The sequence below is a fragment of the Impatiens glandulifera genome, chromosome 6 (assembly GCF_907164915.1).
Source record: "Impatiens glandulifera chromosome 6, dImpGla2.1, whole genome shotgun sequence".
Classification (NCBI taxonomy): domain Eukaryota; kingdom Viridiplantae; phylum Streptophyta; class Magnoliopsida; order Ericales; family Balsaminaceae; genus Impatiens; species Impatiens glandulifera.
In genome coordinates this window covers 48,160,077-48,216,253 of record NC_061867.1, presented here as the reverse complement: position 1 = coordinate 48,216,253, position 56,177 = coordinate 48,160,077, and the positions used below count along the sequence as shown (strand labels likewise).

Here is a 56,177-nt window from a genome sequence, read left to right as displayed (position 1 = left end):
GGTAAAAACCGAGAGTTTTTAATATAACTTTCGGTTTTCTTGAAAAGGAGAAAACCGAGAGTTAGTGGAAAACTCTCGGTTTTACCCGAAGAGGAAAACTGAGAGTTATTTACAAAACTTTCGGTTTTAACAGAAGAGGAAAACCGAAAGTTTTGTAAATAACTCTCGGTTTTCCTCTTCGGGTAAAACCGAAAGTTCTTGCAAAACCCTCGGTTTTTCCACACAGAGAAAAACCGAAAGTTATTTGTAAAAAGAGGAAAACCGAAAGGTCTTTATAAAACCCTCGGTTTTTCCATAAACGAGGAAAACCGAAAGGTCTTTGTAAAACCCTCGATTTTTCCAAAATGAGAAAAACCGAAAGGTCTTGTAAAACCCTCGGTTTTTCCACAAAGAGAAAAACCCGAAAGTTTTCATATAACTCTCGGTTTTTCTCTGTAATGGAAGTCCCGAGAGTGTCACTACCGAGGGATGGCGAGGGTAACTAAAACCTTCGGTAAGGTGTCTTCACCGAAAGTTATAGGGTCAAAACCGAGAGTTTTAACTCTCGGTTTTGACCCCTTTTTCACCAGTGTGGACTAGTTGTCGGATGTACATTATGAAGGTTGAAATTACGTCTCACCTTTTTCAGTATTGTCGTGGAGTGATGGGTATTATAATTTTTTTAGCATGACTGGAATTTAGTAGGTGATGCTAAATTTCTCGATAGTTGTTGGTAGATTTGAATCGAACTAGTAGATATGACGGATCTGAATCATTGAGTTACTATCTCTATTATCTTTTGGTAAACTATTTGGCTAGAAAAAAATTGTCGTACGTTTAATGATTGTATTCAACCGATGCGTATAATCTATAACGCAATTATTATGACACTATCTAAAATTCGTTTTGAAAAGTCTATTGAGTCGGTTGGGAAAATCATCCCCTTCTAACTATTTGGCTAGAAAAAAATTGTTGTACGTTTAATGATTGTATTCAACCGATAAGGTATAATCTATAACGCAATTATTATGACACTATCTAAAATTCGTTTTGAAAGTCTATTAAGTTGGTTTGGAAAATCATCCCCTTCCTGAAGACCTTCGGGTACCTTACTTATTTTGTTATACGTGAACCAATTGTCTTTATTTTTTCTTCCCTTTTTTTTAGAATTTTTTTTTTAACGTTATATTTTGTTTTATTGTGTTTAAACAAATTTTATTTTATATTTTTTTAAAGAAAATTTTAAAATAAATAAATATTTTTTCTTATATATCTTCTATCATCTTGTTTTCTGTAACAATTATATATATACAGACCTATATCAATCAAATAGAACCCTTTGATAAAAAAAAAAAAAAAACGTAATATTGTTTACAGTTGTATTAATTAAGATTGAAAATTTAACAAATCAAATGTAAATTTTGGATCATGCTAAAACCAATTAAAAAGGTAATAAGAAGTTGATTTATTATTTTTCAATAGACTACAAAACAAACTAAAATATTAAATATAATATTGCATTATACAATGAAAGAAGCAACATTTTGGAAATCCAAAAATTAAGATACTTATAATATAATATATTATCTACTTACACCAAGCTATCTCTTAATTAATAACAAGTTAATTATATCTATTATCTATAACACGTCTTTAAATATTTTATCATTTTATTCTATCTATATTAAAAAAAATTAAACGTAAATAGATATTTGGTCATTCAATAATTGGATTTTTATTTATTTATACATTTGAGAAGCTAATTTTTAATAACTAAACTTTTGAAAAAATACATTTTTCAAATTAACTAAATTTCAATTTTATTGTATCATTTTGTTTCCTATATAGGAATGTGAATAGATTTTTATACATTTTTGTCTCAATCTTGAATCAATAAATTTAAAATATTTATTTACTTGGATTATGTAATGCATCATTTGACGTGAATTACTTAACTTCATGATTTTTTTAATGTATTTACCATCTTTATTTAGATATACATACAGATTTACATTTACTGGTGAATAAAGCTAGTAAGTTCTGGTCTAATAGTTTATTAAAGTTGAACAAGCAAAATAAGAGCAAATAATTGATAAATATAAATTGATACATCATACGTTGATATTTGAAGTATGGAATTTAAGTATTTTGATTAGAGACTCACTTTGAATTATTTTATAAAAATTTTGAGATATCCTAATTTTAATCTTTTAAAAGTTTATCCCAAACAAACTAACGACTTTGTTATTACAATAACCTATTTTTTTTTTTAAATTAATTTACCACACTTATAAAAGATTTATTAATTTCTTCTCTTTCCAAATTTTCAATTATTTTCAAACATAACACAAATTTTTTAAAACATTTAAATTTAATTTGGTAGTCCAAATTAATTGACCGAGCACAAAATTATGTCATTCATAATTTATGTGGATACATACCGTACACAAAATTATATTAATTCAAATTTTATATGATAAATAAATCTCTTTTTTCAAATTTCTCAAGATTGTTTTCTTAAATCACACATTGTTTAGTCAATCAAACTACATTAGACAAATTATGGTGGGATAAATCTCGAAAAATACCTACTTAAAAAAAAATACTTTTAAACGTATTTAAAGATTATTTAATTTACAAACGTGATAAATAATTTAAAAAAACGAAAATGATATGTTAAAAATAAGATAGAAGCCGGTTAATATTTATTTTAAAAAAATTAAATGACAAAAAATTGTGATCTCATATGTCCTAATTAAAATTAGACCGATTTTGTTCAAGCTTTAGAGATTGAACCTTACAAAATCCATACAAATTGGAGTCTGAGTTGAATTAAAGACATTTATAAAGTTATTTACAATATTGGTTTTCCTTAAAACTAGTTTGAGTTGAATTTAGATAATATAATATTTTAAAATATTATTTTAACACATATTTATAAATTTCAATTTGTTGCCGTTGAAATTCAAAAATGTGAAGTATATTTGAAGGTTGTATAATAATAACTAGACTATTCGTTAGATTCTTCTCTGTGTGTGTTTTGAGGGTTTGCTTCGATTGTGTTTGAACGCGGTAACGCGGAGAGAGCTTCATCTTCAAAATTCCGTCATGATCGTAAGCGTGAAAATGGGTCCAATCGACTGTATATATACTCATCCACTTATCCCTCCAAATTCATCATCTTTTCTTCTAAGATTAAGAGGTATGCATCATTAATTTGTTTGCTAGCTTGAATCAGTAAATGGGTTTGTAATCTTACAATCTTGTTCTATATGTTTGATGATTCCTTCTTATTTTAGATTGTGCAGTTATTAAGTGTTTGATTCAAAATGGCAAAAGGGAAGCATATGATTGCAAATGATGTTACTGAAGTGGGTTTGGATTGTCTTCTTTTGAATCCTTTACCTGTAGATTCTTAACACTCATTTTTGTTTGTTGTTTGTTTTCATGAAATGTAGTTGATAGGTAATACCCCTTTGGTATACCTCAACAATGTCGTGGATGGTTGTGTTGCTCGAATAGCTGCCAAGCTAGAGATGATGGAGCCTTGCTCCAGTGTAAAAGACAGGTACCAAATGAAATGAATCTAGACTATGCTCTTAAATTCTTGGAAAATTTATTGGCTTTTTTATAACAAATATTATTGATATGCAGGATTGGTACAGTATGATAAAAGATGCAGAGGAGAAGGGATTGATTAAACCTGGGGAGGTTAGTTTCATCTCTTCTTGCCATTTGTCCATATTTCTAGATGAACCCTTTTGTTGATACTGAAAAAATGATGTTTTTTGCCCGTGAAGAGTGTACTGATTGAACCAACGAGTGGTAATACTGGTATTGGGTTGGCATTTATGGCGGCCTCAAAAGGATACAAGCTGATTATTACCATGCCGTCTTCCATGAGTCTTGAGAGGAAAATCATCCTCAAAGCTTTTGGAGCTGAATTGGTCCTTACTAGATTCCTGCCAGGGGCATGAAAGGGGCTATGCAGAAGGACAGAAGAGATCATGGCAAAGACTCCCAATTCCTATATTCTTCAGCAGTTTGAGAATCCAGCAATCAAAGGTTTTTTTTTATCTTTTGTCCTTAAACTTGCTTAAATGTAGCTCTGAGTTAAATCTCATAATTCCACTCAAATTATTTTAGGTGCATTACGAGACCACGGGGCTGAGATCTGGAAGGGAACAGGTGGCAAAGTTGCTGCTTTTTGTTCCGGGATAGGTTACTGGAGGTACAATTACTGGTACAGGGAAATTCCTTAAAGAGCAAAACTCCAATATTAAGGTTAGATCCTATTTTATTCCTGTATATGATGGAAAATTAGCAATCTGCAACTTCTAATTCATTGCTGTTTTTTTTTTTTATCTTTTTTATTTATGAATTCTGACAGTTGTATGGGTAGAACCTGTGAATGTGCAGTTTATCTGGAGGACCACCAGGTGAGTTCATGTAGGCTGTGCATCGTATGTTAGCTTGACTATAACTGGACAGCTACGATTCTCCCTTTCACTTTGTTAGATATTTCTGCCCCCTGCTTAGGAAATTGATTATATAATTTCATCTTGTATTTAGGTCCTCATAAATCCAAGGAATGGTGCTGGTTTTATCCCAAGAGTACTGGATGTTGATTTGATCGACGAAGTAGTTCAAGTATGTATGCCTTGACGTTTCCATTTTTCATTGATATGGAGTTTATCTGGAAACTTAGTTTGTCACAATCACGCCCATTGAAAGATTGCAATAGTTTTATATGGACTAGTGTGACTTTTACTAAACATAATAAATTTCGATATTTTTTGGATCATGGTTCGAGATCACAAAATGTGATAACAAATAAATAGGTTCCTGAACTCCTCCTTATGGTGGTCATCGAGATATAATTGTCGTTACTATTCTGAAGTTAGGATTTGTTCTATGCAGATATCAAGTGATGAAGCTATTGAAACTGCAAAACTTCTTGCACTGAAAGAAGGCTTGCTGGTAAAACAAATATTTCCTCTTTCAACCATACTTAGAGAGATTCACTTTTATAGGATCTGTCTTTTACTTATGGACTTTGGAATGTGAATTCAGGTTGGTATATCATCTGGTGCGGCTGCTGCAGCTGCAATTAAGTTAGCAAAGAGGCCAGGAAAATGCTGGAAAACTCATTGTTTGTAAGTTTCTTCATCTTGAACTGCATGCAGCATCCTTTCCTATTTTTTTCAGTCCTTCACCTCTTTTTCTTTTATGTAATCCAACAGGCGATATTTCCTAGCTTTTGGCGAGAGGTATTTGTCGACTGTGTTGTTTGATTCATGAAGAAAGAAAGAAGCCGAGAACATGCTTTTTGAGCCATGACTCCTCCTCAGCAGCCCAAGACAGTGCCTCATATTTGTGATCTGGAATCACATTTACTGTGTGTTTTTATTTATTTTATGGTTATATGAACACCTTTAGTTGTATTTCTCAAGAAGTTGCCCTAATGTGTGTCAGATTTGGGTTGGCTGAATTAAATAAAGCTAAAATGTAAATATTTATGTTTAGAAAACAGTGTTGTCTAACTTGGAAGAATTTGTTTGTTGTAAGGTTATATTAAGATTGATTCAATTTTATGACTAAAAGTTTCTTGATTTTTACCCATTAGAGTAACTGTCTATCAAAGTTGGATCAGTGATTGACGTGTGCCAATTTCGATTCTTAATGAAGATAGGTTCATACAAATTATGTTCTTGGTTGAAGATGGATTCATACTTCATAGCTTTTTTTCTTCTCTATATATTAGAATAGACAGAAGTTTCAACCAAGATTTTCATAAGTTATATATCAATATTATAGAATAATCGGAAAATAATGGTTCAACATTTCCGTTAGAATGCCTAAAAAAAGTTATAATAGTGGGTTGTATGCTAATTTTCTATATTAAAAAAATAAAAATAAATAATACAACATTTTGAGAAAAAAAAAGAAAAGAGTTTAACATTGTTCTTAAGTTCATTCTTTAATTAATCAATAAGATAATAAAGTAATCTAAAAGTTAATAACTAATTTTAATGACAGTTTATTACTTTTAATAAAACATTTATTTTAATAACTAAGTTAGTTAGTTTTAATTTACCTCTATAAAATAATTTTTATATTGAGATTTAATTGATAGAATAATACAATTTTTAATTTTCATATTCTTCTTCAAAATATTAACAACAATAACAGTCAAAATTATTATTTACCAAGTATGAATGTGTATGTGTTTCAATTTTTTTAAACTAATAATATTAATATATAATTATCTTATTTGTTAAATTTCTTATACACTAGTTTGGGTTTGATTCTCATTATTTACATATTAAAAAATATATATATATATATATACGTTAAACTCAAGTTCTTTATAATTTTTATATTAAGTTTTTAAGTTCTTACATTCTAATTTCTGAATGCGTTCATAATTTTATTATACCAGAGTAATCTAAATAAATATATATTTAATGATTAATATAGAAAACCAAAATAATTTTTTAAGTTTAAAAACACCTAAAGAAATATTATGCCTATAGTTTTAAATTAACATTTAAAACTATTTAAAAAGCTTACAAACATATAAATTAAAATTCCCACAAAGTTATTTACTTTAATTGGTTAAGTTATATAATAAATATAGATAGCTAAAAATGGTTTTGACCATATATCTTTAAATGAATATTATATAGTCATTTCGGTTATAGTTATAGGTGGTTTGATTGTTTTGACGGAAACGAATATTATTATTCTATTAAGAATCAAAATTATCCATTATATTTAATAAAAAGACAGTAAGATTGAGTAATGAAAAATATTCTGAATTTTATACATTTTCTTTATAATTGCATCATACAAGTAATCAAAATTACAGAAAAATTGAGTGAAACATATTATGAATTTTATACATTTTTTTTATAGTTGCATTGAATCATACCAGAATAATCTAAATATATATATAAAGAAGAAATAAAAAAATAGTGTTCGATTTCTATACAAAAATCATTTTGAATGAATTAATTGCGGTCATATTTTACCTCAAAATAAATTCCGATAAAAAAATAAAAATAAAATAATAAAATAATATATAGTTGGTTGATATGTTTACTTTGGGAGGTCTATTCGGGAAAACAGTGAAAAAGTCGATAACTCATTTATTTATTTTTAGTATTTTTAATTCGTTAACACCCTAATTCTATATATGTATTTTGGTGGATGAATATGTTTTACTTTTTAATTGTTGTTTTTTCCTTATGTTTAGAATATATTTGATGACATTTTTTTTATTTTTTCGGTTATATATCTTATTGCAATGAAATTATTAATATATATATATAAATAAATAAATAAATGCAACCAATTATTTTTATTAAAAAAAGTTCATTGATATTTATATGGTTGGGAAATAAGTTGATTGATGTCTTGATTCGTTTACTATTTGGATTTATGTTTTTTTTTTCATTTATATACATTTTTAGACAAAATTATATTAATAATTTATTAAAAATAATAATTGATGACTATCAATATAGAATTTAAGACAAACTTGTATAATAATATGATAAATAATTTTATTGAGCTTTAAATAATCCTTAACATTATGTTTTGAACTTGAGTCTGAGTAAATCGATCAAATCGAACCAAATTCAAATCAAATTGAACCGACCAAATTAAACTTATTACGGTTTATTTTTCGCTAAATAAAACCGTTAAAATTGATCAAATATTTAAAAAATAAAGATTAAATAATTAGATAGAAAGAATAATCGAATATTAAACTAATGATAGTAGATTATCAAGGATAAAAGTAATTAGTAAGCATGGTTAGTGTAAAGATTTGTGAGTAGATTATCATGGATATTAATTATTATATCTCCAATAGATAAATTTAATCTTAATGTTTAGTCAAACAAAGTTATATTGTGTAGTTTTTTTTTAATATAGTAGATCTTTTAGCTCATGATATTGTGTTTATATAAAGACAATATAAATTTATTCAATATTTTCAATGAATTATGCTAGAACATATTTTTAATGACATTATTCATATTTATATATACATTATTTATGAATTTTGATACAGACCTTGGTATTTATTTGTATACATGGTTTATTTTATTTTTTTTGAAAAATGTTAACTTTTATTAAAAAAACTTAAAATACGTTAAAACGTTACAAAAGAGAAAGAAAAAAATAAAACAATAAATAAGAAAACAACATAAGAATTTTAAATGCCTATAACATCAAAAAAAAATTAATCCCGTACAAGTCCTTTTTTTCAGATTAAGGTCAACGCATATAACATAAATCTTTTGAGACGCTCGTATCCATAATTTTTCCCATCGAAAACTCTTTTATTTCTTTCTTTCCAGATTATCCACCACATGATGAGGGAAATTAGTTTCCAGTCGTCCGCGATTTTATTGCACACAATTTAATCCATTTGACCCAGAAGTCAGCGACTTTTGATGGTGTATCCCATTGAAATTAAAGGATGTTATGTAGAAGAGCCCACATGCTCTTGACAAGGTCACAATGAAGAAGATTGTGATCAATGGATTTTTCATTCTTGATTCTCCAAACGAATGTTGAATTTGCTAGAGAAATAAAATCCTTTCTTTTTCACTTTGTTATATGTCAAAACTCATTCATCGATAACTTCTCAACCAAAAAATGATACTTTTGATGGAATTTTTTATTTCCACACCTCTTTCCAAGGAAATCGGGATGGAGTTTTTTAAGAGACGCATGATAAATGTAACTAGTTTTAAAATTGGGAGAGTCGGACAGAGAAAACTTGTCGTTAGTCTCTAGGTCAATCGAAACGTTGGTATGAACATTTATGAGGAGATCTCCTCTCCTCTCCACTTCGGTGGAAAGTCGTCTATTTAAATGAATTCTCCGAACAATTTAGTTAGATATGAGACCAAAACAGTTTTCACTTTATCCTCCTTTTTACTACGATCTCAAAAAGATCCTGATAAAAGTTTGACAATTTTCGTTGTGTGTCATGAATCATTCTAAAAATCGATTTTTTACCATTACCTACCGTAAAAATGAGAAGGGGTGGAGTTTCTCCATTTTTGCAGATACGGCCCCATAGGCTTCTACCCATAAAATTTCTCCCAAAAAGAGACTTTCATTCGTTATCTCGAAGTTCGTACTTGACGATGATGTTTCTCCAAAGACTAGTGTTTTCGTTGAGAAATCATCACCGCCATTTACAAATGAGTGAAGTGTGAAAAAGGAGAAGTCATTGATTCTGAGTCGTCGTCAATAACGTGAAAGCTTCGTTGTGTTCATCTTACCAATGAGTAATTTTTAAATGAGAGTTAGAGTTGCCCTAGAGGAAATTCTAATGATTTTTTCCATTCCACTGGCCACCGATGTAGGGATAGGGAAGAGTGACATAGTGAATGTTGGGATTGTGAAGAGGGAGTTTAATGAGGACCCAACCTACGCCTTTAGAGAGAAGTTTGTTCTTCCAAATTGCCAACTTATTTCCATTTTCTCGATGATAGGATTCCAATATCATTGCAACTGTATTTGGCACCAAGATACTTTGATGGGAGGAGAACCAATTCTGAACCCCAAAATTTTGGCCAAGGACTGAGTGTTATGAACGTTAACGATGAAAAAAAATTTAGACTTTTCTCTATTAATCTTCAGCCCCGAGCATGCCTCAAAAAATTAATAAAAATCTTTTGAATAGAATGAAAGTTTTCTGTCGTAGGTTTAGTAAGACAAAGAGAAAGTAAGTGATGTATGTAATTGGGTTTTGTCGTTGTTCCTATATTAATTCACGTGAAAAGACTAGCGTTGATGACTCTCTTGAATAGTTTTGACAAACCTTATATAACCACCGTGAAAAGACGGGTGATAAAAGATACCCTTGTCTAAGTCCTCTTGAGCTCTTGAAAACCCCAAACACCGTGTTGTTTATAAGAATTAAGAACTTAGGTTCAGTAACACAAGTTTTGATCCACCTCCTCAATTTCACTCCAAAACCCATCTTCTCGAGAAGAGAAAAAAGAAAATCTCAAATCACGTGATCAAAAACTTTTTCGATATCAAGTTTACAAAGGCAACTCGTCCCATTTCTTTAGTAATAGAGTCAATGAACTCATTTGCAATGAGAGAAGCCTTGGTGATCTGTCTCTCTTGTACGAACGTCATTGGTTAGGAGAACTGAGTTATGGTTAAAATGGACTTTTGAGCCTATTAGCTAAAGTTTTCACCAATATTTTATAAAAATCGTCACAATGCTAATAGGTCTAAGTGTTTGAGTTCCTTGGCCTCTGAATCTTCCTAACAAGGAAATTAAAGCTAGAATTTCAGCATTTTTCAAAGGAAGTCGTAGCATGAAAGTGCTTGACGAGCTCAAATAGTCAATTTTTAATAAATTCTCAAGACTCTTAATGAAAACGATTGTGTATCCATCCGGGCGGGTTGTTTTGTCTCCATCACAACTTGTAATAGCGTTCGAATTTCTTCAATTGTAAAATCCTGATCGATAGAGAACTTTTGTTGCTCGCTAATTTTATTAAAGTCGTTTCCTCCCAAAATCGGTCTCTACAAATAGGCCATTTACAATTTTAATAAATTCCCTCTGTGACAAGACTCTCATAAAAGAGAGGAGAATGAAATCCTGAATGGAATTTCTTCGGACAATCTCCATCCATTCACCTTAAAGAATTAGATATTTGATTATATTTTCTTCGATAGTTTGCAAAGTTGTGGAAAAACTGTTATTAGAATCCCCCTCATTGAGCCATTTACATCGTGATTTTTTGTCTTGCGTTATCTTTTTCCAATTTATAAAAAAACGAGTTTTTCATGAGGCTGCATCTGCTAGAAGTTTTAGCTTCAGTCAGATCTCGTTCTTCTCCAACTATCAATGTTATCAATATCTTGGAAATGTTAGTAATGTTAGAATGTAAGGGAGCCAAAGCTGACTTGCATCCATTCTTATGAAATTTTTGAGGATTTTAAAGTTTAAAAGATAGGATAAAACGATGGTCCCCACTTCCGACAGAAAGTTGTATACATTGTTTATATTAAATAGACAATATATATAATATATATATATATATTTACCATATTCTGAATTCAATGGTTTCAATAAAACTCCTAGACATTAGCTTGTCTGGAACCAGATTAGAACCTTTTGGGAGACCTACTCCCATAGAAACTGTCTACATGAAACTGTCCCTTGGCCCATAGGTCCTGCCACAATGTTAAAATTCTAGCTCTTCTAGAGTGATATCTCATTGATGGCTCAGCCCGAGAAGGGGGCCTTCTTCGCCTTCCACCTAGCTAGCGAAACTGATTGCAAAAGAGGGGAAAATTGGAGGAATTTTCGATATTCCTTTTTATTTTCTCATTCAACAAATAAAATCTCCGTCCCTTGGGACCAACAAGGGTAGTACATGAATATTCACCTGTTGTCCATCGACTACGTCTTTCGGCCTGATCTTCTCCCTACTTCAAATCAAATCAATTGAATGTCCGACCACAGATCTCTTTATAGTTGTTCTAGAACAATTAGAAAACTCTTCGTTTTGAACTTTGAAGACGATCAGTAAGATGATGTTCGACTCTGATTTTAGTAAAAGGAGAGCTTTCACTTTCTGGAAAAAGTATTAGTACCATTTTTTAATTCTTAGAAATTTCATAATACGGCTAAGAACCAGATTTGAACTTGTGACACGAGGATTTTCAGTGTCCTTATCATTCGTGTTCGAATATAAACAATGGACATTTATAGAGGTTTCTAATCTAACGAAACTGAGGAAATGAATAAGTAGCAAAATGAATTAGAATTAAAAAAAGACAAAGATGTGTATTATATAGGATTGGTCGACCAAAGATGAACGATACACTTCTTGATAATGGAATTCGGGGACAACTACCGTAATAACAACCTTTTTTAATTCATCTCATGTGAACTCATGTGAACCTGTGGATTTTGATTCAGTGGTTGTATTTTTTTAATCTTTTCGACCTTAGTTTCCTCACTTGCAATATCAAGATTGTTTGTACCTTTTCTTTATCTATTAGCATCACCGGAAGTGATGTTGATTATTCAAGAATCGAAGTTAATTTGCTTTGTAAATGAATATATCAATGAACTCATCCTACAAAAACGAATGGTCCCCTCCGTAACGCTACGGCACATGGTGCATTTCCCCAAAGGTTCCTAAGGTTTTGCCAAGTTTTTTATTTTTTTTATTTTGTGTCGTTCAAGAAACTTTGTTTAACAAATTCGGTAATAGATCAAACCGCCAAATCAATTTTCTTAGTGGTTCAAAAGTAGGGTCCCCAGATAATAATCCGAGGAAAAGTGATTCAAGTTCAACATAGTACGTGACGTCGCTCAAAACCGACAAATTAACAATTTTGACCGTCAACGATTTTGATGTACATTTTGATAAATAAATCGATATGAACCACAAGTTTGAACTTGTAAAAATTTTTGATCAACAGTTTCCAAATATTTTATAACCCTAAACAACAAGAAATCTCATTTAATTATAAGATATATAGAAGGGTTTTATGATTATCATATTGCAAGTGGATCATAAAACTATTCGTTTCAATATTCTATTGCGGGTTTGTAGATTTCTGCTCGAGGGTTTGTAGATTTGTGCTCGAGAGTTTGTGGGTTTCGTGGATTTGTGTTTGTTGTACGCGGTAACGCGGAGAGATTCAGAGGTCATTCTCAAGATTTCCATCGTTATAATAATGGCTCGAGCGGACTCTATATATACTCATAATCTTTTCTCTCAACCTATTCCTCTTTATCTTAGTCTCTAGTTCTGCAGTTGTTGTTAATCGTTTCAACCCCAAAATGGCAGAGATCATGAAGAGTGTGATGCAAATGATGTTACGAAGTGAGCTTGGATTATTAATATTCTGTTTCTTTTGATTCTCTTATGATAGATAGATGTAATTTTGATTTCATAATACTATCTATATTGATAGGTAATACCCCTTGGTATATCTCAACAACATCGTGGATGGCTGTGTTGCTCGTGTAGCCGCCAAGCTAGAGATGATGGAGCCTTGCTCCAGCGTAAAAAGACAGGTACTACTAACTAGGCCTATCCCTTATAATGATTGTTTTGTAGTTATGTAATGAACCAATTCTTATCGATATGCAGGATTGGGTACAGTATGAATCAAGATGCAGAGGAGAAGGGCCTGATTAAACCTGGGGAGGTTAGTTTTCATCTCTTCTGACTATTTATCATATTTAATTTGTCCATTTCCAGATGAAAACTTTAGTTTTTTTGTTGAAAACCGGTTGTAATCTTGTATTTGTTTTGGTGAATGATTATGAAGAGTGTCATGATTGAACCAACGAGTGGTAATACTGGTATTGGATTGGCATTTATGTCGGCTGCAAAGGGATACAAACTAATCATTACCATGCCATCTTCAATGAGTCTTGAGAGGAGAATCATCCTCAAAGCTTTTGGAGCTGAGTTAGTCCTTACAGATCCTGCCCGGGGCATGGTTGGGGCTATGCAGAAGGCAAAAGAGATAATGGAAAAGACTCCCAATTCCTATATTCTTCAGCAGTTTGACAATCCAGCAATCCAAAGGTTTGTTTTTCATACTTAAAAGCTTGCTATAATTTTTCATGTAATATAACTCAATGGAGTTGTTTTAGATACATTACGAGACCACTGGGCCTGAGATTTGGAAGGGAACGGGTGGAAAGGTTGATGCTTTTGTTTCCGGGATAGGTACAGGAGGTACAATTACTGGTACAGGGAAATTCCTTAAAGAGCAAAACTCCGATATTAAGGTTACATCTTTTTTCCTACCGAGTAAGTGGTATATGGCGAAAATTGCAATCCAGCTTCTAATTCGTTGTTGGTTTTACTTGTGACAGTTGTATGGCGTAAGAACCTGTTGAAAGTGCAGGTTTATCTGGAGGAACTCCTGGTGAGTTATGTAGAATGTAGGTCCTTTCTTCTTTTTCAGATATTTCTGCTTCTTTCTTTTGAAATAGATATACAATTCCACGCAGGTCTTCATAAAATCCAAGGAATTGGAGCTGGTTTTATCCCAAAAGTACTTGATTTTGATTTGATTGACGAAGTTGTTCAAGTAAGTAGATCCTTGAAGTCTCTCCATTATCATTTTATGTTAGATATTGATAAACTGGTTTTTGTCACAACCATGATCTCATTAGAAAATCGAAAGAAACAAAACTGAAAGTTTTTTTTTTTTTTCGTCGGTTATAAGATTGTTTTCTTGATCAATATCCAAATTATTGTATGGACAAGTAACATAATTGTCATGTATTTTTTGAAGCTACCTTTATCTATACACTTGGGATTTCTGATCTAATTCCGCACATATGTTTTGCAGATATCAAGTGAGGAAGCTATTGAAACTGCTAAGCTTCTAGCACTGAAAGAAGGCTTGCTGGTAAGAAAAACAAATATTTCTTATTTCATGTACACTTATATTGACCTTTATAAGATCATCGTTTACATCTTGCTGGTCGAACACATCGTTACATGTGAACTTGTGAATTCAGGTCGGTATATCATCGGGTGCAGCTGCTGCAGCTGCAATTAAGTTAGCGAAGAGACCAGAAAATGCTGGAAAACTCATTGTTGTAAGTTTCTTCATCTTAAACTGCATGCATAATCCTTTCTTATTTTTTTTTTCAATCCTTCACCTCTTTTTCTTTTATGTAATCCAACAGGCGATATTTCCTAGCTTTGGCGAGAGGTATTTGTCGACTGTGTTGTTTGATTCATTGAAGAAAGAAGCCGAGAACATGCTTTTTGAGCCATGATTCTTCCTCTGCAGCCCAAGACAGTTGCCTCATATTTGTGAATTCTGAATCACATTTAGTGTGTGTTTTTATTTAATTTTATTCTATAAACACCTTTTAGTTGTATATTCTTAAGAAGTTTCCCTAATGTGTGTCAGATTTGTGGTTGGCTGAATTAATAAAAGTTAAAATGGTACATATTTATGTTTAGAAACAGTGTTGTCTCAAGTGGAAGAATTTGTTTGTTGTAAGGTTATATTAAGATTGATTCAATTTTATGACTAAAAGTTTCTTGATTTTACCCATTAGAGTAATTGTCTATCAAAGTTTGGATTCAGTGAGTGATGTGTTAATTTTCATTCTTGATTGAAGATGGGTTCATACCAAATTCGATTCTTGGTTGAAGATGAGTTCATACTTTATAGGTTTGGTTAGTCTTTTCTATCTATATCAATATTATATACTAAATCGGAAAATGATTGTTCAATTCTCCGTTAGAATGCCTTAAAAAAAGTTACAACTGTGGGTGTAATGCTAATTTTCCATATTGAAAAAAATAAAAATAAATAAATACAACATTTAGGGAAAAAGAAAAAGAAAGTTAACATTGTTCTAAGTTTTATCCTTATTATTTATTTAATCAATAAGATAATAATCTTAAAAGGTAATAACTAATTTTAATGACAGTTTATTATTTTTAATAAAACATTTATTTTAATAACTAAGTTAGTTAGTTTTAATTTACCTCTATAAAATAATTTTTATATTGAGATTTAATTGATAGAATAATACAATTTCTAATTTACATATTCTTCTTCAAAATATTAACAACAATAACAGTCAAAATTATTATTTACCAAGTATATATGAATGTGTTTCAATTTTTTTAAACTAATAATATTAATATATAATTATCTTATTTGTTAAATTGCATATACACTAGTTTGGGTTTGATTCTCATTATTTGAATATTAAAAAAATATAAATTTATATTAAACTCAAGTTCTTTAAAAAATTTATATTAAGTTTAAGTTCTTACATTCTAATTTATGCATGCGTTCATAATTTTATTATACAAGACTAATCAAAATAAATATATATTTAATGCTTAATATAGAAAACCAAAATAATTTTTTAAGTTTAAAAACACCTAAAAAATATTATGCCTATAATTTTAAATTAACATTTAAAACTATTTAAAAAGCTTACAAATATATAAACTAAAGTTCCCACAAAGTTATTTTATTTAATTTGTTAAGTTATATAATAAATATAGATAGCTAAAAATGGTTTGACCATATATCTGTAAATGAATATTATATAGTCATTTCGGTTATAGTTATAGTTGGATTGTTTTGACGGAAAAGAATATTATTATTCTAGTTAAGAATCAAAATTATCCATTATATTTAATAAAAAGACTGTAAGATTGAGTAAAGAAAAATATTCTGAATTTTATACTTTTTTTTATAATTGAATCATACAAGTAATCAAAATTACAGTAAGATTGAGTGAAACATATTATGATTTTTATACATTTTTTTTTATAGTTGCATCGAGTCACACAAGAATAATCAAAATATATATAAAGAAGGAATAAAAAATAGTGTTTGATTTCCATACAAAAATCATTTTGAATGAATTAATTGCGATTATATTTTTGCATCAAAAACAAATTCCGATAAAAAAAATGATAAATTAATATATATGCGATTAACTGATGTGTTTACTTTGGGAGGTCTATTTACCTCCGGTGGAAAAGTTCGATGAACTCATTAATTTTTTGAGTATTTTTAACTCATTAACCCTAATTTTTTATGTAATTTTTTGTTAATGAATATTTTTTAATTGTTATTTAATTGTTGTTTTTTCCTTATGTTTAGAATATATTTGGTAACATTTTATACATTTTTGTGTTGGTTTTAGGTTATATATCTCATTGCAATGAAGTTATTAATATATATATATATATATATATATATATATATATATATATATATATAAAATGCAACCAATGAAAAATAGTAGATCTTTTAGCTCATGATATTGTGTTTATTTAAATACAATATAAGTTTATTCAACATTTTCAATGAATTAGGTTAAAACATCTTTTGAATGACATTATTCATATTTATATATACACAGGGGCGGAGCCAGGATGAAAAATTACATGGGGCTGACTCCAACTTGAATATCAGATTTAACTTTATATGCTCCGCTTTTTTTTTCAATAAAATTTTCACGATTATTCGAAGATGGAGACTCGTCATGCCCTCTCAATGCACACGGTTGCAAAGTGAGTCACCGAGTGCTTTCAATAGTTTGCTGTAAGCCGTAATCTGTTATTTTGTTTTTAATCTGAAGACTATGCATTCAGTACTTTGTCAATATGACAAGGATATTCATTAGATTATCAAGATATTCAACTACCCTATTATGTGGTGAAATATTACATCCTATATGCATAACAAAAGAGCATCTATCCCAATCATTAACTCGCTTTCAGTATTTGAATCCATCTATTGTAATGTAGGGTTTTGGGGTTGCTTATGTTCAAACAAGAAACATGAGAAACAAAAAGCAGCATCTTTTAAAGAAGAGTATTCTAACCAAGTAATTTTCTTAAACCAATTACATTGGAACCGTCGATTTCGATTTCCAAATTTGGTCGGCGGGGTACTCATCCTTAATAGGTTGATATGACCACATCTTATATAGCTCGTCTAATTTCATCCATTTGATTAAAAGAATATTTCCATATCGGAATACGTAATGCTGGATCAGTTTAAGAGAACTTACATCAAAATTAATTCTAGAAGATTTGTTAGGTTTTTGAGCAGGGATATCAAAATCTTTATTTAAATACCGAATCAAACTAATGTAACTATTTTAACTTGTTTATAATATTAATTTATATTTTCTTATAAATTTTTGAAATAGTTTAAAATTAAGAAATATAAAACACTATTATTATTTTAATTTTTATATTTTACCCTTATAAATAATTTGTATTATTAATTATATTAAAATAAATAAAAAAGAATGTATAATTATTATATAAATATAATTTTAAAATAAATAATATTATTATATGATTTACATTATTTTATATATAATTTTTTATACTTTATTTATATAAATAAATCTTATTTATATATTAATTAAAATTTATGTATTATTATAAATATTTGTATATTAGAAAATATTGTTAGTATAAAATAAAATAATTATGAATTAATTTATAGATAAAAATTATATTTTAAAATATTATAAATAAAGTTATTTTGATCACCTGACCTTTTCATCACAGTTTAGTTATATAACCAACTAGGCTAAGAGTCACATGTTAAATACATATATAAAATGTTTTATTTTAAGATTTTAATTTAGTCCATACGTGGCTCCACCCTTGTATATACATTATTTATGTATTATGATACAAACTTTTTTGTTATTTATTTGTATACGTGGTTTATTTTATTTTGTTTGAAAAAGGTTAATTTTTATTAAAAAGAACGTAAAATGCGTTTAAACGTTATAAAAGGGAAAGAAAAAAATAAAACAATAAATAAGAAAACAACATAAGAATTTTAAATGTCTATAAGATCAAAATATTCCCATCCTATACAAGCCTCTTTTTTTCGAATGAAGGCGAACGCGTATAACATAAATCCTTTGAGATGCTCGTATGCATAACTTTTTTTTTGAAAACTCATTTATTTATTTCTAGATTGTTCACCACATGATGAGGGGAATTGGTTTTCAGTCATCCGCGATTTTGTTGCTATAACACAATTTAATCCATTTGGCCCAGAAGTCAACGACTTTTGATGATGTATCTCATTGAAATTGAAGGATGTTCTGTAGAAGAGCTCACATGTTTTTGACGAGGTCATAATAAAGAAGAATGTGATCAATGGATTCTTCATTTTTCAAACAAATGTTACATCTGCTAGCGAAATAAAATCCTTTCTTTTTTCACTTTGTTATATGTCAAGACTCCATCGATAACTTCCAAACCAAAAACGATATTTTTGATAAAATTTTTGATTTCCACATCTTTTTCCAAAGAAACCGGGATGGAGTTTTTTGGAGAGACGCGTGATAAATGTAGCTAGTTTTAAAATTGGGAGAGTCGGACAAAGAAAAATTATTGTCAGTCTCTAGGTCAATCGAAACGTTGGTATGAACATTTATGAGGAGATCTCGTCTCCCATCCACTTCGGTGGAAAGTCGTCTATTTAAAATAATTCTCCGAACAATTTGGTTAGATGTGAGACGAAAACAGTTTGCCACTTTAGCCTCCTTTTTACTAGCGATCTCAAAAAGATCACGATAAGAGTCTGATAATTTTTCGTTAGGGTGCCATGAATCATTCCAAAAATCGATTTTCTTACCATTATCAACCGTAAAAATGAGAAGGAGGTGGAGTTTCTCCCATGTTTTATAGATACAGACCCATAGGCTTTCTACCCATAAACTTTCTCCCAAAAAGAGGCATTCATTCGTTATCTCAAAGTCAGTACTTGACAATGATTGTTTTCTTCTATAAAGACTTGTGCTTTCGTTGAGAAATCTCCACCGCCATTTATAGATGAGTGAAGTGTTGAAAAAGGAGAAGTTCTTGATTCCGAGTCCTCCGTCAACAACGTCAAGCTTCGTTGTGTCTCATCTTACAAAATGAGTGATTTTAAATGAGTTAGAGTTGCCCTAGAGAAAATTCCTAATGATTTTGTCCATTCCGCTGACCACCGATGCGGGGATAGGAAAGAGTGACATAGTGAATTTTGGGATTGTGGCGAGGGAGTTCTTAAAGAGGACCAACATACCGCCTTTAGAGAGAAGTTTGCTCTTCCAAAGTGCCAACATATTTCCCATTTTCTCGATGATATGATTCTAAATATCACTGCAACTGAATTTGGCACCGAGATACTTTGATGGGAGAGAACCAATTTTAAACCCCAGAATTTTGGCCAATGATGGGGTGTTATGAACGTTAACGATGAAAAAAAGTTCAGACTTTTCTCTATTAATCTTCAGCCCCGAGCATGTCTAAAAAAGAATAAAAATCTTTGCAAGAGAATGAAGGTTTTCTGTTGTAGGTTTAGTAAGACAAAGAGAAAGTAAGTTAGATATATAGTTGGGTCTTCTCGTTGTTTATATATTAATTCACGTAAAAAGACTAGCATTGATGACTCTTTTGAATAGTTTTGACAAACCTTCCATAATCACCGTGAAAATGAGGAGTGATAAAGGATCCCCCTGTCTAAGTCCTCTCGAGCTCTTGAAAACCCCAAACACCGTGCCGTTTATAAGAATTAAGAACATAGGTTCAGTAACACAATTTTTTATCCACTTCCTCCATTTCACTCCAAAACCCATCTTCTCGAGGAGAGAAAAGAGAAAATCTCAAGTCATGTGATCAAAAACTTTTTCGATATCAAGTTTACAAAGGAAACACGTCACATTTCTTCTAGTAATATAGTCAATGCACTTATTTATAATTAGATAAGCGTCGGTGATCTGTCTATCTTGTACGAACGTCATCTGGTTAGGAGTAATGAGTTATGGAAAAAAGACTTTGAGCCTATTAGCTAAATTTTTTGCCAATATTTTATAGAAAATCGTCACAATGCTAATAGGTCTGAAGTGTTTGAGTTCCTTGGCCTCTTGAATCTTCCTAACAAGGACAATAAAGTTAGAATTTTAATATTTCTCAAAGGAAGCCGTAGCATAAAAGTGCTTGAACAAGCTCAAATAGTCATGTTTAATAAATTCTCAAGACTTCTTAATGAAAGCGATTGTGTATCCCTCTAGGTTAGGTGCTTTGTCTCCATCACAACTTGTAATAGCTTTCCAAATTTTGTCAATTGTAAAATCATACTCGATAGAGGACTTTTGTTGCTCGCTAATTTTATTAAAGTCGTTTATTCCCAAAATCGTTATCTCGCAAATTGACTCTATGAGAAGACTCTCATAGAAAGAGAGAATGGAATCCCGAATAGAATTTGCCTCGACAATCTCAATCCCGTTCACCTTAAGGATATATATCTGATTATATTTTATTCGATAGTTTGCAAAGTTGTGGAAAAACCTGCTATTAGAATCCCCCTCTTTGAGCCATTTACACTGTGATTTTTGTCTTGCGTTATTTTTTCCCATTTATAAAAAAAATTGAGTTTTTCCATGAGGGTGCATCTGCTAGAAGTTTCAGTTACAGTCAGATCTCGTTCTTCTTCCAAATTGTCAATGATATCAATATATTGGGAAACGTTAGTAATGTTAGAATGAAAGGAGCCAAAGTTGAATCGCCTCCATTCTTTAATGAAATTTTTGAGATTTTCAAAGTTAAAAGAAAGGATAAACGATGGTCCCCACTTCCGACACAAAGTTGTATACATTGTTTATATAAATAGAGAATATATATATATTTACCATATTCTGAATTCAATGGTTTCAATAAACTCCTAGACATTAGTTTGTCTGGAATTAGATTTAAAACCTTTTGGGAGGCCTACTCCCCATATAAACTGTCTACCTGAAACTGTCCCTTAGTCCGTAGGTCCTACCACAATGTTAGAATTCTAGCTCTTCTAGAGTGGTATCTCATTGATGGCTTAGACCCAGAAAGTGGGCCTTCTTCGCCTTCCACCTAAGCTAGCGAAACTGATTGCAAAAGAGGGGAAATTGGCAGAATTTTCGATATTCCTTTTTATTTCTCATCAAACGAATGACATCTCCGTCCCTCGGGACCAACAAGGGGTAGTACATCAATATTCACCTGTTGTTCATCGACTACACCTTTCGGCCCGATCTTCGTCCTACTTCAAATCGAAGCATTGAATGTCCGACACAAATCTCTTTTTAGTTGTTTTGGAACAATTAGGAAATTATTTGTTTTGAAACCTTTGAAGACGAGCAATAAAATGATGTTCAACTCTGATTTTAGTAAAAGGGCGTGAATCACTTTATGGAAAATGTACTTAGTACTTTTTTATTTCTTAGAAATTTCATAATACGGCTAAGAACTAGATTTGAATGGGTGACACGAGGATTTTAAGTGTTCTTATCATTTCGTGTTAGAATAGAAACAATGGAAACTTGATTAGAGGTTTCTAATCTAACGAAAATAGGGAAAGGAATAACTAGCAAAAAGAATTAGAATTATAAAAAGAATTTTTTTCAAAAAAGATGTGTATTATACAAGATTGGTTGACGAAAGATGAACGATACACTTCTTGAGAATGGAATCCTGGGACAGTCCGATCCTTTGTAGAAACTACCCGTAATAACAACCTTTTTTAATCCATCTCATGTGAAACTGTGGATTTTGATGCATATTTCATCAGTGGTTGTGAATGACTGATTTTTTCAATCTTTTCGACCTTAGTTCGCTCATTTGCAAGATCAGACTGTCTGTACCTTTCTTTATCTATTAGAATCATCTGAAGTGATGTTGATTTTGTAAGAATCGAAGTCGATTTACTTTGTAAAAAGAAGATATCATTGAACTCATCCTACAAAAACGAAATGGTCCCTCTGTAACGCTACGGCACCTGATGCATTTCCCCAAGGGTTTCCTAAATTCCGCCAAGTTTTTTTATTTTTAATTTTGAGTCATTCAAGAAACTCTATTTAACAAATTCGGTAATAGATCAAACCGACCAAATCAATTTTCTTAGTGGTTCAAAAGTAGGGTCCCCAAATAATAATATGAGAAAAGTGATTCAAGTTCAAAATAGTACGCGAGTCGCTCAAAACCGACAAATTAACGATTTCGCCGTCAACGATTTTGATGTACATTTCGATAAATAAATCGATCTGAACCACATACACATTTGGACTTGTTAAAATTTTAGATCAACAAGTTTCCAAATATTTTATACCCTAAACAACCATTGTTGTACAATTTGTTTTTAATAAATACATGAGGTCAAACAAATTGTACATGTGTATTATGAATAAGTTAAAATTAAGTTCTGAAACTAATAAAAAAACAAGAAATCTCATTTAATTATAAGATATTTAGAAGTGGTTTTATGATAATCTATCATATTTGCAAGTGGATCATAAAACTATTCGTTACTATATTCTATGCGGGTTTGTAGATTTGTGCTTGAGGGTTTGTGGGTTTCGTGGATTTGTGTTTGTTTGTACGCGGTAACGCGGAGAGATTCAGAGTTCATCTCTCAAGATTTCCATCGTTATAATAATGGCTCGAGCGGACTCTATATATACTCATCATCTTATCTCTCAAACCTATTCCTCTTTATCTTCGTCTATAGTTCTTGCAGTTGTTGTTAATCGTTCAACCCAAAATGGCAGAGATCATGAAGAGTGTGATTGCAAATGATGTTACAGAAGTGAGCTTGGATTATTAATATTCTGTTTCTTTTGATTCTCTTTAGATAGATAGATGTTAATTTTGATTTCATAATACTATCTATAGTTGATAGGTAATACCCCTTTGGTATATCTCAACAACATCGTGGATGGCTGTGTTGCTCGTGTAGCCGCCAAGCTAGAGATGATGGAACCTTGCTCCAGTGTAAAAGACAGGTACTACTAACTAGGCCTATCTCTTATAATGATTGTTTTGCAGTTATGTAATGAACCAATTCTTATCGATATGCAGGATTGGGTACAGTATGATCAAAGATGCAGAGGAGAAGGGCCTGATTAAACCTGGGGAGGTTGGTTTTCATCTCTTCTGACTATTTTATCATATTTAATTTGTCCATTTCCAGATGAAAACTTTAGTTTTTTTTGTTGAAACCGTTATAAGCTTGTATTTTGTTTTGGTGTATGATTATGAAGAGTGTCCTGATTGAACCAACGAGTGGTAATACTGGTATTGGATTGGCATTTATGGCGGCCGCAAAGGGATACAAGCTAATCATTACCATGCCATCTTCTATGAGTCTTGAGAGGAGAATCATCCTCAAAGCTTTTGGAGCTGAGTTAGTCCTTACAGATCCTGCCCGGGGCATGGTTGGGGCTATGCAGAAGGCAAAAGAGATCATGGAAAAGACTCCCAATTCCTATATTCTTCAGCAGTTTGACAATCCAGCAAATCCAAAGGTTTATTTTTTTTATCCTTAAAAAGCTTTCTATATTTTCCATGTAATAACTCAATGGAGTTGTTTTAGATACATTACGAGACCACGGGGCCTGAGATCTGGAAGGGAACGGGTGGAAAGGTTGATGCTTTTGTTTCCGGGATAGGTACAGGAGGGACAATTACTGGTACAGGGAAATTCCTTAAAGAGCAAAACTCCGATATTAAGGTTACATCTTTTTTCCTCCCGTGTAAGTGGTATATGGCGATAATTGCAATCCAACTTCTAATTCGTTGTTGGTTTTACTTGTGACAGTTGTATGGTGTAGAACCTGTTGAAAGTGCAGTTTTATCTGGAGGAACTCCTGGTGAGTTATGTAAAATGTAGGTCCTTCTTTTTCAGATATTTCTGCCTTCTTCTTTTGAAATCGATTTACAATTCCATGCAGGTCCTCATAAAATCCAAGGAATTGGAGCTGGTTTTATCCCAAAAGTACTGGATTTTGATTTGATTGACGAAGTTGTTCAAGTAAGTAGATCCTTGAAGTCTCTCGATTATTCATTTTATGTTAGATATTGATAAACTGGTATTTTGTCACAACCATGATCTCATTAGAAAATCGAAAGAAACAAAACTGAAAATGGTCTTCTCCGTTCGGTATAAGATTGTTTTCTTGATCAATATCCAAATTATTGTATGGACAAGTACATAATTGTCACTGTTATTTTTGAAGCTACCTTTATTCTATACACTTGGGATTTCTGATCTAATTTCCGCACATATGTTTTGCAGATATCAAGTGAGGAAGCTATTGAAACTGCTAAGCTTCTAGCACTGAAAGAAGGCTTGCTGGTAAGAAAAACAAATATTTCTTATTTCATGTACACTTATATTGACCTTTATAAGATCATCGTTTACATTCTTGCTGGTGAACACATCTTTACATGTGAAATTGTGAATTCAGGTCGGAATATCATCGGGTGCAGCTGCTGCAGCTGCAATTAAGTTAGCGAAGAGACCAGAAAATGCTGGAAAACTCATTGTTGTAAGTTTCTTCATCTTAAACTGCATGCATAATCCTTTCTTATTTTTTTTTTCAATCCTTCACCTCTTTTTCTTTTATGTAATTCCAACAGGCGATATTTCCCAGCTTTGGTGAGAGGTATTTATCGACTGTGCTATTTGATTCATTGAAGAAAGAGGCGGAGAACATGCTTTTTGAGCCATGAGTCCTCCCCAGCAGCCCAAGACAGTTGCCTCGGATCTTGTCCTGTAACCTGGTCATATTTGTGAATTCTGAATTAGATTTTCTTTTTTCTTGGTTACGTTTTTGTTGTATTTTCTCAAGAAATTTCCCCTAAAGATTGTGTGTCGCCTTACATTTGTGGTTGTCTGCATTAATAAAAGTTAAAATGGGACATGATTATGTATAGAAATATTGTTGTCTCATGTGGAAGAATTTGTTTGTTTTTTATGGTTATATCAAGAATAGTGCAGTTGTCTGACTTTAAGTCTTCATGAGAAAATTTCCATAACAGATGAATGTTTTGAGAGACATTAGTTCTTCTTCCTAATTATATAAAAACATTTGAAATGTTCTTTTCAATCAATAGGATTTTGTGTCCATGGTTATTGCACCCTATGTCGAAGGTAAGTGTTACCAAAGGAATCAAGTGCGATATGAATGTTACCAATTGCTTCTGTTGAACAATTAGTCTTCTTTGGACATATTGTTCTAGTTTAATTCATTGACATATATGGTAGGACTAGAACTTGATTTAGACTTGACTAGGTTAATTCTATACACATGCATTCTTAATCTATCTTGGAAGAATTACTTGATTGAAAAACCAACACCCAGCACCCGGAAGAGCCGACAAAGGTTTTTTATTGAACTTGAAATTTTACTTCCTCTGAGTTAAGAATAATTGAGCCTCGATCTTCATGCTCATTTCGTCTCCATGTGAACCATCCTGGCCTTAATCCAAATTCCAATATTTGGATCATTTTGATCGAAGTCCATGCATTAATTTTTGTATCCCAAATGAAATTCAAACCAGAGAAGCACGAAATTAGTGAGAAAGATGGGAAAATTAGTCTTAAATGAGAAATAACATAGAAAAAGGAAAAAAAACAAACAATAAAATAAATTCAGTATTTCTTCAATGGAAAAAATAACATCATCTCCTATCATAATTGTTCACTTAAACTTAAGACTTTCAAGTTTGAAATGTTTTTTAAACAAAAAAAATTCTCCACTTGAACTATCCTAATGAATTAAAAAAAATTAAAAATTAAATTATCCAATGACAAGCTGAATATGTATTGTTATTGAACTTGTAATGCAAACAATTACATCCTCCATTATATAATGGAGAAGTTTCATTAAGAACTCCAAATTAACAAAACCAAATAATTTATTGTTAACAAAATAAATTATTAAAACTAGTTAGTATAATTTAACTAATTAATAGTTTCTTAAATTATTTTTATTATTTTTTATATCTTTTCCTTAAATAAAACATAATAGAAACAAATTTAACATGGACAAAAACAAGTTGATAAAACATTACAATTCTCATAGTCATACAGACATGTCAATTTTCATTGAAGCCATTGTATAGTCACTTCTCAAACTTAATCTTCAAATAGTATTTCTTCATAACAAAAAATTTTAAATCTATAAATCTCCATCATAGCTCAATATTTGAGACATTTACTTTTGAACAAAGATTGCCTTGGCAATTTATACCGACAAAACCTCTTTTTTCTTTTTTTCAATCAAACAATCACTATCGCTAGGCCAATATCTTTCAAACAAAACATAACACCTCGTTCTACAACCCAAGTTTGAATAATTTTTTTCGGCTAACCCAATTCATAAAACTTGGCATAAAGTTAAGTGGAGAAAATGTGTAATTACCATATAGAAACACGTTTTAAAGACCAAGAATATCAACAACAAAAGTCGGATGGATTCACAAAGACTCTAGATAGAAGATGCCGAAGTAGTTCTGAGAATTCAATAATATTTTGACTCCAAGTATTTCACATTTACAATGAAATTTATGAAAACTGACCTACTACTTGTTATTCTAAACCAAATACTTTTCTGTAATGAGGTGGGTGGGAAGTATAGAGCCCAAACTTATTATATACACAGATACAAAGTTGTTTTTTTAATTCGAAACAGCTACCAAATATAAACAGCTCAAAAGTCGTTTATAAAATCCACACAAAAAATGATAACTCTTCTTGAGTCCATCCACAACAATTTCTTTGGAAGTTATTTCATTTATCAACAGTCTTCAACTATTACAGCTTTAGTTTTAAGTCTAAAGTCAATTTAACATTCCTATTCGTTACATCAACGAACTCCTTTCTTTCGTCTTTCATTGAAGTCATCATCTTCAAAAGAATTCTATATATTCTTTTTTCCTCATCCTATTTGATGAAACAGTTTTACCATCTATAGCCCCATCTTCATTTTTGGATCATATATGATATATAGCCCAATCTTCAAAGGTTCAACTATAGCAATTCTTCAAACCAGCTCAACAATCAGCATTACGTTATTTTCAGCAGCTAAAAAGAATCCTTCTTTTCTTTTCATTTCAACATTCACTATGTAAATTTTGAGCTATCTATTCACAGCCATATCAGCATCCTCCAGTTCCAACTAATACATTTGTTAGACTATTTTCTAATAGATCTTTCATGAACCAGCTGCAAGACATTGATGCTGCTGAAAATCCTTTTCTTCTTTCATCATCGATCTTGATTATAATCCTTCTGGTTTACCTCCAACACATAACAAATCAGCATTCTCCAGTTCCAACTAATGCTTTTGTGTATTTAATACAACTATTTTCTTCGACTATGGCCACCTATAGGCTATAGAAGGTAGCGCAATATAACAGTTTTGTCACCAAAATCAAACTTGCTCTGTGGAATGTGCATTTATTTTCATAAGATAAGCTTTAGTGTTCAGAATTTAGTAAAGATATCAAGATGTTATTTGAGTATAAATGTCCACTTTTAAAATGAATATAGATTTGTTCAAAAATAACATTTTTGACAAGAATCTTAACAAACAAAACTAATTTTAAAACATGTTAAGAGTATTTAAAATGTAACAATTTTGAAAAAACAAAAGATATAAAATTGGAACTTAAATTAGGGGATTGGGAGGGGCCGCGGCATGCGCAGGCCCCAGCTGCCACAAATTACGACGTACAGTCTCTCACAAAGGAGAGATGTTAGGTTAGCGCACCTCCTATTATGTGCAATGGAGGCCACTATCCTAGGCAATGGGCCTAATTGATCACCCATTGTCCCCGTCCAGGTATGTAAGTTTCAATGTTATCCCATCTCTCCATTTTATACAACCCAACCCTTTTACTATTTCTACCTCTCTTCCGATGTGGGAACTTTTTTTAATAATAATAATAATAATAATCACTCTCTGTCACCTCCTTTCACTTTCAAAATATCTTTATTTTCTTTTTATGCTTTTAAAAGTAGATCTATAATTAATGATTTTTTAGTCTTATCTATTATCATTTTAATTATAAACTTTGTCAGTAAATCACTTTTAAATTCTTAATCATTTGAAAATTGAAACTGTGAAAATGATTATGAATAGAGAAGACAATTAATGTACTCTATTTTATCAATTTTTATTAACTGAGAACATTAGTAAATATTTAAAACACTTTTCTCTGTCCATTAGAATTTAATTTTCTTTGAAATTTACTTATACGTCAAATGTTCTTCACGCTAGTTTGACGAAAAACTTACAATATTAAAGTTTGACTTAAAATATTAAATGAAACTAGTGTACATTTCAGCGGAAACATAAAAGATGAATTATCATCGAGAAAAAATATGTATTCATTGAACATAATCAACTTAAGTTATTACATATATTTATTTGTTTAATATGTGAAGTCTACATAGTTACAAATATAATCTTTTATATTATACAAAATTTAAAAAACACAATAAATATATAACAAAAAATAAACTAATAATTTTAATACAATACAAGTGTAGTATTGTTAGGTGTTATATATCATGTTTACTTGTATCTTTGTGATTTAGAAATATGTTTACTATCATACCATATAAAGGGAAATTGGACGAAATGACCCTACAAATAGGCCTATTTGCATCCGTGGTAATGTTTAATAATTTTTGATCTGATGACCACTTATTTTTTTTTTGACTAATTTACCCTTTTCGCGTAACGCGAAGGGAGTTCGCGTTTCGCGAAGTGAAACAGTATTGATATATATACTCAAATTTTTTCATTTCTCTCATTTTCTTTCTCTCTCATGCTTTCTTTCCTCCTGAGTTTGTCGCCGGCGGCGTAAACTCCGGCGACGGCGACTACTATGAACTAATTCTACAAGATAAGAAACCTAATCCCCGAATCTATGTTTATATAACAGATTTATGTTATTATTTGTATTTCTTAATGAAACTCTAACCCTAAATATGTTCTTTTTGGTGATATTGGTTAATATTGGTTCATATTGAATCATATTTGTTCATATTGGGTTATATTTGTTCATATATGTTCATATTTGTTCATTTTGGTTTATTAGTTTGTTCATCTTATTGATTGTTCTTTTGGCTGTGATGATATTTGCAAATGATATCGTTTCTGCTAGTTACTTAACGAAGTGTTAAGTACTTAACGAAGCGTTATGTACTTAGCGAAGCGTGAAGTACTTAACGCTTCGTTAAGTACTTAACGCTTCGCTAAGTACTTAACGCTTCGCTAAGTACTTAACGCTTCGTTAAGTACTTAACGCTTCTGCACGCGCGCGTAGGAAGACGAAGAGGCGCGCGTATATGCACGCGCCATACCATATATTTTAAAAAATAAAACATTTGGACATTCATTTCTTCCATTTTCCCTCTTCTATCCTCTCGATTCCTCTCTCTCTACAACCGTCACACTGAAGAAGACATTGACAAGGCCGATCTGCCCGTCCCCCTCGTGTCCTCCCTCTCTATCATTGATTCCCCATAAATCTCAGGTTAGTTTTAGTTTGGTTGTTGCATGTCTTTTTTGGTTATGGGTTTTCATATTTGCATGTTTAGTTTTAGGGGTTTTGGCTGTTTCAGTTTATTGGTTTAATATTGGTTAGGTTTAGCGTTTAATGTTTGTTTCTGGTTATTGATTATTGCATTATATTTGCATGTTTGTTTCTGGTTGTTGGTTATTGTTTCTGGTTTAGGGATTCGTTAAGTACTTAACGCTTCGTTAAGTACTTAACGCTTCGTTAAGTACTTAACGCTTCGTTAAGTACTTAACGTTTGATGTGGTCTATGTATATGATCTTACATTTTTGTTGTTGTTCCTTTTGTAGATGGCAGAAACCACCGTTCCTGATTTCCCTGGACGGATTTCTTGGAAAAGCGCCCAATGATGATCTTCTTGCACTAGTAGGTGTACCCGTTGATGCTCTTCTCGCACTACGTGGTGTAGGTATCGATGCATGCAAGTCTGAGTAAGTGGGATGTGAGGCAAAGAGTTATCTCCGGCTTCATTACTTTCAACAAAGACCTCCGAGGGTAAAGCTTCTGGTACAATTTTCTGAGTAAATTGTGGGAGAATACTTTCTTGAGTTGGGTAGGTAAGTAGTGGTATATTTTCTTTAGTAAATTGTGACTTCTCTACTACAGACACACACAATGGTGACACAGTTCTACCCAAAATCAAGCGTGATAAATATATGTTCAGATCCTCATCATCTTCAATAAAAACGGGTTTAGGATTTGTGATATTCGGAATATCATACTTCATTTGCAGCACTAAATCATAGGTAGATTTCTGCACTTGAAGTCTTTCATGGAGTTTATCAATTAATTCAGCATAACGAGTACTTTGGGGTAAATCCAATGTTTTGATTGAAGAGGCATCAAAAAACCATATTCCATTAGCATCAACTTTCCACTCTCCATTATAGAAAACGAAAACTTCGGCTGCAAGAAAAATTGGAAACGGGATAATTAAATACTGTGAAATGGAAACCCTTCGCGAAACGGGAAGTACATAACGAAACGGGAAGTACTTAGCGAAACGAGAAGTACTTAGCGAAACGGGAAGTACTTAGCGAAACGGGAAGTATCATCAGATGAAACCCTAAACAACACAGTGATTCGAAAATGCATAAATGAACAACAATAAACTTGAAATACATAAACTTACCAATTGTTACAGTGCTTGTGCTCGTCGTGGAGCTCATTGAGTGCCGCCGTTGAACTCCGTCGCCAGCGAGATTAGAGAGAAGGAGAAAAGCGGAAGGGAAGAAAGAGAAGGGAAGAAATGAAAAAAAGATGGCCGGATTTTATTATATAGTAAGGGTATTCTGGACTTTTCACAGCGTCTCACTTCGCGAAACGCGAAGTCCCTTCGCGTTACGCGAAAAGGGTAATTTCGTCCAAAAAAATTAAGTGGTCACCAGATCAATTTCAATTATCTGGTGACCACGGAGGCAATTTCCCTTATTTGTAGGTCATTTCGTCCAATTTCCCCCATATAAATGTAATTTAAACTAACCTTATTATATAATTAATAAATTGTATAGAAATAACATTCTATTTTTTTCTGATCTTATGAATTTAAAATTAAATAAATATTTTTTAATCACTAAATATTGAATATCTAACAATAAAATTTGAAAAGAAATTAAGAAACTAATTTATTATAAAGCTATCATTATTATATAATTAAAAAATTGTATAAAAGTAAAGTAAATATTTATAGGTCATTTCCCAAATAAATATTTGAAAAGAATAAATAAAAAAATTTAATACTAAATTTGGAAGGGGCCGCGCGAACGCTGGCCCCCGTTGACACAAATTATGACGTAGGCTCAACCACTTGGGCTGACCTTAGGCGGACGCATTTCCTAAGTGCAATGGAAACCGTCAACCTAGGCCATGGGTCTTCTTGATCGCCCATTGACCCCGTCCAGGTAAGTATGTTGCTCTGTATCCTTCTCCTTTATTTTATAGCCCCCTTTCCCCTTTCCTTTACTTCCCACTTCCGATGTGGGACAAATTAACAACACACAAATAACAAAATTTCCTGCTCATTTTTTTTCTTTGTTTTTCTTTTGTATTATTGGTACTAGTCTTTATACTGGAAAACATAATTAGTGTTATAAAATTGCAATTTTTATAATGATTAAATATAGAGTTAAATAACATTTTATTGAACAAACTTTAACTTGAAGTCTGGATTAATTATAATTTTTTAAAGTTTCAAAAGGGTTCATTATCACAATGATTCTGTATGTAATACGATGAATTACATAATAATAATAATAATAATAATTGTTTGAGACCAAGTTTTAAGTGCAACATTAGTTATACTATTGATCAAATTCACACAGCATCAAGTTATGTGGGTAGCAAGAAAAAGGTAAGTAGCAAACAAAAACTAGTTCTATATAAAAATAACAATTAGTTTTATATGATATTTGAACATAAAATGATGATGAAAACTCATACATAAGAACGATGAGAGCGACATCTGAGGTTATATCTTCTAGTTAAACTAGTTGTTGAAACCGAATTCTCGTCAACTTCCTCCTTCTCAAGTATAAAATCGGGATCATTGAGTTCATCCTCTTCTTCTTCGTTATACTCTTTATTGATAGCATAATTCCAATCTTCGTCGCTATCGTAAGATATCTCTTTTTGCTCTCGCATTCCAACATTATTATTAATCTTGTCCATTAGATTCAACAAAATATGATGATTCAACACTTCATAGTCCCTGTAAACAAAAAAAAAAAACAGACATTATTTTATGTGACAAGTTGAAAAACTAACCAATATATTACAATGAGATCAAATGTTTCCAATTCTCACCTGTAAGTGAAGACAACATATAATAGTTGAATCGACGACAACGTAACAAAAAGTGTTCTAATCGAACTTATAATCCAAGCTTGATCTTCTATTCTCCCTGTCGCGTATCGCAACACCGCAAATTCAATAGAGAAAGCCAAACAGAGCCCTGCAATAATAAATTTTGTTTGAAAAAATCAAACATCTTTTGCAAAAATCCTCAACGGAAGGAACGCGACAAAGAAACACGACACTTACCCATGTAAAGTCGCGGTCTAATATTGTACGTTTGTTTCGTGCTAGTGAACATGTACACGATAAATATGGCCAAAAAGTATAAAACAAACGCTTTTATTAACCGCGACTCAACCAACATTGCGTTGTGGACTGTAAAAAGCTTGTCCAATACCATAAACATGCTCGCTTGCTTCGACTCAAACGCTTCCTAAACAAAAAAGATTTCAAATTTATGACAACCTTCTAAGATCATACATAATACATGATCAAATTTGAGAATAAGGATAATAGAAAACCTGTGCAGCCAATATTGTTCTTGAATTCTCAACTAAACGTTCATGGCCTTCTTGTAAATGGTCTTGTCTTTGAAGAAGCTCCTCTTGCTGTCTATTTCCAAATTCAGCTAATTTTTGCAGAGTTCCCCTTCAAATAGACAATCAAATGTCACAAAATCTAAAATTGACATGATTTTCGAAATGAGTTTTTTTCATACCTGCTTTCTTCCAATGCATTTGACAAGAATTTACTTAGAAATTGAACATCTTCAAGAGCAACAGATTGTCCATCTTGAAGTTCTTTAAGTTTATCTAATGAAGTTCCAGTTGCAAATTCAATACTTTCTGCTTTAATCTGCAAAGTTCCCATCTTTAAAGACAAAGAATCTCCAAGCTTTTCAATCTCCTTCTCAATTTCAATAGCTTCATTATTCAAATTACTGATTTCAACACCTAAACTATCATGGGCTTCTCTAATTCTATCCATATCATCATCAATCTTCTTCCTCAATTCATCTTGCCCATACTTAATCAATTCCTGAGAAGCCTCGATTCGTTTCGATTGTTCATGAACACCTTCAGTGTGCTTTAACACATTATCAACTGTCGTAAAAACTTCAACCGAAACCTTGGATATTAGTTGAGATTGTTCTTTGATTGAGTAAAGAGAATCATGAATTTGAGAAGAACTTTGGATTAAATTCTCAGATTTCTCTTCTATACTTATTAATTTGTCTTCTGCAAATTGGGCTGATTCTTTTAAATCATTCACCAGTTTCTCTGTTTGTTGTTTGAATGCATGAGCTCTGCAAATCAAATCATGCAGTAAAAAATATCAAATCTTGAATTTTTTCAGTGATGATGAAGAACAAAAAAAGAGAGAAATTATATACTTAACTGTAATTGATGACAAAGAACATTGGTTTGAAGAAAGAATTGAAGATAAACCCGACTTTGTTCTTCATCAAGCTTGCTTCTACACTTCTTCATATTGGATTTTAAATCACAATTGGGAAACGATAACATACCAGAATCTTTCTGAAAACAGTCGGATAGAAGCCAGGCGAATCTTGATTGTTTTTCATCATCAGCAAGGATTTCACGACAACCAGTAAATAGATTTTGATAAGCGTTTTGCCAACATGAACCAGATTGAGATTTCTGCATAGCGTTTTCAACAAGTTGAGAACCCTTTTGGGTATTTAATGGATCTATAGAGAATTCTCCGGCGAACTTTTGGCCGGAAATCTGGGATGTTCTTGACGATGATGATGATGATGATGGGTTTTTCTCTTCTGAAAACCATCCCCATGAATCACAGCTTGTTGTGAGTAAGAAACAGAGGATTGAGAAGAAAAGAATGTCGATTTTTGTATTCATCATCATCATCTTGTTCGTCAAATTCGATTTGTTTCCTTCTTTTGTAAGAAGGGTTTCAACAGATTTGGAAACCTACGGGAATATCAAATTTATTGTCTTTTCATGAACAAATCGACAAGACACGACGGTTAAAAGAGACGCCAAAAACAAATTGGACCTTATTTGAAAAAAAAAAGGGTAAATTTGTAATTTCATACATATTTCCTTTTTTCATACTCAAAATATTCTCGCAATAATATTAAAAAAAATATTTTTTTCTCAATAGTCTAGAATCTAGACGTAGATTTAAGAATAATTAATAAATTTTTTAATTTCAAAATATTTCCTTTTATATATATATATATATTTAACTTAATAAATAATTAAATCAATAAAATAGTTTTAATAATAAAAATTTGTCTAGAAACTAAAAAATATTAAAAAATATCATATTAAAATAAAAGGTTTGATATGATATATAATATAATATAATAAATTAGATCTAACAATTGAAAAATATAATAAATACATGGGGTTAATTGAAAATGAATCTCCTTTTTTAATATAATAAAGGTTAGGATTCCAATTAAATTTACCAAATTATAGTTTAATCTATAAAATATTTATTTAATTGAATTTTAGTTATAATATATTGAGTGTTAACATACTTTAAAAAATATATTGATTATTTATTAGATAATGAAAATATACTGATTTACTACAATTCTTCTTACAAAATAAAGTAATAGGAAATACAATGTTTATAAAAAAAAAAATAACAATTCCACACATAATTATCTTGTTATATATTTTAAATATTAATAGTATTTAATTATTATTTTATAAACCTATAAACAAATTGAATAACTGTAATACTTTTCTCAATAAAAATAATAACTTTAATAAAATATAAATAACTTTTAATTATGAGAATCCGTTTATCACTTTATATAACAAAATTAACTCAAAATATTGTTAATGATTAAGAAGATCTATAACCATATAAACATGATATAGAATGTTGTAGTATATAAGACAATATTCTAAATTTAATATAATATTATAGACATGTTTAAAGTAATTAAGAAAATAGTCAACTTCATAATATTATTTTAATTTATTTTTGTAAAAATGTTGGAAATTTTTAGTTGAAAAAAAAAACTTATGAAAGAAGAAAAAAGGATTTCAACTTATAATTTTTTTAACATGATTTTTACATTTTATTACTAGGTTAGTCTATAAAAATTATAAGATTAAAATTGTAAAAAAAATAATAATATTGTTTTTCAGAAAGTTATAATTTTTTAAAAAGATTAACTGGTAAAATATATTTAAATATTTGTAGATAAATACTATCTTGTTAATTGTTATTTAACTTTCTATAAAAAAAAAATATATAGCTTTGAACAATTTGATAATTTATAACATTTTTGATGATTTTTTTTTAACAAGTCACATTCCTTTTTAAAAGGTTAGATGAGTAAAATTGGAAAAATAAAATAAATAATAACGTGTGATATGAATATTCAATTAAAAATAATGCTTATAACAATCGAAATTATTTATAACCGTGTAGACAAATATTAATTTATTATTATTTGTATATTTTATATTTAAAAAATTATCACAATAAATAAAGATAAAGAATACAGCAAAAATAATAAAGTGAAGATAAATATAAAAAAAAAATTGAATAACAAATATATTATTTATTATTATTTTCATTTTTTTACAAAATGATAAATAATTATTTTTACTTTAATTTTGATAATTTTAAAAATTAATTATGACTAAAAACACCTCAAACTTACCATCTTTGAATATTTCATAAACAAAATTAGAGAACTAAACATTAAATATGTCACACTTATTAAGAATTAAGATAGAACTAGTTAATAAACATTAATATAACTTATTCTTAAATAGTTAAGGTATTCTTTCAATAGTTTTTTTAAAAAAAAAAAGATTAATCAAACATCATTTTATAAACTCTTCATTTATCACTGAATTTATTAATTAAAATATTAAAATATTTTCTAAATTTTATATAAAAAATATTTTTCATTATATATTAATATATTTTAAATACTATATATATATATATATTTAAATCAATGCCAATATTTTATTTTTAATAATCTATGTTTATTTAAATAACCTCTAACCCTATTCAAACAAGCCTAAAAATAGTATTTTTTTTTTTAAATAGTTAAAGACTCATTTAGCTAGGTGGGAGGAAAGTCATAATTTTGAGTCTTCTCACCTACACAACTCTTTTTTTTTCTTTTTTTCTTTTTATTTTAAACAGACTCAAATAGTCACACAATCTGTCTATACATGCATGCTATTTGACTTCCAGGTTAATGCAAACTAAAGAATCAATTCCAAGTAATACATTTTTCAAATGTTTTGGTAGAAGAGATAACAAAATTTATCAAATCATGTATGCGACCAAGTCATTAATTTCTTAATAGATCTTTAATTTTCCAAACTAATTAATATGTATATTTTTTAATTATAAGAAATTTGTACAACCCAACAGTGACGACGACACCAGTACCTTAACTTAGAGTTTGTCTGAGAAAATGATTTTTTTGAGTTTTACCTGTGTTTTATCCTAAAAATCTTTGTTGGATAAAAAATAGGAAAAAATAGTTTTTAAAATTTGAAGACTAATTTGTCCTTTAACTTTAGAGAATATGATGTAGCTGAGAGAATGATGGTTTAGAGAGAAGATAAAAATATAAGATATTTTTGGTATTCAAATAATAAAATGATTTGATTTAATGGTTTGATAAAATGTTTGAGTTTTGTGATAAAAATTAGGTTTTATCTCAAAAATCCTTTCATCAAACGAGACCTTAGGTTAGGTTTTAATTTTTACGCCCCACCAAAGTCATGATTACAAATTCCCCTTAGTGTTTTTGTTGAAAATCATAACTAAGACTATGAGAGATTTTTCCAAAAGATATATTTTTTTATTAACAATTTGAAAGAAATTAAATAATATAATAATATTGATGGATCAACGATCTTTTGTTACCGTACCAATCTCAATCACACACTTCTTATCTCCAATTATTAATCTTAATTGATATTTAATATCGCGATCTCTCATTAATTTGCGAGGATTAGAACTCCTATCTCAAGTGTGGAAGGTGATCACTTAAACCATTAAACCGATGAATTTTATTTAATTTATGTATGCATTTTATATATTTTATAAACTAATAAAATTTTAAAATTTTGAATTTTTTTCTTCTAAAATTTAGAAATTACATTTTCCTTTTTATTAATAAGCTAAAACTATTTTTTCAATATTAAAAATATTATTTATCATTTTGTGTTAAATATAAAATTTAGACAAATAATCAAAAAGATTAATTTATTTTAAACTATTTTTTCAATATAAAAATTATTATTTATTATTTTGTGTCAAATATAAAATATAGACAAATAATAAAAAAGATTAATTTATTTTCATACAAATTTTATTAAGTTATATAATATTTAATTTTAATAAATGCTTTATACATTTATTTATAATATATAATTATATAGATTATAAAAATAATTAATATAAATAGAAGTATTAATATATATATATATATTTATTAAAAATAATTATATTGAATGTTAATATAATTAAATTAATTTATTATTATTAAAATTTATTAATTTTTAATATTGATCATACATTATATTTATTAGTTAAAGAGAGAAATAAAAAAAATACATATATAATTTTAAAAAAATGATTCATGTCTATATAATATATATAATTAATTATTTAGATTATAAAAATAATTAATACAAGTAGGATTATATATATATATATATATTTTTTTTAAAGTTATATTGAAGAACAATCATTATTTTAATATAATTAAATTAAATTTTTATTCTTAAAATTTATTAAATTTTAAATTGTTAATGTTAATTATAATTTTATGTTTTAGTTAGGTTGAGAAATTATTTTTTATTTTTTTTTATCTATTTTCTACTAACGGTTTAACCGGGTGGTACCAATTTTCTCTCACGCCAAGATCCAAATTAATGTTCGACCTCAAACTATTTAGAATTAATTATATATATATATATATATATTTTTGTATATAACAGCTTCTTCACCTAATAATTGAATAAAATAGATTTAAAAGAATTAACATAGGAAAATCATTTATACAACAAACATCCAAAATTAATGTCACATGTACATGCACAATTATTCCATCCTCTAACATCGAATTTGAATAGAACCTCCTTGTAGATTATTAGTAAGTCTGGGCAAAGAGAGGTGGTTGCGAAAGAACCTCTACCACGATTCGATTCTTGATCGACAAAGTTTCAAACTTGTTTTGAGAATTGAAAGTAGAACCGGCAAGAGATTGTAGGAAAGATAAAGTCAATAGACAAACCATTCAAACAATTCAAATGCATTATTTTAAGCGAACCCTTCAACAACTTATTTACAATGTGATTCAAACACAACATGTCAACATATATGGATATCTTGTTGCCCATGAAATGACTAATTATATAGGCTTAAGTGCTTAACCCATTTTCATCTCCAATCTAAAACTTACTTTCCATTTTTATTCACCCCATGATTAGGATGGAGATCTCCAAATTAATTCTTCGAGAACACCAATTACAAATCTACGTTTAAACTTCTTCGAGAATATCAATTACAAATTTATGTTTAAACTTCTTCGAAAACATCAATTACAAAGCATACACCAAAAGTTTGTCAAACTTTTCCAATACAAATTGTATTATATATTAGATTTTGAAAAGTAAAGTTATATGCCATAAGCAGTGATTCTGTTATTTTAAAAAAGGAAATATGATAATAACATAATTAAGACAATGAAAAATGATTGGGAGCACTACTTTGAGGGAGCGACTGGTACAGCGAAAGTGACATCGCTGTTATACGAAAGTGACCTCGTTGTTATACAAAAGAGACCTCGTTATTATACAAAAGGGACCTCATCCCTTTTGTATAACAGTGATGTCACTCTTGTATAACAACGATGTCACTTTCGTTGTACGAGTAGCTCCCCCAAAGTAGTTCTCCCTATCATTCCTCTAAGACAATATATATTGATGAACATTATAGTTAAACATCATATTATTTTTCATGAAGCCTCCAACATTAATTTTATATTCGCGCACTTTTGACTAGCTATCATCTTACAAAATTAGTAATCATCCAAGATAATATAAACTAAATTTAAGATTTATTATATGTGACATCATTGTTGATGACTGGTGATATAAACTAGAAAATATGGTAAAGTCATAAGGTGTAGCAGTTGAAGAAGAAGTCCATTCTAGAACATTAGTAGAATAGAAATAATTAACCAGGTCATGAATTAGAAATCACAAGGCCTCCCAATGGCTATAAATAGTTGCTTCTTTCATGCTTAATTGATCATCATCCACACTTAGCTATAATAAGCTCAAATAGATATGGATAAACAATTCTTAGTAACTATAGCCATCTTGGCATTGGCTTCTTCACTTGTCATTGCTTCGGATCCAGATCCTCTTCAAGACTTTTGTGTTGCCATCGATGATCCAAAAGATGCTCGTATGTTTCTACGACCAAACTTATTGTTTTTTTTTTTTCAATTTTGTATACGTTTTTTCACATATAAGTGATGCTTATATGTTTCATGTGTAGTGTTTGTGAATGGCAAGTTTTGCAAGGATCCTAAACTCGTTAATGCTGACGATTTCTTTTACGATGGACTTGACAAACCTGGAAACACGTCAAATCCTCTTGGATCAGTTGTTACTCCGGTGAATGTGATGCAACTTAAAGGTATATATTTTTAACTTAAGTTTTTTCTATGTGGTTGTTGTTTTAGTCATGTGTGTTTTTTCAACTATGTTATTTTCTTTATTCATTATAACTAGGTCTCAATACTCTTGGAATCTCTTTGGTTCGTATTGACTATGCACCTTATGGATTGAACCCACCACATACACATCCTCGCGCGACTGAGGTCCTCTTTGTCTTAGAGGGTGCCCTCTTGGTTGGCTTTGTGACATCTAACATACCGAATCAAAAGAATCGTTTATTCACAAAAACTTTATATCCCGGAGATGTTTTTGTATTCCCAGAAGGCTTAATTCACTTTCAACAAAATATAGCTAAAACAAATACAATTGCTTTTGCTGGCTTAAGCAGTCAAAATCCAGGAGTTATTACTATTGCAAATGCCGTGTTTGGATCAGATCCCAAAATATCCGTTGATGTGCTCACCAAGGCCTTTCAAGTGGACAAAAATGTGATCGACTATCTTCAATCTCAATTCTGGTGGGACAATAACTAAATCGTATTATCTACGAGCTAGAGAGTTTGAACTTATGAATAATATATTGTATCATGGCTAAATAAGACTTTGTATCAAGTACTGTTTGGGTTTGCTATATTGTATAATATATAAATATATAAATGGAGTTTCTATACAAATAAAGTTGTTTGCATACACTTATCTTTATCTTTTGGTCGTTGTGTATATCTAGTAAAGGCACGTGGTTATGCAACTTTTAAATTTTTTAATCATTTCTAGCATTAAAAAAACATTATAGAAGTATAATATTTTGGCTTAAATAACAAATTAGGACTCTTTATTAGGGGTTAATTGCAATTTGGGACCTCTTCTTTTGAACATCATAATTCGAGGCTTTTTATTGAATGTCAATTGCAATTTGAGAACTCTTCTTTTGAACCTCACAATTTAGGGCTCCTTATTGGGGCCAATTGTAATTTGAGACCTCTTCTTTCGAGCCTCACAATTTATGACTCAACATTGTCAGGGTTGTACAAATGGAGTTTTGCTCTAACGGTAATGGAAAGTGTTACGTTGCCTTTACAATTAAAAATTTTAGAAGTATATGTGAATATTAAAATTTTAATTATAAAGGCTTAATATATATTTTTTTTGATGGTTGTCATGTCCGTTAAGGCAAAACCCCATTATGTACAAACCTGGCAATGCGGAGCCCTAAATTTTGAAGTTCAAAATAAGAGATCCCGAATTGTAATTGACCTCAATAAGGAGCCCAAAATTGTGAGGTTCGAAAAAAGAGATCCCAAATTATAATTGACCATAATAAAAAACCTCAAATTGTGAAGTTTAAAAGAAGAGGTCACAAATTGCAATTGACCCCAAATAAGGAGCCTAATTTTGTTGGAATTTTTAGGGTCACTTGTATAATAAATAATTGTGCATATGTCATATTTAATATAAGCCAAAATAATGTGATCTAATGTGAAATTAAGTTTATGGCTTATGGGTGTATTTGTCATGAAAATAAAGTGAGGATACCTAAGTGACATTTCTAATTTTATGAAGGGGCTAAATTAGAAATTGTCAAACTATAATAACTAACTTATTGTTGGTTATATGTAACGGTAATGGTCCCCATTTGAAGTAACGTCAATTTCTCCTTTGCGTCCCCATCAACAGAAAGAGAAATTCATTGACTTACTCATCAAATGGAAGAACCATTCTATATAAGGAAAGTTTAAGGAAAGAATCATCAAATCCATGCAAAGTTTAAGGAAAGAGAAGATTTACTATTCATGCGATTAATTAAGGTACGCTTCCGCCGCATTCAGATTATAATTTCTCACATATTAAATTAGGATCTAATTAGGATAATTCTAACAATTGGTATCAGAGCCATCCTAATTTAATTATGTGAAAAAACTATATCGGTGTAGATATATGCATGAAATTTATAGGCATGCAATTCATAATAAAAATAAAAGCATGTTATTAGGAATATATATATATATATATTAATTTGGTATAAAGATATAAAGATTTATCGATTTATAAATATTTAGATTCTCTGGTTTTGTTAAGTTCCTAGATCTTTAAGTTTCTGTAAAGAGGAACGGTTATATATTAATTAATATCTTATGATGTTATCATGAAGATTGATGGGAAGAGATATTTGAATTATCTCATAATTAAGATTCCTCCTCGGTTTAGGGATATTTAGATTCTCAGTAATCATAAATATAAATATATATATATATATATATATATATATATATATATATATATATATATATATATATATATATATATATATATATATATATATATATATATATATATGCATGAATTTATAGATAATTTAATGTTTTCGGATTATATAGATTGGTTTTGATAATTTCAAAAAAAAAAAAAAAACATAATATTAGGTTATAGATAATTTCATATTTTCGGATTATATATATTGGTTTTGAGAATTTCAAACATAATATTAGGAATATATATTGATTTTGATAATTTCAATAAATTATGATGAGAATATATATATATATATATATATATATATATATTTATATTTAAAAATTTTAATCGGATATATATATATAGATCAATAGATTAAGGGATATTTGAATTTTACGATAATTAAGATAATAAAATCCCTAAAAATGAATATTTGAATTTTCTCTATTTCGGAATATATGGATATATTGATTTTTGATAATATCGAATAATTGAGTAAATATATATATATATATATATATATAAAGATTTATAATATTATTTAATATTATTTAATAATGTTTATTAAATTTATTGATAGTTAGATTATCGTTTAGATTTTCTCGTTAAAGGGTTAAAGGGAGAAATTCTCTGTTTTAAATTGACCGTGTTTAGATTTTCTTGTTAAACAGATTTTCTCGTTAAAGGGGTTAAAGGGAGAAATTCTCTGTTTTAAATTGACCGTGTTTAGATTTTCTTGTTAAACGGTTTAAATTTTCTCGTTAAAGAGGTTAAAGGGAGAAATTCTCTGTTTTAAATTGACGGTTGATATTTGTTGTTAAGGGATTAAATAATATATAATATATATTATAAATGAAGAGATAATTAAGGAATAATGTTTTAGGTTATATATATATATATATATATATAAATATATATAATAAAATTTTAATTATATCCTTTATTTTAGGATTAAAAGATTAAGGTTTATGATTATTAATAAATTAATTAATAATTGGATTCAGGCTAATATTTAAATAAATCTTGAAGATTTATTATTTAATTTAATTAATATAAGATATTACAAATTTCAAAATCAAGTAAGATTTGGTTTATGTATAATTTTATTTTTATAATAAAGTAAATTACATGTTTCTTGGTAGATTATATATTATTGATTTGGGTTATATACAATAATATGACATTTAAATTTAAAATAATGATGTTATTGTTCATTATTTGGATTGTATTGACTGATACAAATAATCACCAAAGTGACAATGTTTGTTGAAATTAATTCAAGACAATTTTGAATGGTAGTATTGTGTAATTCATGTGATTATATTATTTGGCCCAAAGGCTGATAATTAATTGACAGAATTGCATTAATACTTGTGATGATAAATATGTAATAATTATAAAGTCTTATTTATGTGAATAATTAATCCATCCAAAGATAGATTGATTATTTGACATGTCTTATTATTAATGTTTGATCATTACACCAAAATACTATTAGCAATTAATATTACTGTCCAAAGACTTGATATTAATATTGCATTAAGTATTTTGAGATGGGATAAATCATTATTTGAATTTAGTTGTTACTTAAGTTTATAAATGTGAGCAACTAATTTATTGAATATCCTAAATAATTAAGGGCTATAATTTTTTTATGAGGTCAAGTTAAAGATATTTTTTTGAGGATATTGAGTTTGAGGGGAGAAATGATTGTGTCTTTAAAAATGATTTAGATCAATAATTCCTATTGTGGAATATTTGATTTATATCTCAAGTGTTTTTTTGACATTTATAAGGATTTTATTGATATTGAGGATAATGTTCAAAAATCAAGAGTAACAAGACAATATGATCAAACTCATTAAGTACAAACTCAACAACCTCAAAATCAAGTGTCTTTATGACAATCCAATTTAATTGAATTACTCTTTAAGAACAATTTATGGTACTCGTTACATATTTTGATATGGAGCTTCACCATAGTAGATGTTAAGGGGTTTTTCAATAGAGACATTGAAAAACAATTTGGTGCAATGAGAATACTTTGTGTCGAGAGACCAAATTAATATGGTTTGCAAATTAAAGAAATTCATTTATAGACTTAAAGAAGCATCTCGTTAGTGATACCACAAATTTTACAAAATAATAATTCTCTCTTTTGGTTTTGAGGTGAATTTAATTGATTATTTGTGTATCACATGTTCAGTGGGAGTAAACGTCTATTTATGGTTTTATTATGGTGACATTTTGTTTGTCACAAATTTTGTTTGACATTAAGTAGCCAATACTTACGAGATATTTGAAAAGAACAGAGAATTAAATGCTCACATATAAAAAGTTGGAAAGTCTTGAGATCATTGAGTATTCTGGCTCCGATATTACGGGATGCCAAAATAGTATGAAATCTACTTTGGGTAATATTTTTCGCTGGCTGGTTTTGTCATTTCTTGAAGAAGTGTCAAACAAACACTTATGGCGTCATCCACTATTGCAGCGAAATTTATGACATGTTACTAGGCATCAAATTAAGTGATTTTGACATCAAGTTTATTTTATGAAAGAAATGATACAAAGTGGATAGATTTCTATAAAATATATATGTACAAACTCTATGAACCTCATGGCAATAAGTTTATCATCTAATGTCTTTCATGAGGATATTGCTCGTATGAGTGTTGTAGAGATCAACGATCTCTAACTTCAGTGGGAGTTTGTAATTTTGACATCTTCAAGTTTAATTATTTTATAGATATTTATAAAGTTTTTATTCTGATCAGAACTTAAGTATTATTCAGTTCATTACACTTTGTATAATTATGTTTAAAGTATGATCTCACTAAAGTTAAGTAGGACCAGTTGAAAATTGACATGAAAAGATCACCTTGCATGAAATTTTCATTCCTCACATTCATGATATGATTTGTCAATTAATTGTATTGATTTATGTGATCATTGTTGGGTCTAGTTGTGCTTAAATACAACGACGAGCTCTTTGGTCCTATATTGATATAATTAATTGATAAAATTGTTTATACAACATATGATTAAAATGACATAAAACTTCAGGCGCATTATGGTTGGTACATTTATTTTTGTACATACGTGACCCAGTGGGAGATTGTTGGAATTTTTAGGGTCACTTGTATAATAAATAATTGTGCATATGTCATATTTAATATAAGCCAAAATAATGTGATCTAATGTGAAATTAAGTTTATGGCTTATGGGTGTATTTGTCATGAAAATAAAGTGAGGATACCTAAGTGACATTTCTAATTTTATGAAGGGGCTAAATTAGAAATTGTCAAACTATAATAACTAACTTATTGTTGGTTATATGTAACGGTAATGGTCCCCATTTGAAGTAACGTCAATTTCTCCTTTGCGTCCTCATCAACAGAAAGAGAAATTCATTGACTTACTCATCAAATGGAAGAACCATTCCATATAAGGAAAGTTTAAGGAAAGAATCATCAAATCCATGCAAAGTTTAAGGAAAGAGAAGATTTACTATTCATGCGATTAATTAAGGTACGCTTCCGCCGCATTCAGATTATAATTTCTCACATATTAAATTAGGATCTAATTAGGATAATTCTAACATAATTTGTTATTTATTAATTGTTAAATTAATAAAAACAATTTAATTAGTTGGTGGTTTAAATGAATGAGTTCAAACCCTAAGAAAACAATTATAGAGAGTCTATATATACTATGCATAAGCTGCGTCATAAATCATAATAATCTAGAAAAATCAAACTCATATTCAATACAAGTGTAATATAAATTATGTCTTGATAAGATTTTGAAAAGTCAGAGTTAACTAACAAGTGTGAAAATTGATGTCATCATTGACATAGAGGCATCCCTGTAACAAAATAATAAAAGGGGAGAACAAAACCTGCACCAAACAACAAAAATTAAAAAAAAAAATCCATTTCAAACTTCAATTTTTTATTTTTTATTTTGAAGAAAAACTAAGAAACAAGATATGAACCGTGACAGGGGAACACCCGACAAGAAACCCCTCTTGATGACAAAGATGAGCGGGGAATAATGCGCTTGTTGCCTAAAAGTGTGGGATGGGAGGAAGTCTTTATATGTTTTTATCTTTAGCGACATAGTATGCGTTGACAATATTTATGTGTCGACAAAAATATAATGAATATAGTTTGAGTTTGAGAAGTTGAAATTTTAAGTTAAAATCTATGAGATCAATTTAATTGAACGACAATAATTAAAAGTTGTGTTAGCCTACTCAAAGAATTAAACTCGAATTACATATAAAATGACTAAGATAATCAAATAAAAACAAATAAAATTAAAAAAAAACTGTTTTTAAGTTTTTGTTGCTGTTGAATAATTAACGTTTTTTAATATTTCAAATGTTAATTTAGTCTCGACACGACATTTCCACCTTTTATATATATATATATATATATATATATTTTTGAACTAGATTAATTGTTTGGAGTAACTTAATGCATTTGAATTAAATGATGGATCACTGTACATTTTATTGTGCAAGGCCTCTCATGCACTTCAACTTTGTATTTTCAATAAAATTGAACATAAGATTTGAGGGTATTAAGTGTTTTTATTCCAGCATCTTGATAGATATAGTAACATGCATGATAAGTACTAACACTATAAATAATTAAAAAAAATACAATTGGAAGACTTTTTCAATTATTCACATAATCTTTGACTTAGATGTTAAATTAATTAGACAAACAATCAATTCAAGTAATACATTTTCAAATGATTTGGTAGTCTTAGATAAAAAAAAATATTATTTTGGTAGATTATGAAAAAGAGATGTTTGTGTGACTGAGTCTTTAACTTTTCAATAAATCTTTAATCTTGCTATAAAGTTTACACAAAAAAAGAAAAAGAAATGTTTTGAATATTTAATTTTCACGAGAAGAGGTCTTAAATATAGTGATCAAAGGTCATGTATGTGGAGGTCTAAATAATTTTTAAATTTAAAATATATTAGAGAGGTTTACCAAACAAAATTTGATTCTTAATGACCGTTTAAGAAAAATATGAAAATATATTATTTTATCACAATTTCAGTCACAATTATTTGAAAACGGAAAATTCTATCTCATTAATTTCTTCTTCTTCTTTTTATTTTTCAAAGATTGCAACGATGAAACGTTAACAAAAACTAATTCAGTACAACACAACTCAATAAAGATATAAGAATATCACCTCAATAAATATTCACTTTTAATTCCCATCCTCAAAACATGGTAATAACGGAGAAATCAGAACACCGGAAATTTGGAAATTTTGCACCGTCTTCTTTGTAGGGTCGTTTTTGTTGTCCATTCCAGGCGTAGTTAATATTGTTCTGAATTTTATAGGCTTTTATTTTTTTACACATTTTTCTTATTCCTTATAATCCACCACTTTTTTAACGCATTCAACTTGATTTTCAATGTATTCATCATAAGCGTCCGAATTGAAGTGGAGACAATGTTTCAATATTGTAAGTGGTCTAGTTTCACACATTTGTGTTTTTCATGCCTCAACTTATACTTTCCTCATATTATTTTTTAATCTTTATTCCAACAAAAATAATTTAAAACGTTTCGTCGCTACACCCTCACATGATCATTAATCAGTCACCTTCTTTTTTACCACCACGATAGCCTTCGCGTTATATAGTAACATGTATGATAAGCAGTAACACCATAAATAATTAAAAAAAATACAATTGGAAGATTTTTTCAATTATTCACACAATCTTTGACTTAGATGTTAAATTAAGGAAACAAACAACTAATTCAAGTAATACATTTTCAAATGATTTGGTAGTCTTAGATAAAAGAGAAAAATATTATTTTTTTGTATATTATGAAAAAGAGATGTTTGTGTGACCTAGTCTTTAATTTCTCAATAAATCTTTAATCTTGCTATAAGGTTTGAAAAAAAAGAAGAAGAAGAAATGCTTTTAAACATTAAATTTTCACGAAAAAGAGGTCTTAGATAAAGTGAAAGGTCATATATGTGGAGGTCCAAATAATTTATTAAATTAAAAAAATATTAACAAGATATAACAAACAAAATCTGTTTCTTAACAACTATTTAAGAAAAATATTAAAATATATTATTTTATCATAATTATTTTAAAATGGAAAATTCTATCTCATTTCTGTATTATTATTTTTTATTTTTTTGCAAAGATTGCAATGATGAAAAGTTATCAAAAACTAATTTAATATAACACAACTCAATAAAGATAAAAAATATCCCCTAATAAATATTAACTTTTAATTACAAACTTTTATTGCCCATCCTCAAAATATTAGTAATAATGGAGAAATCAGAACACAGGGAATTTGGAGATTATGCATAGGCTTCTTTGTAGGGTCGGTTTTTGGTTGTCCATTCTGGCGTAGTTAATATTGTTCTGAATTTTATAGGTTTTTATTTTTTTACACATTTTCTTACTCATAATCCACCACTTTTTCAATGCATTGAACTTGATTTTCAATGTATTTATCATAGGTGTCCAAATTAAAGTGGAGACAATGTTTCAATATTGTAAGTTGTCTAGTTTCTTAGCGTCTTTCATTCCTCGACTTATGTATTGCTCACATTAATTTGGAATCTTTATTCAAACAAAAATGAATTTAAAATGTTTCTTCGCTACACCCTTACCTGCTCATTGACGTTATAGAACAAATCATAAAAAAAATAAAAAAAGTTAATTACAAAAAATGTTTCAATATTGTAAGTTGTCTAGTTTCACACATTTGTGTCTTTCATGCCTCAACTTATGCTTTGTTCAAATTATTTTTTAATCGTTATTCAAACAAAAAATGAATTTAAAACGTTTCGTCGCTATACCCTTACTTGATCATCCACGAGAGCCTTGACGTTATAGAAAAAATTATAAAAAAAAAGTCAATTACAAAAAGTTTCGTGGTCGGCAGGATTCGAACCTGACGTTATAGAACAAATCATAAAAAAAACAAAAAAGTTGATTACAAAAAATGTTTCAATATTGTAAGTTGTCTAGTTTCACACATTTGTGTCTTTCATGCATCAACTTATGCTTTGTTCAAATTATTTTTTAATCGTTATTCAAACAAGAATGAATTTAAAACGTTTCGTCGTTATACCCTTACATGATCATCCACGAGAGCCTTGACGTTATAGAAAAAATTATAAAAACGTTTCGTCGTTATACCCTTACCTGATCATCCACGAGAGCCTTGACGTTATAGAAAAAATTATAAAAAAAGTCAATTACAAAAGTTTCGTGGTCGGCAGGATTCGAACCTGCGCGGGCAAAGCCCACATGATTTCTAGTCATGCCCGATAACCACTCCGGCACGACCACCTTATGTGGAAAAAGTTAATTTGTTTAAAGCAATATCAATATTCTGCTTAAACATGTATTTAAAATAATATGTATTATTAAAAAGATGATATCATTTGATTGATCACATTGACTTAAAAATGATAATTCTTATAAATAAATTGATGACCCTTCTACAAACAGTTGACTAGAAATAAAAATACAGTACTAAAAACTTAAATCTTATAAAAAGAACATAAATCGAACAAAACGATCAATGTATCCATGCAAAGTGAAATTTGAAACACTTACTCAAACAAGAACAAAACGATCAATGTATCCATCCCGTTTGAAATTCCAAACACTTACTCAAGTAATTAGACATCCCAAAAAATAAATGTGCATTTGACTCTTTCAAATCGAGGATGCATCTCATATATATTTTTTTTTTATTTTGAAAAAAAATAAATATTTAATTTAGACATAGGTACTTAGAACTAGTTCAATTAAACGTATAAATTATTTAAACATGTGTTATAAAAATAGGCTATCAAAATAGGCTCACATAGCCTATGTTAATAAATAGAGTTAATTTTTATTTTTTAATTTATATATTTATTAATTAAATATTAATATTTTCTCTCTCATTTTTTATTAATTAATCAACTATTTCTCTATTTTTATCTTTTTTATAAATTTTTTATTACTCCATATGAATATTTTTTATTAATTATTTTAATTTTTTTTTTCTTTTTCTATTTATTGTTCTTTATATATATACGAGCATTCATCGTCAATTATTTTATTGTTATATTTTTTTATGTTTATTCCGATTTAACATTGATTATTAATTATTTTAAAATATATTGGTTTCAATGGTTGGATATAACAGTGACTTATCTCTTTAACATAAAAAATCCTACAGAAAAAATTATTAGAAAAAAACTATTAATCAAGAATTGGATAATAATAACAACTCATTCATCAAACAATAAAAGAGTAATAATCAAAGATAAACAAAAACAATATTCTTTACTACTATTATAAGTTATGAAACAAAAATTAAATAAAAGATTATTAATTATATTTTTGTTCATATAAAATTAAATAAGAAAGAAATCTTTCACAAAAATATTACAGCAAAACAAAATTTATAAATAAGTTGCTAAAATCTGTTCAAAAATGAATTTGAGTACTAAAAGAAATAAAAATGGATAAAAAAATAAGATGAAATAAAAGAATGAGAAACTAATATATAAATAATAAAATTTTAAGAATGAGATAAAATTAGATGGTATGATTAATGTAAAAAAGAGAGAAAAAATATATTAATATTTAATTAATAAATATATAAATTTTAAAAAATAAAATTAATTCTGTTTACTAAAAGAGGTTAAATGAGTTTATTTTTGATAGAACGTATTTTAAATGATCTTTTATTAGTTTATACGTCAAGAAGTGAGTTAGTTGTTCAATTATCTAAATGAATTTTTCCCCTTATCTTCATCGGAAAACATGCTAACATTCATACCTATATATGGTAATTTTGTCTTATGTTCAATGCTATTTCACTCCTTTGTAATGATTTGAGAAGTCATAAAATAAAATTATTAGTGATATCAAGCGGTAAATAATTGACTAGGTCTACATTTTATTTCATTATTTGAGATCTTTCACTATATTTTTTTGAGATACAAGGATGATGACATTATAAGATTCTTGAGGTGGACTGTCATGCCAAAGATGATGACATAAAGAAGGCCTATTGAAAAGGTCTTCATGAAATGGCACCCTAATAAAATCCCAACAACAAAAAGGAAGTCGAAGCTAAATTCAAGCAAATCTCATAAGCCTTTGATGTATTGAGTGATTCCCCAAAGCAATCAGTTAAACTGATTAGTTTGGAGAAGAGGGTTTGAACAGACAATTACCGCCGTCTAATTCTGTTGGCTTTTATGGAGTAAATGACCCTCAATCCGACAAGTGTTGATGATATATTCCATGAGTTTTTTTGTTTCTCGAATCAATTTGGTACGGGGATATGGGAAGTTCTAGGCCAAACACTTCTAGAATCGACTCAAAAAAGTAACTTGAGAATTAAATTCAACATCATCTTTCCTATCAAACTGACTTCAGAGCATAAAACAGGCTTTAAGATATTGTTGTCACCTTGATTGATAAACCTCGTTTGAGTTTATTTATCGATTGGTAAAACCAGTCGCCAGATTTGATCCAAACACAATGTTGTTGAGAATTTTGAAACGAAGAATACATTTATATTGTAATCAATCGATGTGAGATTCGATGTGAGATGGGTAAATGCACATGTTATCCAAAACTAAAATAGGAGATCAAACACAATAAAACAACACCAGATTTACATATAAAACACTCTTAACTTGGAGGGTAAAACCACGAGCCAACTAATAAATTTCACTATAAACAAAAAACGAATACAAATATTCTTCTCAACTTTAAACTTAAAGTTGTGGTATATTTCATTCAGACCCAAACATCTCTAGATATAAGACAACAAGAAATTGGAACCTGAAGGTGATAAATATAAGGAGATCACTACCGCCTCTTTCTCTTCTTCTTCTTTCTCTCTTTCTTCTTCTCTTAGCAGAATGCTCTCTCTCTAGTAATGATATAAATTAATAACATTCTTAGGATTTGTTTATTTAATTAAGTGCCTAATTGGGCTAAACCCACAAGGCCCAACAATCTCCCCCTCCAGCCCATGGAGAGAGGCACACCGATCTTTAAGTCATGACTTGGTATTCATGCCGCCGACAACAAAGCTCAAACCTGTCTTTTGGAACAATCTTTATAAACATGTCTGACGGGCTCTTATCCGTGTAGATTTTCTTCAGCTTCATCTACTGGTTATCTCTTAACCAATGAAATCTCACATCAATATGTTTAGTTCTAGAATGATATATAACATTCTTGCTCAAATCTATGACACTTTGGCTATCATAGAAAACAATTGCATATTCTTGTTGCATACCAAGCTCTAGGAGAAACCTAATCACCCACAATAACTTTTACAAGCTTCAGTTGTTGCAATATATTCTGCTTCTGTTGTTGACAAAGCCACACATTTTTACAACTTGGATTGCCACGACACGACTCTCCTTACAAAAGTAAACACATAACCCGAAGTGAATTTTTTGTAATCCAGATCTCTAACAATATCAACATCTGTGTAACCTTCTAACATAGTTTCACCATTTCCAAAACTCAAACACAAATTGAAAGTGCCTATTAGATATCTAAGAATCCATTTCACTGCTTCCAATGCTGTTTTCCTGGATTAAAGAGGAATCTACTTACCACACCAACTACATGCGGTATACCTAGCCTAGTGAAAACCATTACATACATCAAACTCCCTACAACTGAGGAGTATGGCACAATTGTCATTTCATCATTTTCTTTCTCTATTGATGGACACATTTTCTTGCTCAATTTTAAATGCCTAGGAAGTGAACAACTTATTTCCTTTGCTCCTTGCATATTGAATCACTCAAGCACCCTTTCAATGTACTTATCTTGTGACAACCAAAGTCTCTTTGCTTTTCTGTCATGAGTAATCTGTATGCCTGTCTCTTTGCCTTTCTGTCATGAGTAATCTGTATGCCCAATATCTGACGTGTTTGGACCATGTCCTTTATGTCAAATGTCTTGGACATCTCCTTCTTTAACATAACTATTATCTGAGTATTATGTCCTACAATCAACATAAAGTAAAATGATTAGAAATTTTCCATTAGAAAATCTTTTGAAGTAAACACACGGATCTACTTTGGTTTTCTAGTAGTCATGACTCATCATAAAATAGTCAAATTTCTTGTACCGCTGTCTCGGAACTTGTTTCAAACTGTATAGACTCTTCTTCAATTTGCAAACAATGTTATTTTTTTTCATTTCACTTCAAATCCCTCTAGTTGCATCATTTAGATCTCTTCTTCCAAGTTACCATAAATAAATGCAGTTTGTACATCAATTTTCTCAAGCTCAAAATCTAAGCTAGATACTAGACCTAACAATGTACGAATAGAAGTCATCTTTACCACTGGTGAGAAAATCTCCTCAAAGTTGATGCCATGATTCTGTCCAAAACCATTTACAATCAGTCGGGCTTTGTACTTCATACTTTTTCCATTTTCATCTCTCTTTAGCTTGAACACTCGTTTGTTTCTCAATTCCTTTAAACCCTTAGGAAGCTCCACCAGCTCATATGTGCCCAATTCTTACAATGACTTCATCTCTTTTTTTATTGCATTCTACCACTTAGCTTTGTTTGTATGAATTTGTGCCTCCTGAGTATCTTTTATAAAGTTGGTGCTCTCTTTCAGACCTTCTTACTTGAAGCTCTTCTGGCACCTCTTTATGATGTTGCTCCCCTTGCTCATGAGCATCATAAATAATCTTATCATCATTACTATCATTCATGTCATCCCCTCTTCTAGACTAGCGACAACAAAAGGTGGATATTCCCAGCCTCCATAATGTCCTGAGTTCGAGCCTGTCAGGCGGTAAGTTCTGTGCCTTGTTAAATGATTAAATGTGTTTGCGGCCTATGTGCTTAATCCGTGGTTCCATTTTTTTACTATCATTTATGTTAGAGGTTTCCTCTATGACTTCTTCATTATGTTCATCTTCATTTGTCATCTTTCTGGTATTTCAAACTTAAAAGGAACATATGACATGTTTATGAGATAGAAAACTGTGCAAACTAGTTCTCCCCAAAACTATTTTAGTAACTTTGTCATCTTCAACATGCATCTCACCTTTTCTACAATAGTGCGATTCATTCTCTCAGCCACACCATTGTGACGTGGAATTCCATGCACTGTCTTCTCATGTAGAATTCCATATTTTACACAATATGCTTTAAAATCATTAAAAGTATTTTCTCCCCCGTTATTAGAGCGAAGAAATTTCAGCTTATTATCGGTCTCTCTTTCTACCATGATATAGAACTCTTGAAAGTAATTAAATATCTGGTCTTTCGTTCTCATAAAATAAACCCACACCTTTCTAGATGCATCATCAATATATGTTAGAAAATATCGATTGCCACCATTGACTCCTCCTTAAAAGGACCACACACATTATAATAAATCAAGTTCAACACATTATGTTTCTTTTCTGATGTTTGACTAAAAGAGACTCTATGGTGCTTACCAAATGGAGAATAGTCGCATAGATTTAGAACCTCGTCTTTGGTTGAGGGGATGTGAAGCTTTCTCACTAGAATTTGTAGCCCTTTCTCACTTATGTGGCCGAGACGTTGATGCCACATATTTAGTATAGGGAGTGCCATGACTTCCCTTTTGCTACAATCATTGATTCTTTATTGAGCTTCCATTCCCCATCACTAAGGTAATGCTTGATTTCATATTTTTCCAATGCATCACCTGATATTAAGTTTAGACGTAAATCAGGAATATGCCGCACATCTTTCAGTGTTAACTGATCTCCAAGCTCTATCTACAAATAAATATCACTAATACTCACAATGTTCAAATGACTAGTATTACCCATCTTCACTATACCAAGATCTCCAGCCTGATAAGTCTCGAAGAACTCTCTATTCGATGTAGCATGATAGCAAACACCTGTATCAACTATTCACTCAACTCTTTGGTGACCTTCTACATGTAGATATTGTTCATTTTCGTAAAAAATGATCACTACATCATCTACAGTTACTATTACTGTGGTGTTTATGCTCTCATCATCTTTCTTCTAATTTTTTTCTTCATTATGTAGTCTTTACTAGGCTCTACAATTTTTTTTTCATATGACCATCTTTACCATAGTGATAACACTATCTTCCCTTTAATTCTGATCTGCCTCTAGACTTGCTATGGCCTCTTGATTGTTGTCGATATTCAGCTCTTCCCCTATTCTATATGATTAGAGCTTGTGCACTATTTGTATTAGTTGACTTCCTTCTTGTCTCCTCATTGAACAAGCTTCTAGTAACTATAATCATAGTAAGCACACCATTCAGAGGTCTCCTAACTGCCGGACAATGATCCCAAGAGTAATAAAGCTTGTAGTTCATCTTTTAAGGTCATCTCTATCACTAACAATTGATTAATCAAGCTTTGGAACTCATTTAAATATTCAACAACATTTGTACCTTCTTTGAATTTCAGATTTACTATCTTTCGAATCAGAAACACTTTGTTACATAATGTTTTCTACTCATTTAATGACTCCAACTTCTTT

General features: G+C 29.8%; 3 protein-coding genes, 3 non-coding genes and 2 pseudogenes across 7 annotated transcripts; 4 read left to right on the top strand and 4 right to left on the bottom strand.

The window, feature by feature from the left end:
* The first annotated feature begins 3,278 nt into the window (after positions 1-3,278).
* LOC124941357 (cysteine synthase-like) lies at positions 3,279-25,335 on the top strand. 2 transcript variants are annotated; one of them, XM_047481669.1, is made up of 10 exons: positions 22,897-23,136; positions 23,223-23,332; positions 23,409-23,466; positions 23,591-23,854; positions 23,923-24,060; positions 24,148-24,199; positions 24,281-24,360; positions 24,625-24,684; positions 24,797-24,877; positions 24,969-25,335. In XM_047481669.1, the coding sequence occupies exons 1-10, from the start codon at positions 23,092-23,094 to the stop codon at positions 25,059-25,061; spliced, it is 981 nt and encodes a 326-aa protein (XP_047337625.1). In that variant the 5' UTR covers positions 22,897-23,091; the 3' UTR covers positions 25,062-25,335. The 2 variants fall into 2 exon arrangements, with proteins under 2 accessions (XP_047337624.1, XP_047337625.1); XM_047481668.1 differs by lacking the exons at positions 22,897-23,136; positions 23,223-23,332 and adding exons at positions 3,279-3,350; positions 3,438-3,547 and having other exon boundaries at positions 24,625-24,877.
* Positions 3,776-5,319, top strand: LOC124941197 (annotated as a pseudogene).
* Positions 13,016-15,075, top strand: LOC124941358 (annotated as a pseudogene).
* A 2,684-nt stretch (positions 25,336-28,019) lies between the features above and the next one.
* LOC124944199 lies at positions 28,020-28,185 on the bottom strand. The gene has a single exon (XR_007099847.1). It is a non-coding gene; the product is annotated as a U1 spliceosomal RNA (small nuclear RNA).
* Positions 28,186-31,670: 3,485 nt separating this feature from the next.
* Positions 31,671-31,831, bottom strand: LOC124944188. The gene has a single exon (XR_007099836.1). It is a non-coding gene; the product is annotated as a U1 spliceosomal RNA (small nuclear RNA).
* A 524-nt stretch (positions 31,832-32,355) lies between these two features.
* LOC124943722 (protein GAMETE EXPRESSED 1-like) lies at positions 32,356-34,604 on the bottom strand. Its single transcript, XM_047484197.1, has 6 exons — positions 34,114-34,604; positions 33,434-34,021; positions 33,237-33,363; positions 32,962-33,148; positions 32,725-32,872; positions 32,356-32,629 (listed from the first exon to the last, which is right to left on the bottom strand). The coding sequence occupies exons 1-6, from the start codon at positions 34,602-34,604 to the stop codon at positions 32,356-32,358; spliced, it is 1,815 nt and encodes a 604-aa protein (XP_047340153.1).
* A 5,415-nt stretch (positions 34,605-40,019) lies between these two features.
* LOC124941972 (germin-like protein subfamily 1 member 13) lies at positions 40,020-40,932 on the top strand. Its single transcript, XM_047482364.1, has 3 exons — positions 40,020-40,170; positions 40,264-40,404; positions 40,500-40,932. Exons 1-3 carry the CDS (start codon positions 40,050-40,052, stop codon positions 40,916-40,918), a joined length of 681 nt encoding a protein of 226 aa, XP_047338320.1. The 5' UTR covers positions 40,020-40,049; the 3' UTR covers positions 40,919-40,932.
* An 8,959-nt stretch (positions 40,933-49,891) lies between these two features.
* Positions 49,892-49,973, bottom strand: TRNAS-AGA. The gene has a single exon. It is a non-coding gene; the product is annotated as a tRNA-Ser (tRNA).
* Positions 49,974-56,177: the final 6,204 nt, after the last annotated feature.

Bases quoted from the DNA above. Each gene is read 5' to 3' on its own strand.
- LOC124941357 (XM_047481669.1), top strand. From the start codon at position 23,092: ATGGCAGAGATCATGAAGAGTGTGATTGCAAATGATGTTACAGAA. The intron at 24,061-24,147 runs GTTACATCTTTT...TACTTGTGACAG, and splicing joins AGCAAAACTCCGATATTAAG to TTGTATGGTGTAGAACCTGT. The intron at 24,361-24,624 runs GTAAGTAGATCC...TATGTTTTGCAG, and splicing joins TGATTGACGAAGTTGTTCAA to ATATCAAGTGAGGAAGCTAT.
- LOC124943722 (XM_047484197.1), bottom strand. From the start codon at position 34,604: ATGATGATGATGAATACAAAAATCGACATTCTTTTCTTCTCAATCCTC. The intron at 33,364-33,433 runs GTATGAAAAAAA...GTCTATTTGAAG, and splicing joins AATGCATTGGAAGAAAGCAG to GGGAACTCTGCAAAAATTAG. The intron at 32,873-32,961 runs GTAAGTGTCGTG...TTATTATTGCAG, and splicing joins TAGACCGCGACTTTACATGG to GGCTCTGTTTGGCTTTCTCT.
- LOC124941972 (XM_047482364.1), top strand. From the start codon at position 40,050: ATGGATAAACAATTCTTAGTAACTATAGCCATCTTGGCATTGGCTTCT. The intron at 40,171-40,263 runs GTATGTTTCTAC...TTTCATGTGTAG, and splicing joins CGATGATCCAAAAGATGCTC to TGTTTGTGAATGGCAAGTTT. The intron at 40,405-40,499 runs GTATATATTTTT...CATTATAACTAG, and splicing joins GAATGTGATGCAACTTAAAG to GTCTCAATACTCTTGGAATC.